Source organism: Ziziphus jujuba, chromosome 7 (assembly GCF_031755915.1).
Source record: "Ziziphus jujuba cultivar Dongzao chromosome 7, ASM3175591v1".
NCBI lineage: Eukaryota > Viridiplantae > Streptophyta > Magnoliopsida > Rosales > Rhamnaceae > Ziziphus > Ziziphus jujuba.
Genome location: NC_083385.1, coordinates 25,828,498 through 25,900,586, shown reverse-complemented (window position 1 = coordinate 25,900,586; position 72,089 = coordinate 25,828,498). Strand labels below are relative to the sequence as shown.

The 72,089-nt window shown below is 32.9% G+C and overlaps 6 protein-coding genes across 6 annotated transcripts; all 6 read left to right on the top strand.

Annotated features, from left to right (window-relative positions):
* Nucleotides 1-34,992: 34,992 nt before the first annotated feature.
* Nucleotides 34,993-41,338, top strand: LOC107425647 (ferric reduction oxidase 7, chloroplastic). Its single transcript, XM_016035660.4, has 9 exons — nt 34,993-35,414; nt 35,527-35,620; nt 35,723-35,917; nt 37,435-37,669; nt 38,288-38,615; nt 38,703-38,979; nt 39,269-39,524; nt 39,623-40,058; nt 40,798-41,338. Exons 1-9 carry the CDS (start codon nt 35,174-35,176, stop codon nt 40,965-40,967), a joined length of 2,232 nt encoding a protein of 743 aa, XP_015891146.3. The 5' UTR covers nt 34,993-35,173; the 3' UTR covers nt 40,968-41,338.
* Nucleotides 41,339-47,588: 6,250 nt separating this feature from the next.
* LOC125419809 (uncharacterized) lies at nt 47,589-49,393 on the top strand. The gene is made up of 2 exons (XM_060818911.1): nt 47,589-48,427; nt 48,820-49,393. The coding sequence occupies exons 1-2, from the start codon at nt 47,589-47,591 to the stop codon at nt 49,391-49,393; spliced, it is 1,413 nt and encodes a 470-aa protein (XP_060674894.1).
* A 2,831-nt stretch (nt 49,394-52,224) lies between these two features.
* Nucleotides 52,225-53,232, top strand: LOC132804499 (uncharacterized). The gene is made up of 2 exons (XM_060818910.1): nt 52,225-52,309; nt 52,769-53,232. Exons 1-2 carry the CDS (start codon nt 52,225-52,227, stop codon nt 53,230-53,232), a joined length of 549 nt encoding a protein of 182 aa, XP_060674893.1.
* A 1,519-nt stretch (nt 53,233-54,751) lies between these two features.
* LOC107433452 (UPF0481 protein At3g47200-like) lies at nt 54,752-56,864 on the top strand. Its single transcript, XM_048466281.2, has 2 exons — nt 54,752-54,885; nt 55,415-56,864. The coding sequence occupies exon 2, from the start codon at nt 55,452-55,454 to the stop codon at nt 56,829-56,831; it is 1,380 nt and encodes a 459-aa protein (XP_048322238.2). The 5' UTR covers nt 54,752-54,885; nt 55,415-55,451; the 3' UTR covers nt 56,832-56,864.
* Nucleotides 56,865-57,043: 179 nt separating this feature from the next.
* On the top strand, nt 57,044-58,879 carry LOC132804498 (uncharacterized). Its single transcript, XM_060818909.1, has 3 exons — nt 57,044-57,484; nt 57,620-58,765; nt 58,828-58,879. Exons 2-3 carry the CDS (start codon nt 58,161-58,163, stop codon nt 58,877-58,879), a joined length of 657 nt encoding a protein of 218 aa, XP_060674892.1. The 5' UTR covers nt 57,044-57,484; nt 57,620-58,160.
* Nucleotides 58,880-61,721: 2,842 nt separating this feature from the next.
* Nucleotides 61,722-63,448, top strand: LOC132804530 (uncharacterized). Its single transcript, XM_060819141.1, has 2 exons — nt 61,722-62,301; nt 62,456-63,448. The coding sequence occupies exon 2, from the start codon at nt 62,816-62,818 to the stop codon at nt 63,413-63,415; it is 600 nt and encodes a 199-aa protein (XP_060675124.1). The 5' UTR covers nt 61,722-62,301; nt 62,456-62,815; the 3' UTR covers nt 63,416-63,448.
* The last annotated feature ends 8,641 nt before the right edge of the window (nt 63,449-72,089 follow it).

Here is a 72,089-nt window from a genome sequence, read left to right as displayed (position 1 = left end):
CAAATTGTACGAGGCCAAACCACTACACAACAAAATTTTCTTAAAGATAAAGCTTTACACTCTTCGGATGATGGAGACAACTACTGTGACAGATCACATCAACACCCTCAATACTTTATTTTCACAGCTCACAGCAGTGGGGCATAACATCGATACGAGTGAACGTGCTGAAATTCTACTTCAAAGTTTACCTGATTCGTATAATCAACTCATTGTCAACATAACCAACAACATAGAAATTTTAGTCTTTGATGATATTGCAGCCATGGTTCTTGAAGAAGAAAGTTGGTGCAAAAGCAAAGAAGACAGATTGGGAAGCTCACAACAAGTTAAAGCTTTGGCGATGACGATAGGGAGATCAATGGAATGTGGCCCCAATGGGAGTCAAAGTCAGAGTAGATCAAACTCCAGAAGTAAGAAGAATGTCACTTGTCATTATTATGGTAAGAAAATGGACTACAAAAGAGAGTGTTGGCATCTCAAGAAGAATGAAGAAGACAAAAGAAAAGGTGTTGAGCCATCAAAAGTTCAAGGTTGTGTCGCAAGTACCTCGGATGATGGTGAAATTTTATACAACGAAGCAACAATGGTTACTGAAGGCAGAAGAAAGTTTGCTGATGTCTGGCTTATGGACTCAGGAGCAACATGGCATATGACCCCCTGTAGAGAATGGTTCCTCCAATATGAACCTATCTCAGGAGGATCTGTGTTCATGGGAGACGATCATGCCTTGGAGATCGCTGGTATTACCATCAAATTGAAGATGTATGATGGTACGGTTCATACTCTCCAGAAGATACGGCATGTGAAAGGCTTAAAGAAAAATCTATTGTCTTTGGGACAATTAGACAATAGTGGGTGCAAAACCCATATTCAAGATGGAATCATGAAAATAGTTAAAGGCGCGCTTGTGGTGATGAAAGCGGAAAAGATAGCTTCAAATTTATACATGCTTAAAGGAGAAACACTACAAGAAGGAGAAGCATCTACAGTGTCAGTAGGCTCTTCAGAAGAATCAATGATGATATGGCATCGTAAGCTTGGCCACATGTCGGAACGACGCTTGAAGATTCTTACTGAGAAAAAGCTTCTTCCAGGGCTTAAAAAGGTTTCATTACCATTTTGTGAGCATTGTGCTATTAGTAAGCAGCATAGATTAAAGTTTAGCAGTTCTAACGCTAAAAGCAAAGCTATTTTACAGCTGATCCACTCCGATGTTTGGCAAGCACCGGTTCTATCCCTAGGAGATGAGATGCAAGATACTTTGTATCTTTTATCAATGATTAATTTGATAGCTGTCAACAAGAAGGTATCAAGAGGCAGTTCACAATGGCATACACTCCACAACGAAATGGAGTAGCAGAGTGGATGGACAGAACCTTGTTGGAATAGACAAGAGCAATGTTGAGAACTACAGGGATGGCCAAGTCATTTTGGGTATAAGCAGTCAAGACTGCCTACTATGTGATCAATCGGTCACCATCAACTGCAATTGATTTAAAAATGCCAATGGAGATCTGGATTGGTAAGCCAGCTAATTATTCTCACTTATATATATTTGGAGGTCCTGTGTATGTTATATACAATGCCCAAGAAACATCAAAGCTGGATCCAAAATCCAGAAAATGTATTTTCTTAGGGTATGCTGATGGAGTTAAGGGGTACCGCCTATGGGATCCCACTACCCACAAGGTCATAATCAGTAGAGATGTGATATTTACTGAAGATAAAATACAAGAAAACAAAAATGATAGCACGTCGAAAGAGAAACCAGAGACTACTATGGTTCAAGTCAAAGAAAGGGAAGAACAAAATGTTCTGGATTCTTCTGAAGCATCACCAGAGCACAATGAACAAGAGCAAGCTGAGTTTGCAACTCCACAAGTTTGATGGTCAACTAGGGAGAGAAGAGAACCAGCTTGGCACTCAGAATATATTATGGAGGGTAATGTTGTATACTGTTTTCTAACAAAAAATGGAGAGCCATCAACATTCCAGGAGGCTACAAAAAGCCCAGAAGCTTTTCTATGGATGGCAGCAATGCAAGAAGAAATTGAAGCTCTCCATAAAAACAAGACATGGGATCTTATTCCACTATCACAGGAAAGGAAGGCTATCAGCAACAAATGGGTCTATAAGATCAAACGAGATAACAATGACCAAGTGGAGCGTTATCATACTAGATTGGTGGTGAAAGGATTTGCTCAGAAAGAAGGTATTGATTTCAATGAGATATTTTCTCCTTTTGTTTGACTTACAATAGTTCGTGTGGTCTTGGTGATGTGTGCTACATTTGACTTGTATTTAGAGTAGTTGGATGTCAAAACTGCATTTCTTCATGGAAAACTTGAAGAAGAGATTTATATGCTCCAACCAGAAGGTTTTGAAGAAAAAGAGAACTTGGTTTGCAGGTTGAACAAATCTCTATATGGTCTCAAACAGGCGCGGGGATGTTGGTATAAGAGATTTGATTCCTTCATCATGAGCCTTGGATACAGCAGACTTAGTTTAGATCCTTGTGCTTATTACAAGAGATTTGGTGATGGTGATTTTATTATTTTACTGTTGTATGTTGATGACATGTTGATAGCACACCCCAACAAAGATTGCATTCAAGATTTAAAGGCAGAGTTGGTTAGGGAGTTTGAAATGAAGGACTTGGGATTAGCAAGCAAAATTCTAGGGGTGCAAATCTACCGAGACAGAAATAATAGGAAGATATGGCTTTCTCAGAAGAATTACGTGAAGAAAATTTTGCAGCGTTTCAACATGCAAAATTGTAAGCCAATTCTTATCCCTCTTCCTATTAATTTCAAGTTATCCTCAAGTATGAGTCCTATCACTGAGAAAGAGATGATGGAAATGTCTCGAGTACCGTATGCATCAGCAGTGGGTAGTTTAATGTTCGCTATGGTATGCACAAGACCAGATATTGCACAAGCAGTGGGAGCGATTAGTCGGTACATGGAGAATCCTGGTAGAGAGCATTGGAATACTGTAAAGAGGATCCTAAAATATGTGAAAGGTACCTCAAATGCTGCATTATATTATGGAGGATTAGACTTTACTGTCAGAGGCTATGTTGATTCAGATTATGCAGGTAATCTTGACAAAAGAAAGTCCACCATAGGATATGTGTTTACTCTTGCTGGAGGAGCTGTAAGCTGGATTTCAAAACTACAATTCGTCATGGCTACCTCTACAATGGAGGCAGAATATATTATAGCTTCACAAGCTAGCAAAGAGGCAATTTGGTTGCAAATGGTACTAGAGGAGTTTGGACACAAACAAGAGAAAATAACTCTGTTTTGTGATAGTCAGAGTGCTTTGCATTTAGCAAAGAATCCAGCATACCACTCAAAAACAAAACACATACGAGTTCCATTTCACTTTGTTCATGAGAAAGTGGAGGAAGAGAGTGTGGATCTATAGAAAATCCATACTAAAGACAACTTGGCAGATTTTCTAACAAAGCCAATCAACACTGACATGTTTGTTTGGTGTAGATCCTTTGTTGGCCTAGCAGAAACATAAGTAAGTATAGGAATGAAATGGCAAGTAAAAAGGATAGAAGGATTATAGCAAAAGTGGCTTTAAGTGGGAGATATGTGGCGGTAAGTAAAGCCACATTTGCTTATCAATTAAGATTTTGACTTAGTCAAAGGTAGGGATGGCAATTTGCCCCGCACGGCCTGATACCTGCGGTGCACCGCCTCTAACAGGGCGGTTTTTCCTCGAAAATTCAGGGATGCAGGGCGGGCTTGGGGCAAATGCCTAAAACCCGAGTCGGGGACGGGCCGGGGACGGGGAATAATAACCCCTCCCGAACCCGCCCCGATATATATATATATATATATTTATTTATTATTTTTTTTTTACAAAATTTCATTTATGTAAAATCATTTTCTTCTTTTCTTTTCATTTATTTTTTTAAATATCCATTTTATTATAATTGTAAATTTGGTCCTTGATGTATTTTATTATATTTTTATTGCATTGTAGTCATTTGCTTTATATTTTAATCATAAAATAATTTATTTATATAAATTTCTAAAAAAAATATCAATTAAAAAACAAAATGGGGAAAACCGTCCCGCCCCGTCCCCGCCCCGCAAAATCCCCGATCCCGCCCCGCACCTCAAGAAACAGAAAAAATTGCGGGGATGGGATGCAAAATTCCCCGTGGGGATGGGGACGGGATTTTAAAAACCGGCCCCGCCCCGCCCCGTTGACATCCCTAGTTAAAGGAGGTGGAAGAAGAATGTAGAGATTTCTAGCTTTGTGGACAACTTGCACATGTAGGTGCACGGCTACAGCTAACAAAGGAGTTCAATTTGAATTTTACAACCTTTACTGCCTCTCTCTACCGCCTTATGCCTCTATATATATGTCTTTCTCTTCCTTGTAAAGAGTGATTCCATTTTGGTGTGAGAAATACACATAGAAACAAAGAGAGAGAAGGAAAGTATTAGAGAGAAAATTAAGAAAGAATTTCGCCTAAATATTCGGGTCTTTCCTTTGTTAGAGAGAGTGTGTGTTTTTCTCCTATTATAAGAGAGAGGATATTGTCAATTGTGCTTTCCTTATTTTAGAGAGAAATTATTTTATTCTTTTACTATAATAAAATCCTTCTACAATTACCAATTATTTTGTGTGTATACTTCAGCTGTAATTGTGAGTTTTATACCTCAATTTCTTAACAATAGATATAGTTAATTGTAGTTCTATCATATGGAACATATTTCCCTCATACAAATACCCTTTTACTTTGGAATTTAATGAGGTTAGCATAAAACTCTCTCACTAAAAGTAAAACACCACTCTCTTATTGTTTACTAGACTCTTCCGATCCTTTATAGGCAAATATTTAGGTGAAAATGGTAATGTATTCTTTTGGTAATTCAAAACCATGCTCAGGGAAGGTCTTATGGTTCACTATGGAATTGTTGTATTTATCTTGGGTTGCTCTACTCACGAATTTATTTCTACTATAGACTTGAAAAAAAAAAAAGAAAGAAAAAGAGCAACAAATTTTCTTTCTTTTAGAGGCCATAATCACTCTATGCAAACAACTAACCATAAGCTTTCTACAACCAATAACAAGAACCAACCATCAATCAATTCAAATAAAAAATGAAAACCCCAAGCAAATAGCACCACTACACCACAATCAGTTCAAATGACACAAGTCCAATGGAGCTTCGAACAAATATTACAATTTCTAGAATTTAATTACAAATTCACATGGATAAAATACAAATCAATTCAACTAATTATATCATTATACACTTCAATCATCCATCAAAGTTCTAATTCATGAAAAATTAAGCAACAATCTAAGGCATATCTCTTTTAAATTTTTGATCAAATACATGGTATGCACAAGGAAGCTCTCCTTCTTTTAAATACTTAAATGGTAGTCTAATTTCTCCAAATTAAAATTCACAATCACAAATTACCACGTTAAACAACAAACATTTCAAATTCACAATCCAACCCAACCATCAACTACTTTCCAAGTACAAGTAAATTAAAATCCAATGTCATCTTAAGAATTCCTACTACAATACTCTCAACCATAAATTTGTTTATGCCCACACACCCACATAAAGACTAAAATCTTCAAAAATTTCAAAGGAAAGGAAGAAAAATCTACTTGAAATCTCTATCATGAACTATTTTCTTCCTTCTTAAAGATTTACAAACTACTTGGATAAAACTTGAGGGAGATTGATATTTTGAAAAATCCTCTTAGAGAGTGAGATGGAGAATTAATGAAACTTGAAGATTGGAATGAAATTTGATCTTTGAGTAAGCAAGAACAATGAATTTCAGCATGGATTCAGTTGGATGAGGGCTACGTATGGCTGGGATCTTGCAAGAGTGAGAGAAAGAGAAAGAAGAAATAAAGAAATAGGCTTCTCCCATTGTTTTGTTAGTTCTTGAACCAACGCCATGGTTTTGGTTATAAGGCACTGCGGCACAAGCCTTTAGGGTTTTTTTTTTTTAAATATAACTTGAAAAAGAAAGCGCTACAGCTCTCTTCATACAATGCTATAGTGCTAAAGCCTCTATTTGTTAAAAAAAAAAAAAAAAAAATCTGAAGTTATAGGACCGTAGTGCTCTAAGGAGAGAGCCCTAGCTCCTAGCCTCACACAAATCATAGCACCAAAGCTCTCTATTTACAAAGCCGCAAATTTCAAGCCTCGGGAAAATGTGTGAAAAATGATTTTTTTTTTTTTTTAAGCTTCCCAGCTCTGTATTTTTAGTGCCCCAACACTTAAACCTCTGATTTTCTTCATTGATGATTTGAAAATAAGTGTTGCAAGCCCATCATTTCAAAGCCAAGGCTTGTAAGCCATTTTCTTGTACAAAGACTAAAATTACCATTTGTCTCTCTAGCTCGATTTTCTCTCATCTTATTTCAATTACTGTTGATATAAAATGCAAAAATTAAGAAAAATTCATGAAAAATTAAAACTTACCAAGATTAAAAGAAAAGAAATAAACTAAAGTAAAAAATAAAAAAATAAAGAAATAAAAAATAAATTTAGTAAGCTTGGGTTGCCTCCCAAGTAGTGCTTCTTTTCTAGTCTTCAGCTTGACTCCTTCAAATTTCACTCATCAATTTCGAAGTGAACGCAAAGCCTCCCTTATGGTTTCAAGCATTAACCATTAGTTTTAAACTTATCCTTGGATGAATTTTCCAATACCATGATGCCATGAGAAAGTACCAACATAGCTGTAAAAGGTCCAAACCTTTTAGTTTTGAGTTTACCAAAAAATGAACGAAGTCTAAAATGTAAATCAAGACTTATTGGCCTACTTTAAACTCCCTTTTTACTAAGTGGCAATCATGTCAAAGCGTAGCTTTTTCCTTGTAAATCTTAGCATTCTCATATGTGTTGAGTCAAAATTCATCCAACTGATTCAATTAAAGAATTTTCTTCTCTCCTACTGCTAGCATATCAAAATTCAGGAACTTTGTAGTCTAGTAAAGATGATGCTCTAGCACCACTTGAAGATCACTTTTCCAAACATGAACAAGTAAGGAGACATTCCTAAAGGGGTCTTGATTTCCATTTTGTATGCCCACAATGCATTGTCTAGCTTACTCGACCAATACTTATATAGATGCATTCATAGTTTTTTGCAATATTTGCTTTAGCTCATTGTTAGAAATCTCCACTTGACCATTGGTTTCAGGATGATATTGTATAGCAACATTATGCTTCACTCCATATTTAGCCAAAAGGTTATCAAATTGCTTATTGCCAAAATGAAAACCACAATCACTTATAACCTTGTAAAAATATTTTGAAGCAAGAATCTCACCCACCATGGGAATCATTCATTGGCGAAGAAGCAGCTTACTCCTTTTAAGCACATAATCCACAGCCACAAAAGTATATTTATTGGAGGATGACATTGGGAATAATTCCATGAAGTTAATTCCCCGAACATATGACAATACCACCTCTTGTCAGGACCCATTCAGGATCCCTTTCCGGAACCTTAGACAAGTTTTGATCTTAAGGAGACCTTACCGGACCGTCCTATGGAAAATCCTGCAGCATCTCCCCTAAGGGTAGGACATGCCCCAAAAATTACCTGTACGGAAACACACTCCTCTATGATACCACCTTATCCCTCCCACCTTAGTACAATAATTTCCATAATTTACAGCACTGCGATATCAAACTATATAAAAACATATGCACAATAGAAATGAACTAATAAGTAAAGAACAAAAATATATCTTTAAACATTCACGTCTGCCCACACCACCCACCAAGTACCATACTACATGTTAATAGCATTTTACAACGATCTAATACATAATGTAAGCAGGAGAAAATATGACAATATTAATAATAGTAATATTAATAACAATAACACCATAACTTACCTGTAGGCTTTCATACTTGCTCATAAGTTTACCCACTTGCCCAAAGGCTTATATAAGTGCCTGAAGGCTTCCGTATAATACCAACAATAATAATATTATTAAAAATAACAATAAATGATAATAATACCAATAATAATAATAATAAGAGTAATAATAATGATGATGATAATAATAATAATAATAAGGAATAAATAATTAATAATCATAATAACAATATTAACAACAAAAGTAGTAATAATAATAATAATAATAATAATAATAATAATGACAATAAAATTAATTAACAATATTATTAAGAAATGAAATAATAAAGAGATAAGGTAACATAAGATAAAATAATATTTTAAAATCCATGATATAAAATGAAATATGCACACTCGTAACGATGGTACATACGATATCATCCAACATGCTACATGATCCATGATTCCAACTGTCCCTAATACTCTGGTACCAATACAGACCGAGGATGGTTGCCTAGATAGGCCGTCTGGTTCCTTGAACTTATAGGTAACATAGTTACTAGGCTAGCTTTTCATGAACCACATCATATTGTTGCCCCCTTATGATGTGATACATACAAACAAAATATAATATAAAACATATATATATATATATATATATATATTTATATATATATATATCAAGACCCATCCAATATCTCTCATCGGAATCTTAGACAAGCCCTGATTCCAAGAAAACACCACCAAATGGTTTCCCACTATGAGCACGTCTTCCAACACTCACCATCCACTCGTGCATTAACCACATGGGCTAGATACCTTTGACAACCATTCTTCGATAACTCTTCGATAGCGAGGGTAGAAATTAATCTCGGTAAGGGCCCCCTAACTCCTTCATGAAGCAACACTTTAGGTTGGCCGAATCGCTTAAACGTTACTTTCTTATGGTAGTGATCCATAAATGCAAGATTCGCAGCTACCCAATTCATGCTTAGGATTACTGAAAGTCCAAAAGATCCCATTTAATCAGGTCTCCTCCCCTCACTTGACCTTCGGTAAAGAAAAGGCAATCCTTGACCATTTCACTAGGCCATAGGGATTCCCCCTAGAGGATAGGTGATTTCTAATTAGCACCTTACAAAGATTAGGGTTGTTTCAACTCGGGCAATGAATTGGCTTCGAGACAAGAGAAATAACACTTCAAGATGGTTAAAACAAGAGAATAGACACGGATGGGATGCACAACAATGCATAGTCCTTTAGGAATACTAGAACTTAGAGCTCTGATACCAACTGTTAGGATCTGTTCAAGATCCCTCGCCGGAATCCTAGACAAGCCCTGATCCTAGGAAAATACCATCAAACCTTCCAATGGAAAATCAGGCAGCATCTCCCTTAAGAGTAGGACTTACCACAAACTTTACCTGCACAGAAATGCACTTCTAATAATATCTCCTTATTCCTCCCGCCTTACTATAATAATTTCCACACTTTACAGGACTTTAATATCAAGCTTTCTATAGGTATCTCATTTAAGAATCATGGTGGAGTATTTTGAAAGATGCCATTTTTGAATAAAATATTATTATTTAAATGTAGTAATTGAAAAATGTATCTGTTTAATATTTAGATAATTGCTATTTATATTGAAGATGTTAAATTGTGTTGAATTGAATTGTTGTGGAAAAGATTAATTTTATGAAATTATGATTTAAATTTTATTAAGTTTCTTATTGAAATAAATGTTGAAATTTTGATGCATAAATAATGCATTTATGTGATTTTAATTTTGTATGAATTTTTATGTACCCTTTATTATTGTTTTGGTGTAAATTGATTTCATGGACTTGAAGAAATATTTATTTGAAATTTAGTATTTCCAAAAATATATTTATGCATTAATTAATTAATTTATTCGTAAACTTAATTTTATCTTATTTTATCAAAATTCATTATTTTATAATACTATAAGAATTTAGAGTTTTTAAATGTACCATACACGTACTAGTGTTCTATATATGTGGATATGATTAGCGCACAAGTTGGTATACTCTCACGCAAGATTCTACGGACCTGAGAGCATGCAAGTTTTATATAGTGTACATAAGCCGCCCCCCTCTATAGTCGGGATGATGGTTATAAGTAGCAGCGCTGTTGGAACGCTAGACGACCATATGCAAATTTCTCTATTTAACCTCCCCATCAGGCAGTGCTTTGGGATGCTAAGCACCGTCGAGCACCACTGGTATATAGTATGTGCATCAAATATCTCTATATAAATATATATGTATGTTATGTTTGTATGTATTATAGCACGGGGCGATGATTCGATATGGTCCATGAAGAGCTAGCCTCATAATTATATTGCCTACGAGTTTAGGGGATCGGATGGCCAATCTAAGCAACCATCTCGGACTGTATGTAGCAAGGTATCGGCGACAACTGGAATTATGGATCGCGTAGTATATTAGAGGACATCGTTCGTGCCTCCGATGTGAGTGTATATTTTATAATATGTTTTTAATTTTAAAATATTATTTTACTTATATTATCTTAATTATTCATAATCTGATTTTTCTAACATTATACTTAATTGTTTTTATTATCAACATTATTGTTAATATTATTCTTGTTATTAATATTGCAGTTATTATTTATTATGATTATTTTTAGTATTGATTTCATTATTTATTATTATTATTATGGGTATTATACAGAAGCCCTCGGGCAAGTGTGTAAGCCTTCGGGCAAGTATATAAGCTTTCGAAAAAGTGGGTAAGCTTATGAGCAAGTGTGGAAATCTACAGGCAAGTTATGGTGCTATTGTATTAATATTACTATTATTAATATTGTCCTATTTTCTCCTATTTACATTATGTATTGGAACGTTGTAAAACTATATTAACATGTAGTATGACAATAAGTGGGTCGAGTGGGCGGACGTGAATAATTAAAGGTATTTCGTGTTTTTTTTTTAAGTTATTTCTAATACATGTACGTATAGATAGCTTGATATTGAAGTCCTGTAAAGTGTGAGAATTATCGTAGTAAGGCAGGAGGAATAAGAATATATTATTAGAAGTATGGTTTTGTACAGGTAAATTTTGTGGTAAGTCGTACCTTTAAGAGAGATGCTATCGGATTTTCCATTGGAAGGTTTGGTGGTGTTTCCCAGAGCTTGTCTAGGGTTCCGGTGAGGGATTTTGGACGGATCCTGATATATATATGTAAAAAGATACTTGATGCACCATACTATATACAGTGGCGTCCATAGTACTTAGCATTCCAAGCACTGCCTGACAGGGAGGTTAAAGAGAAAAACCAGCATACGGTCATATGGCGTCCCACAACGCCGCTGTTATCAGTCATCCTAGCCATGGAAGGGGGTGGCTGATGCTCACGGTACATATACCTTGCCTACCCTTGGTCCAATGGCAACCATATGATAACCTATAAATACACCTGCGCTAATAACAGATACAATACAGAACACCGGCACAGTATGGTACACAAATACCAATGGTGCCAAGTAGTACATAGCATCCCAAGCACCACTATGACGGGAGGTTATAGAGAGAGAACCTGCATCCAGGCCACCCTGGCATCCCAGCAGTGCCGATGTTATAACTCTCAATCTCGGCCATGGAAGGGGACAGCTATAGCTAATATCAAACTTGTTTGCTCTCGATCTAATGGTAACCATGAGAGAGTATACAACTTGCACGCTCATCACATCTACAACTACAAAACACCGGGACATGTATAGTGCATTGAAAAGCTATAACTTTTATAATATTATAAGATATTGAATTTTGATAAAATAAAATCAAATTTGTATACTTTTACCAATTTCATAAAATTCCATACTCCCTTGTAATCCATCATCTCAAAGCATCAAATTTAATATTTCAATTTCTACCACCATAATATCAAATCCATGCATAAATAAATGATTAGGCACATAAATATAATTTTCTTCACAATAATTCAATATAATCAATATAATTAATTTCTCAATCTTTCAATTTAATTTAGACAAAAAATATCATTGAAACCACATACAATTTCACATATACTCAAATTATAAGAATGCATTTTATTAGTGTCATAACCCTAACAGTAAAATTAATAATAATTTAAATAATAGTAAAATTAACAAAAATTTAACAGCGATTTAAGACTATAGCTTCATAAATTTTGAAATATTATTTCAATAGCGTATTTATTTAATTGAAAACTAATTTGGCATCACCAATTTAAATAATAACCTAGTTAAATATCCAACACATAAAATATATTTTTCAAATATTTAATTAACACAAAATATGCTTAATTTAACAACCCAAAATATAAATATGAGGCAACACATATACTAAATCAACATAACTTAGCATCATAAATTTAAATAGCAGTTTCTTAAATAGTAAACATATATAATATAACAAATTTTATATAACGAATATATTTAAATCACATAAAAATAACACATTAAAAACAAATAACAATTCCTCTTGTTTTGACCATAACTTTCAAACTGTAGTTTTGTTTTCGATGTGCTACTAGTCTACGGACTCGGATCAACGTGTACTCCACAATGGTACCTTGATCCATATGAAATTTTATCCACACTAAAAAGTCAACTGTGGGATCCACTTGGTCAATCCCGATCAACCTTAGTCAAACATGATTAAAAATTCAAACTGGGGCATTTTCTCGGATCGGGATGTTACACCTCTAGTGTATTGTCCAATGGAATCTTATGTCTCCCTGAGAAATTAACCATCCTTTGACAACAATGACAAGCAATAAAAAAAGTATGAGTATTTTTGAAAAGTATAAGCCAATAAAACCCTGATTGCAATACATTTGTTGTTGTTTTATAAGATGTATAATGGCCTTTATAATTAAAAAATGGCAATGCTTTAGAGTTTCCAACATCTTCTCATCCAAAATACATCTCTTAATGATATTGTTAGAGCATAGCTTGTATAAACATGGCTCTTTCTAAAAAACAATGTTTTACATTGGAGAGAAAATTCTCTTTTTTTTTTTCTTTCTTACCATAATAGTTTATGAGGTAACTTTCCAAACACCGAGTAGTTCACATAATTTGCATATCAAGGGTAACTACTTGCCTTGAAATCTAATAGTTGCCCATAAGGAAAATCCTCATTAATCTCTCCTTCCTCTTGTACTACATCACTCTCCAATCTAGATAGGCGATAAGCAACTAGATTTTCTGTCCTCTTTTTGTCAATAATTGTTATATCAAACTCCTAAACAATAGGACCCATTAGATCAATTTGGGCTTGGACTCCTCCTTTTCTAAAAGATACTTGAGAGTTGAGTGATCTGCATAGACTATGGATTTAGAACCAATTAAATATGAAAACTTATCATAGTAAAAAATAATTGCAAGCATCTCCTCTTCCGTTATGGCATAATTCAATTGAGCATCATCAAGAACTTTGCTTGCTTATTAGATTAAGTACAATTTCCTACCTTTCCTTCATCCCATAATTGCTCCTATTGCATAGTCACTCGCATCACACATAATCTTAAAAGGTAGTGTCCAATCTAGTACAACTATAATTGAGGTTGATGTTAGCTTTTCTTTCAATGTTACAAAAACTTTCATGCATTTATTATTAGAATAAAAAGGCGTATACTTAACCAAAAGATTGCATAATGGCTTAAAAATCTTGAAAAATCCTTTGTAAATCTTTTGTAGAACTCTGTGTGCCTTAGGAAACTTCTTGCTCCCTTAACCGATGTTGGTAGTGATAAATTAGTAATTGTCTTTATCTTAGCTTAGTCAACTTCAATACCATTCTTTGAGATCCAATGATCAAGTACAATCCCCTCCTTAACCATAAAATAGAACTTCTCCCAATTAAACATCAGCTTAGTATTTTCACACTGCTTTAATACCAATGCCAAATACTTGTATATATTTCTTCATGATATCATTAAATTTGACATCATGCATTGTTGAAAAGTTATAGTTGCATTACATAATCCAAATGGCATTCTTCTATAAGCGAAAGTACCATAAGGATATGTAAATGTTGTCTTCTCTTGGTAATTGAGTGCTATGGTTTGATTATAATCTGAATAACCATCTAAGAAATAGTAGTAAGAATGCCCAATAAGTCTCCCAACATATGATCAATAAAAGGGAATGGAAAGTGGTACTTTCTTATGGGTTTTCATTCTTCACAACCCTCATCTCCTTTCTTAGGCATCGCTTGTACTAGACTTATCCATAAACTATCTAGAATTGGATAGATTATGCTCCCTTTAAGTAACTTGAGAACATATGTTTTAACAACTTCTTGCATATAAATATTGAGCTGCCTTTGATGGTCAGTTGTAGGTTTATGATTTTCCTCCTTCAAAATCTTATGTATACAAATAGATGGACTAATACCTTTAATATCTTCAATAGACCATTCAATTGCACTTATTTATGTTTTTAATACCTCTAACAATTTATCTTCTTCTTCTTTAGTTAATGATGCAGCTATTTTGACTTGAAAGCTAGAGTTTTTATCCAAATAAGCATGCCTTAGATGAATGGGGTAATGCTTTTAGCTCCACATTTTTTGACTTCCAATGTTGATCTATTTCTTCCATTCCTAGTGCATCTCCCATCTCAAGCTCCATTGAAGACTCAATTACTAATTTCTTAGCCTTAAATTAGATATCATCCTTTAAATTTTCCATATAGATTGATTGAACTAAGCATGTTTCTAATGGATCATTTGAACTATATACGTTTTCTTGCTGAGCACCATATAATCTACTGCCTTTTCGTCCAAGTCAACTTCCTCCTTTAGGTACTTTATTGCATTGAACACATTGAATGTCACTTTTTGGTCTTGCACCCTTAAAGTAAGTTTTCCGTTTTGCATAGTTATTAAAGACTATTTAATTATTAATGTCTTTCCAAAATTAATGGCACTTTATGATCAAATTCTACATCAAGGATGATAAAATCAATAAGGAATATAAACTTGTCCAACTTAACCAAAAAATCTTCAATTATGCCTTTTGGGTTCTTCATTGAATGGTTTGCTAGTTGCAATGAAGCTGTGGTTGACTTGACTACTTCAATCTCAAGCTTCTAAAACACAAAACAAGGCAACAAATTAACATTTGCACCAAGATCACATAAAGCTTTATTAAAATATGTATTGCCTATAGTGCATGGAATTGTAAAACTTCTTGGATCTCTTAATTTAGGCAAAATTTTGCTTTGCAAAATTGCACCACATTCTTCTGAAAGTTCCATGGTCTCATTTTCTTCAAATAGCATTTTATTTGATAAGATCTCCTTCATGAATTTTACATAATTAGGTATCTAGGCTAAAGTATTTGCAAAAGAAATGTTAATATGCAGTTTCTTAAAATACAAAGAATCTTAGAAAATTGTTTCACCCTTTTTAAGTTTTTGGACTTCAAATAAGGTAGAATGGAATTTTTTGCTCATATGGCTTCACACTTGATTGTTCCTTTGATTTTTCTTTTACTTTTTCCTTTGAATTGTGGTTCTTTGCCTCTTCTTTAACTTTTTCCTTTGAATTATCCTCCACAACATGCTCAATCTGTTTTTTTTTTTTTTTTCATTCTCCATTTCACTTTCTTCTTCATCATTCTTGGAGCTAGCTCCTGCTAATTTGCTTTTATCATGTAGCATCTCCACACGTTATTTTTTCTCCTCAATTGGATAGCTTGCACATTTTCTTTAAGGTTACTCATAGTATTACTAAGTAACATACCTTGAACTCTCTCCCTAAGTAAACTTGCAAGTTGCCCAATTTAAGTTTCCAATTTTTTTATAAATGCAGCTTGATTTTGGAGCGTTAAGCTATGATTTGGAAGAGTTAAGTTTATCTTGTTGATGAACTTGGTCATTAATTCCTCCAACAATGACTTCTTTCTTGTTGTTGATACCTAGGAGATGGCCATTACACATTTTGGTTGTTACTACAGAAAAGGAGAATTTTACCTTTGATCATTGTTCACAAATGGAACTTGCTTGAATTTATCAAAAGGACTCCCTACTTGATAATCCACTCTTTCATGCTCGACACTGGATATTTCACAAGCCATTCTAGGTTTTGACTGAATATTTTGCACACTCAATTTATTTATCCCCTTTACTAAGGTGTCGAACTTATCATTGACTGCAGTTCATGAATACCTTGTGATCTCCTACCTCACACCTTTTTCATCGGTCACCAATAATTATTTGCTACCATATTCTCAAGCAATCCAAATGCCTCATCTTGGCTTTTTCCCATTGAGGCTCTAGAAGCAGCAGAATCAACCATGGCTTGAATAGGTTAACCTAATCCATCATAGAAAGTTTAAATTTGCATCCACATAGGTAATCCATGGTGAAGACACTTCCTTAGCAATTTTTTCTATCACTTTTAAGCTTCGTAAAATGATTCTCCCTCATGTTGAGCAAAATTGTTAATCTAGCTCCTTAAACATGTAATATTAGCTAGCAAAAAACACCTTAGAAAGGAATTTGTAGACCAAATCATCCCAAATAATGATTGAACCTGGTATGGAATTAAGCCACTCTTTTGCTTTATCTCGAAAAGAATGGAGATAACCTTAGATGGATAGTATCATCAGTCATTCTGTTAAAATTTAATGTATCATAAATCTCGTAAAAAATTGCAAGATGAGCATGAGGATCATCATCCGGTAGGCCTCCAAATTGTATGGACATTTGGATCATAATGATAAAGGTTGGCTTAATCTCAAAATTATTTGCATTCACTCTTGGCCTCCTTATACTAGCTAAATCTCCATCAAATTTCAGTACAACATAATCCCTCAAAGTAAGATTTGCTCCCTCATTGGCTTCATCATCCCCCGTGGCCATTGGAACCTTATTGGTTTGCTCAATATCTATGATTAAAGTGGTAGCCTTTCTTAACTCTTCGTTCTTCCTTTTGTTCAAGTTTGTAAATGTGTGCTCAATTCCAGGGTTGTATGGCTCAAGTGCTGACTTACTTGATTTTACTACTACCATATACTACGAACTCCTATAATATATATATATATATATATACACTAACAAAACACCAATTAAAGAAAAGTAAACAAAATTAACAAAAAAATTTAAAATTCTTAATTTACAAATGAAATGACTAAAATCAATATTGGTAGAAAATAACATACTCCTGGGCAACTTATGTGGCTTTCCATAAGTATACAAATCGCTCAAGTAGTATACTAAATATTATCCCATGGAGATTAGTTATCACTAATTACTAACCTAGTCTAATTCTTATTTTTATTAAAAGAAATCAAATAAGAAGTCTGTAAAATAAACTTATCAACCTAAAATGAATAATACTAAATTAGTGTAAAATAACTTACCAACCTAAAATAAATAATAATAAATTAAACAAGTTCTAAATTAATTTGAAGAAGGACTAGGACTTTAAACATCATCAATGTTTACCTAGCATGAATAAGTTGTTTAGTTTTAATTCTAACTATTATAAGTTTACTATCATAATTACCTAATATGCTATTTATCTCTCTCAAGCTTCACTAATCTATTGGATTTTTACCAAATTACCAAATGTTGTTGTCTAAATTGATCAATGAACAATTTTATTAAGTTCAAATCAAATTAGATGGCAAAAGCAACAATTGTGCCTATCAGTCTCAATCTTGCTTAGAGTTTCAATATGGATCAAGCGTACATCTGTATTTCTCAATGTTAAACTTATGCAATTAAATCTTTTGTATAGTTGGCCAATCTAAATGAAAGCATTAAGAATAGAATTGAAATTGAACTTTAATAAATAGCAATCAAAATATCATTCACAATTAATTAACACTAGTTCCACATGACTAAATCTAATCCCTAGTTAATTGTTAGTTACACATGGTTGAAACAAAATCAAACAAGTCTACAATATAATTAACCATGGTAACTAACAAAAGAAAGCAAAATAAATGTTCAAGAAGAAATCCACATGCACGAATATATATTCTCGATATTAAACTCATGCAATCAAATCTTTCACATAGTTCGCCAATCTAAATGAAAGCATTGAGAATAGAATTGAAACTGAGCTTTAGTAGATAGAAAATTAAAATATCATTCATAAATGATTAACATTAGTTCCACACAACTACATCTAAACCCTAGTTGATTGTTTAGTTATACATGACTGAAATAAAATGAAACATGTCTATAATATAATTTACTGTGGTAACTGAGAAAAGAAAGTAAAATAAATGTTCAACAAGAAATCCACAATCATAAATCTATATTTTTCAATACTAAACTCATGCAATCAAACCTTCCATATAGTTGGCCAGTCTAATTGAAAGCATTAAAAATAGAATTGAAACTTAATTTTAATAGATACCAAATCAAAATATCATTCGCAACTAATTCACACTAATTCCGTACGACTATATCTAAGTCCTAGTTGATTGTTTAGTTATACTTGATTGAAATAAAATCAAACATGTCTGTTATATAATTAGCCATGGTAACTAACAAAAGAAAGTAATATAAATGTTCAACAAAAAATCCATAAGATAAAAAACACTTGAGGAATAAGACTAGAATGAGATCAAATCTTAAAGTTGCAATCCTCTTAAATGTGTCTCCTCTTTCTTCTTTCTCCTTTTCTCGTACATCAAACCCATTACTTTCTCTTTCTTTCTATGATCTCCTTAAAGGAATTGAGAATAATCTCCTAAATTATTATCCTTTTTCTTTTCTAGGGTTCTCTTTTTTTTTTGGCAAGACAAAACTAACCTTAGTTACCTAAAATTCGATATAGCATCATAGCTCTATTTAAAAAGAGTTGCGGCGCTCTACTAAAACACATTTTGACTTTTGTTTGTTGACCAGCACTAGGATTTGACCAATGTTACTGCAACTTTCATGGATCTCATGAATAAGGTTTTTCATCCTTTCTTGGATCGATTCGCAATAGTCTTAGCTTATGATATTTTGTTATATTCTTGGAGTGATGAATAACATGTGGAGCATTTAAGGTTGATGTTGAAACCTTGAAGAAGCATTAGTTGCAAGCTAAGTTCAACAAGTGAGAGTTCTGGCTAAATATAGCGGGTTTCCTCGAGTATGTATTTTCAACCAATGATATTTATGTGAATCCTCAGAAGGTGGAAGCAGTGTTAAATTAGAAGCAACCTACTACAATGACTAAGGTGTGGAGTTTCTTGAGTTTTTAGTGGGGTATTACTGTAGATTCATTCAAGGCTTCTTTCAAATAGCAGGGCCACTACATGATCTGACCACGAAAGGAATTAAGTTTGTTTGGACTAACAAATATGAGTAGAGTTTCCAAGAGTTAAAGAAAAAGTTAACTTCGACACCTATTTTGACTTTACTAGAAGGCAACAAAAGGTTCGAGATCTATAGTGAGGATTCTCACCAAAGCTTGGAATGTGTATTGGTTCAACATAAGAGGATACTAGCTTATGCTTCTAGGCAATTAAAGAAGCATAAGTTGAATTATCATACTCTTGACTTGGAGCTTGCAGCAGTGATTTTTACATTGAAAGTTTGGAGACATTATTTGTATGTAGCTACTTGTTAGATCAATGTCGACCATAAAAGCCTTAAGTATCTATTTACACAAAAGAAGCTGAATTTAAGGCAAAAAAGATGGAGGAAGCTATTTAAGTATTATGATTACACCATTGAGTACTATCCTAGAAAGGCAAATATTATTAGGACCTGTCCAAAATCTTCCACCGGAACCCTAGACAAGTCCTAATCTTAGGAAAACCCTAGCAGACCCTCTAATGGAAAATCTCGCAGTATCTCCCCTAAAGGTTGGACTTACCGTAAAATTCCCTGCATAGAAAACACACTTCTAACAATATCTCCTTATTCTTCCTACCTTACTATAAATTATTCCACAAGTTTACAGCACTTCAAAATAAATAGGGAACCAATGCAACATTAAATAAATACATCTAATATAGTATACAGAGCATTTATAAAATTAATCTGAATATAAAATTAATAAAATAAGGACTGGAAAGAAATAATACAAGATGCAAGGAAAAGAAATGATAACTCTTTGGAATTTAGCAACAAACCAAAATATCGAGCCCGTCCCAGACGATCAACATCTACTAACTAAGTCTAAGGGAATGAATTTAAAAAATATGAGATGCTATTCATCTCAGTGAGTGGCCTAATCTATTATACAATAATAATAATAATAATAATATAATGATAAAATAAACTTGATTAACTAATAAGAAATAAGTAAATAAATAATAAGTAGTTAAAAATAATGTTTTTTCTCAAAACCCTCACAATGCTGTAACATCCCACATCGGTTGGAAAGGGGAACAAAGCACGCCTTATAAGGTGGTGTGGATATCTTTCCCGTGAGACGCGTTTTGTGGAGCCACAGTGTAACGGGGTTGCAGAGCAAAACCGTGCGGGCCGGGCCCAAAGCGGACAATATCTCATGCGGGTGGTCTGGGCCGTCACAGATGGTATCAGAGCCAGTACCCAGATCGGTGTGCTAGCAAGGACGCTGAGCTCCAAGGGGGGAGGATTGTAACATCCCACATCGGTTGGAAAGGGGAACGAAGCACGCCTTATAAGATGGTGTGGATACCTTTCCTGTAAGACGCGTTTTGTGGACCCACAGTGTAACGGGGTCGCAGAGCAAAACTGTGCGGGCCGGGCCCAAAGCGGAAAATATCTCATGCGGGTGGTCTGGGCCGTCACAATGCACTCCGTTAGAATGATTCCCCTTTTAAAACATTTTCATAAAACCCATTAATTGCACACACCCAAGAATCAAGAAATAATTAATTAAATAAATAAAATGCAACAAATTAAAATGCACATAAAATACAATAATAATCTAGAACTCAAAGTTTACATTGGAAACACTTTAAAAATCAATTACTAAATTTAGAATAAAATAGATAAAATAAAATCATAGTTAAACTTGTACTAGAGAAATTTGATGTAAAGCAAAATTAAACTCGATATATATAATTTAAAAAATTCATTAATTAAATCATGAAATAATAAATAGTAAAGGAATTATTATAATTAGTTTAAAATACCTCAATTTGCATAGGCAATAAAATATAATAACTGTCACGTTAAAATCCTACATTGAAACAATAATGAAAATATGAAGAAATGCATTTAAGTAATCAGTTTAAATAAGTAGAATAAATCAATCAAACAATAAAACAAATATTTAAATCAATTTAAAATATCCATTTGAAATAAATGGTAAAAATATAATAGAATTTATTTTAAAACACAAAATCAATTTAAATAGTAAAACTAAGATAAAATGCATTTTAAAACATTAATATGAATAGATAATAAAAACATAACAAAATTTCATAAAATTTATGTTAAAATCTCAAATTGAAATAAATAATAAAAACACCAGTAAATACATTTTAATTTTAAATATTTTTTAAAGCATTTTTATTTTGAAAATCGTAGTGAGAAAACCATTTTATGCACCAAATTATATATTAGTGGCATCCGACGTTACTTAGCATCCCAAGCACCACCTGACATGGAGTTTAAAAGAGAAAAACCGACATACGGTCACTTGACGTCCCACAATACTACTGCTATCAGTCATCCTAGCCATGGAGGGGGCCAACTGATGCTCACTGTGTATTATACCCTGCCTACCCTTAGTTCGATGGCCACCACAGGACAACCCTATAAATAAACCTACACGCTAATCATATCCACCTATATGCTAATTGCATCCACCTGTGTGCTAATCGTATCCACATATACAGTACAGAATACTAATACTGTATGGTGCATCCAAAAAAAAAAATCAATAAAATCATATATTTTGCAAGTATCGAAATCTCATCGTTACTACTGGATTTAATGTCTCTTTTCAAATCATATAATCCACATTTCTTTATATCATTATCGTAAATCCATCACGTTAAAATGCATTCTCATAATCTTATTGATACAGATATATCAAATTTCGAGTGGCATAAAATCAATCCATAATATTTAACTACATAAAAATATTTTTGAAGCATAATAATTTAAAACAATATTTTTCTCAAATCTTCAAAATCAATTTAAATCAAAGATATCATTTAAACCGCATAAATCCACAATGATCAAAATTCACATAAATATATTTCAATATTTTGACATGAATATTTACTCAAAACCTTAAAATCAATTTATATCAAAATCACATGATTTTCACATTTGTTTAAATCCACATAAATACATTCATTATATACAATAAGCTTAACAATAAAAATTTAGCAATAATTGAAAATAAAAATTCCAAAACATAATTTCTTTAAAAACCCAAATTACAAATTTTAATGCGATACATGCTCTAAATCAACATAAATCATCATCATAAATTTAAATAACAATTTATGAAATATTAAAAATCTATAACACATTTTTTTTAGAAATTCAATTAACAACATATATATATATATATATATACATATATATTTTCACAACCTCAAAATATAATCTGGCAGCAATATATCTATATATTCAAATTATCAAAATTTTGGCAATATAAATTTACGGAAATTCTCTGAAATATCAAATACATAAAATATATCTTTCGAATATTTAATTACACAATATTCCAAAAACAAAATTTAATAATTATTAACAATATCCCAAATCCATAAAATTCTTAAAATCAAAATATTCCTTAATGCGTAAATATTTTTAATTCATTCAATTTTGGCATCAAAATTTCAAATATAAATTTATTAAATATTTAACACATAAAATATAATTTCCAAATATATAATCAATACAAAATATACACAATTTATCAACCCAAATAACTTTGAAGGTGAGTCACTCATTTCGAGCACACGTATTAATTAAGATCCGCCACAGGATCATTTCCACAACTCACATGTGCTCCTAAAACATCAAGGTTACATAAAACTGATTAAATTAATATTTTAATTGGGTAATTTATACAAGTGTACCGGGGGATTTAATGCAAACAGTTATCAAAATTCACAAACGATATACCCAATCGAAGCTTACGATGCAAGGATTAAGAATTGAGTCTCACTTTTGGAAGATCGAACCTGTGGTGGCCAAAATCTCATCGGAAAATTCTCGGATTTAATGTCCTCGAATCTCACAAACCGTCATGATTGAAGGAAACCAACCTCTGATTTGGACTCAAAGAGGTCAAATTAGTGGAAAAGGATAGGTGGGATCACCGGGAACTCGCCGAAACAAGCTTTCACAGGGAGCCACCATGCCCACCCATAAAGGTCACCGCTTGCGGTGCGTCCAGTAGCTAATGGCTGTGAAATTTGGTCGGAAGCTAGAGTGGAGGATGGGTGTCTCAACGTGATAGGCAGTGTCAAAAAGGAGGTTTGGATTGGGAGAAATTGGCTGGAGAAGGAATCGACACCACCATCGAAAATAGCCACGATCTAGGCATGTCGGTGGTCTGTTGGCCGTGATTTTTGGCTAGCCGATCGGAAATGAGGTGGGCTACAACTTGGTCAGGTGCATGTACTGTTCTTGTGATAGAAAAAAGGTGAATGGTGTTTGGCTGGTTTCCTCCTCCTTTCTCTTTCCTTTTTCTCCTTTCCCCCTTTTCTCTCTCCCCCTTTCTTGCCCAATCAAAAAGCCTCCTGTGTTGCCACTGTGCACTCACGGGTTGGCTGGATTTGTTTTTGACATGTGGCATCACTGTTCATATACACTCACAGTAACTGCTGTCTCGGAAAGACTTCAAAGGTTTGTAACTCTCAAACCAGAATTCCAAATTAAGTGTGCCACTAGTTTATAAACTTGTATCAATAAATACTTCACAACCATATAGGAGTCAAACACAAATTTTATAAGAATATAAAGTCAACTCCAACACCTTCAGACAGTTCGGACCTTAACTTGTTTTGCTCCTAACTTTTAAACTGTAGCTCCACTTTTGATGTGCTACTAGTCTACAGACTCGGGTTGATGCGTACTTCGCAATGGTATCTTAGTCAACCTAGGATTATATCCGAATCAAATGTCAAATTTGATGTCTCTCGGTCAAACCCGGTCAACTTTGATCAACTTGAGAAAATTTGGATGTATTTCAGGATGGGATGTTATAAATATAGTAGCCTATGCGGCTACAGTTCTTTGGCATACATACATGTTTAGTTCCTTTGATGGTTGATTATTAAAGGTAGGAGTTGTGTTGAGGAGAGAATAATAAGGGGCTCTCTTTTCTAGTTTTAACTTCGACCAATACTTATTGATTGCATTCATGATGGTCAACTTTGTGATTGCTTTTTGATAAAGTTGAGAGACATGGTTTCAGAGGGGTTTAACTATAGCTTTCATAGTTAGAGATGATGGAGTTTTGGTTATGGGTATCGAACATTGCATTCCTACAGATAAGGGACTTAAAAGGGAGATTCTTGATAAGGCTTAGCAATCGGCTTATGTTATGCATCCTAACGACACCAAGATGTATCACACCTTATGAAAGTATTATTGTGTGGCCAAGGATGAAGAAGGAGGTTGTAGATTATGTATCCAAGTTTTTAGTATGTCAACAGATGAAGGTGGAGAGGTAAAAGCCTTTAGTTCTTTTTCAAACTTTGTCTGTTCAAGTGTAGAAGTGGGAGCATATTATTATGGACTTCCTGTTCAAGCTTCCATGTACTTAGGCAAGTTTGATGGTATTTGGGTGACTGTTGATTGACTTACAAATTAGCGCACTTTTTATTGATTTGTGATACGTTATAGGTTTGGACAAGCTTTATGTGAATGAGATTTGAGTTTGCATGGAATTTCCATATCTATTACTCTAAATAGGAACATGCAATTCACATCTAAGCTTTAAAAGAGCTTGCACACAGCTTTAGGTACCAAGCTACATTTTAGTATTGCTTTTCACCCACAGACAATTAGGTAGTTGGAAAGGATGTTATTGATCTAGGACGATATGTTGAGGTTTTATGTATTGCAATTCAAAGGGAATTAAGATTTTCTCACTTTATTTTGGTAGAAATCACTTACAACAATAATTATCATTCAAGCATTGGTATAACACCTTATGAGCTTTGTATGGGAGGCAATGTAGGACTCTTATAAATTGTGATGAGGTTGGTGATTGGCAGCTTATAGGTCCTAATTACGTGCAACGGATGGTCGATAAAGTCAGAATCATCTATGAGAGTTTAGAGGTAGCTCCAAACAAATAGAAATGTTATGCGGATGTTAGAAGAAAAGACCTTGAGTTAGATGTTAGAGATAGAATGTTCTTGAAGTTGTAAATTTGAAAAGGCATGATGCATTTTAGGAAGTGAGGGAAATTGAGCCCATGGTATATTGGGCCGTATGAGATCACTAGAAGAGTTGGACTTGTTACCTATCAACTTGTTTTACTAATGGAGCTCTTTTGGATTCATGATGTTTTTCATGTGTATATACTTTGCAGTTATAGACTAGATCCTTCACATATAATGAAGACTCAACAAATTCAGTTGAGAAAGGACTTTTCTTATGATGGGCAGCCGGTAGAGATACTTGACCATAAAGATCAAAAGTTTTGCATCGAGACCATATATCCTTGGTGAAAGTCTTATGAAGGAACCACATAGTAGAAAAAGCTAAATGGGAGCCAGAGAACTAGATGTAAAGTTAGCATCCTTACCTTTTCCAGCAATAAAGTATGAATTTCATAGGCGAAATTTCTTTAAGTTTTATAAACTAGGATTGACTAGTTAGATTGTGAGTCGACCCTAGAGTTTGTTGATACAAATTCATAAACTAGTAATATGACTAATTCTGAATATACGATTAAAAATTATGGTTATAGAAAGTTTTAAGTATCAATATTTTATCTCTATCCAAACAAGTCTTGGATTTTTTGTATTTTGGTGGACTTTTAGACCTATATATACATGGGGATATATGCCCATCATTAAACAAATTAGAAAGTACCTAAAAAGTTCCAAAAATGTTTTAGACCTGATAGACTAGATTCAGACTCGACAGACTCGCTTAAACGTTGAACTAGGTCACATCAGATTGGACCTATTTTTCAACACCGATCACTTACACATGTTAGTCATCACTGTTCCCCACTTCCTCGTTGACAAAATCCAAAAAGTCGACCATGAAATGCCACTAAATGCACCTAGATTGAGCCTTTGATGCTGGTGGTGGAGCTGAAAATAAGTTGCCAGAATTCTCATTTTTCGACTAACCATTCTGAACCCCTACCCCCTATTTTGGACCATATAACTCATTCCCAACCTCCATTTTCTGAGATTCTAGCCATTCATAAGATCTGATGATACCAAGCTTGACCAAAATTTTGGGAAGCCATTTTGGCCGCAACAAGATTTTTAGACCAAGATGAGTACATCAATGCGTTTGTTATTTTATTGGCTTTCTGTTGATATAAAATCTATAAATTTTGCATGTTGTTTAATAATTTTTCTTTTTTGGGTCATTTAGTTTAGCACTAATCAAAATTGGATTGCTTCTGGACAAAATTGGCCAAAATCATAGTTGGATTTGTGTAATTAGATATTAACAAGATCCAATATAAAGGTTCAATTTCATAAAATTAGCGTTCGGAAAAAAAGCCCATTTTGGGCATCGAGTATTTAAGGTCATAGAATAATTTGATCATTCGGTGTTCAATTTTAGAAACTTTAAAGTTATAAAAGTTATTTTAGAATATTAGTGCCCACCAAACTCTTTTATTTAAATTTTAGAGTTTGAAAAATATTTTATTATTATTTTTAGACACTATGACTGATATTGAAGGCAATTTGCTGTAGGAATTGGTTTGAATTGTCATATATTATCTTATTATTATTATTTCTCAATTTATTTTAAGTCATATACTTTATTACGTGATATGAAAGAATTGAAAGAACTATCTTATTTATCATTTTATAGTTTATTGAAAGGAAGGTTTGACACAAATAAATTTCAATACATGGCTATGCAAATATATATATATATATAGCATTTATGAGAATATTTTGATATGATGATTATGGATATTATATGATAAATTATATGAATGTATTAGGTATGAGTTGTATACTAGGTTATGGGTTATTATGTACATATTATACCATGGTTATGGATTTGTTGGATAATGATTACGCAAGCTTATTTAACCATTCCTTGCTTAATCACGTGAATCTTGAGGTTGGATAGGAGGTCTTAGTCTGTGACACCTTTAGAATGCCAAGAGTTGCATTGATAGTTTACCTCTTCCCTAGTAGTCGACAACATATTATGATGTTGTTTGTGATCATGTGACTAGTTATGGCAATGGTTATGGTTCATTGGGAGATTGTTGGGTGTACAACTGATATAATATATATATATATATATTTATTGCTATTGATATTTATAAATTTTCATTTGTAAAAATATTATCTATTTTTGAAATAATGAATATTATCTAATTTTAATTTCTTTATCCCATGATTTACAAAGTTGCTATGTTTTAGGTATAATTATGAGTTTTGTGAAAATAGTTTATCAAAATAAGGAAACTTTTAAAGCGTGAAAGTGAAGTCTTTAGATACAGGATTTGAAATGAGTATGTTTTGGGCATAATTATGAGTTTTGTGAAAATTGTTCGTCAAAATAGGAAAACTTTCAAAGCATGAAAGTGAGGTCTTTAGATAAATGATTTTACAAGAATAATATTTATTTTCATAAGAATTTTTTATATTCATTTACTGAGCTAGTCTCATAGTTTTGTATTTTTAAATTTTTTTCCCATTGGCTTCAATTGATAATTGATGCATATTCTCCTGATCACCATCCATCATTACCTCCATCATTACCTTCATGTATTTCATCGTTCTCATATCTTCATCTTCATACATTTCCACTGCTAATGTACTATCCTTTTTTTGCAATCTTATGAGATTATAGTTTACATTTTTTTATTAATTTTCATGTTTAATTACTTCTTTTAGTATGCTCTGGCGGATTAACCTAATGTGTTATACTGTTATTTCTATTTTTCCTTCTCGTGGGTCTTGAGTTGGAATATTTGATGGGTATGACTATGGTTTAGAAAATTCTATTAAAGGTGTTTATGTTTTTCTATTATTACTATTAGGTTATATCCAATTTACAGGGAGGTTCCATTGAATTTTGGGCATTGGTTTAGTGAGGTTTCCCCATGCAAGACGATCCTGAGTGTTTGGAAAGGGTGTCGTGAGGGATCTTGTCACTTATGATCCTTGAAAGATGCTAGGCAAGAAATGGCTAGATACTTGAGCAACTAAAGGGTATATTGTAAGACTAATAAGTCCTAAAAGAAGCAAGGTTAAAAAAAGGTAAGATCAGTTAGTAATCACACATCACTTGGGTATTAAACAGTAATGGATTGGGGGAGAGGAATCTAAGACTTGTAAGTCTTGAATGATGCGAGGGAAAAATAGGTAAGATCATTGAACAATCCTACATCGCCTGGTTATGAAATGATAATGGACCAGGAGGTGAATCGTATGTAACCCCCCGTCCCAAATCGCACCGGAATCCGTGCACGTTGATTGAGGTTGACCGTTGACCAAGCGGGTCAAAAGTTGACTTTTTGCTCCAGTTGGAATTCTAGGTTGACTGAGGTACCGTTATGAAGTACACGTTGGCACGAGTTCGTAGACTAGTAGCACGTTGAAAACGGAGCTACGGTTTGAAAGTTATGAGCAAAACAAGTTGAGGTCCAAACTGTCCAAGGGGTGCCGGAGTTGACTTTTTCTTCATGCAAGGTTGAGCTTTGAATCATGCATGGTTGTGAAGTGCTCATCGATACGAGTCCGTAGACTAGCGGCACGTCCGATTTGGACATGTGGTTTGAAAGTTATGGACCTGTAAAGTTTTTCAAATACTGTATTATTTTAATATTATTTTTGAACATGTAACGATGTGCCACTATTGACTTAATGAAGGTGACCATGTGTCACCATGTTGAGAAGCCACATGTCAACCATGTGTAAAATCATATTATTTTATTATTATTTTAAATAATAATATTATTATTAATATTATTTAATTATTTTTAATTTATTCTTTTTATTTTCTTTTCTTTTTCTTTTTCTTTTTCTTTTTCTTTTTCTTTTCTTTTCCCCCATGTGGGAAAAAAAGGCCAGGGGGCCCGATCCTCTCCTTCTTCTTCTTCTTCTTCTTTCTTTCTTTCTTTCTTTCTTTCTTTCTTCCTTCCCACCGCCCGTCTCTCTCTCTCTCCCTGCTGCACATTTTCCGGCCACCGGAACCACTCACGCGCCGGCCGACGTGAAAGCCCACAGCTGGGCGACACCGGCAGCCAAATTTCCGGCCGAATGGCCAGCGGACGCGCCGGGATCGGCCTCCAACGCCGGCGGCCGATGTGTCACTGGTTTGGCCATTTTCCGGCAGCCACCGATCGTGCAACCGGTCCTTTTCCACTAATTTGGATCCTCTGATTCCGATTCTGAGCTCCAATTAACTCAACTCCGGTCGATTTGCGAGATACGAGGAATTGAAAACCAGTCGAAGCTTTCTGGCCAAATTCCGGCCACCTCCGTCGGAATTGGGGTCGATGGAGACCGGATTGATAATCCTCGTCACTCAAGCTTCGATTCGGTATATAATTTGTCAATTTTGGATAACGTTTGTGTTTGACCCCCCGGGTACCGGGTATTATTTATCCGAATAAAATATTAATTTATTTGACTGTGTGTGGATTTTGTTCTAGGAGCACGGGTGAGTCATGGAATTGATCCCATGGTGGATCATGGTTTAATTGCGTGCTCCAGGTGAGTGACCCACCTTCAAAAATATTTTGGGCAATTAATTATGTTTAATTGGTATTTAAATTATGCTCATGTGGTGCGATTTAATTATGAATTTTATTGTGGTTTAATTTATTTATTATGCATGAGCAAAGTGTATTTCGGTAATATTCATACGTGGTTTAAGTATTATTTTCGGGCATAATTAGGTTAAATATTTTATGAAAATATTTGTTTAAATTTTATAAATTATGCCTGCGGTATTTTTATTGTTGAACCTCGTACTTCAAGAAAATTGTGGTTTATGTGTTATCGATGGTTCGTATCGATTTGTTAAATAAAAATATGTGGGATGGTAAGTGTGAAAATTTAACGTATTTCCTACGGTAATTTTGGAAAACAGTACGATTGGTTAATAATGATTATTTTAGACGCACTCATACAGTATTGGTGTTCTGGTGTATAGACACGTGGCAGCGCGCAAGTATTATTTCTCCCGTGGTTGCCATTGGACTGGGCAGGCAAGTTTGATATTGGCCACAGCCGCCCCTCCCTTGGCCGGGATGATGGTTTTAGCAGCGGTATTTTCGGGACGCCGAAGTGCCGTTTGCAAGTTTCTCTCTTTAACCCCCCGCCAGTCGGTGCTCGGGACGCTGGGTATCAGAGGGCATCACCGGTATATGGTGTGGTGCGTCAGGTGTAATTTTCAAATAATGTTTCAAACCCCAAAGGTGTTCAAAAATTATTTATTATAATTTATTACATTTTAATTATATATATTGGGGTATGTATTTATTTATTTATTGTTTGATAAATGGTTTAATCCCTTGGTTTTCGGGAAGTACGAATATCAGGTTTTGTGAAAATGTTTCAAAAAGGGAACATTTCCAACGGAGTGAATATTGAGGGTTTTGAGAGAAATTGTTACCTCAATTGTTGATTTATTTATTATTTAATTGTTGGTATTAATTAAATCTTTTTATTTGGTATATTATTAATATTAAAGGTGTACAGTAGATAGGGTCACTCACTGAGATGATTAGCATCTCACACTCTTAAATTCCGTTCCCCTAGGTCCAGGTTGGAGACGTTGATTGGCCGGGGCGAGCCCAACGTCTCAGTTCGTTGCCGAAGGTTCAAGAAGTATTTCTTCCCTTTTTCCTCTCTATCCTGTATTGCTTCTTACCTGTCATTGTATAAATTCCACATTTATCTGTATAATACTCTGTATACTGTATTGGACGTATAGTTTTTATTGATGCACTGGGTTGCTGCTGTTATTATTTGAAGTGTTGAAATTTGTGGAATTAATTTGTAGTAGCGTGGGAGGAATAAGGGGATGTTTATAGAAGTGTGTTTTCAGTGCAGGTAATTTTTTGTTAGTCCTACCCTTAGGGGAGGTGCTGCCGGATTTTCCGTTGGAAGGTTCGGTGGTATTTCCCTGGGATCAGGGCTTGTCTAGGGTTCCGGAGAGGAATTCTGGACGGGTCCTGACACGTAAGACATGTGTGCTTTGAAAGATGCAAGGCAAGAATAAGTAAGACCAATGAGCAATCATATATCTTCCGGGTGTGGAATGGTTGTAGTTCAAATGTAAAGATAAGCACTCTTTTAGCAACCGATACCTTTTCAGAACAGTTGACTTTAAAATTCAAAAGAACTTATGTGTGTTATAGAGAAAGTAAATTCTAAAATAGATGAACCCTTGTGGTAGATTAATTGGAGACAATATCAACCGAAGGAGTGATAGAACGCTAGTGAGTGGGGTGTTACAAGTTGTATCATACATACCAAGCCAAAAAAAAAAAAACCTATTATTCTTTGATTCTCTATAAAATTTACTTTATATATTTTAAGATATATTTAATTTAGAGTCCTATAATTTTATCATAATTACACTTAGATCCTATGCATTTTGAAAATCATTATTAGTATCTCTTTCATTTTCTATATTTATCAAAATAAATGCATTTATTAATTTTATTTCATTTAGTTTTTACTGTTAAAAGCCAAAGAAAAATTAAAAATTACTATTTTATGATTAAATCATACTTTAATTAAAAAATATCATCATGGCTTTAAACTATTAAACTTAGTTGCTAAAAGCTAACAGGGAAACTAAGTTGTGATTTTTCAAAAGAATCATGTTTAATTATATTTAAGACAAATTAAAAGTCATCTAAATGAAATTTTTTCTGCATTTTATTAAAGATAAATTTATCCTTAATTTTAAAATATAAATAAATTTAAATACTTATTATAAATTGCTAAGAAATTAATTCTCGATAAATTGATTCCCGAAAATCCGTTTGTTTCAAAATTTGGGAGAATTTAAAAACAAAAGACTGCAATGTTAATATTGTCAAAAGACCCAAAAGTGCTAAACTTTAGTCAAAACGACAGCCTCAATCATTTTTTTTGGGTAATACCACAGCACCTATCATTGTTCTTCCCCATGTCCCACCTTTTCAATAATTGCTGAATCGAAGGACCGGTATGGTCGCCCAACAATACATAAAGATTCTTAAACGGAGGTCCAAAATGAAAACAGAGGCTAAGTGCATGATGATACTTATTAATTGCATATGTCAACTTTATATAGAATATCAAAGATAAATAATACCTTAGAATAATAATGCTAAAATAATCAAATATTTATCAAATTTAATTATCGAATAATATGGTAGAATATTGAATTATTTATTTATAGATTTATTTATTCATATTTAAATTATAAAAATATGAGTTATAATATTTTTAATATGTATCATTTAATAAATATTTTGGTACATGTTATATTTGTATTAATTATTGTAGTTGCTTATGTGAATAGTAATAATATTTTTTTTGGAAAATTCCAAAAATAAAAAGACTGTTTTTGGGCTTTTTAGCCATGCATGAAATAATTATCTTCAATATAACAATGCCACTTCACTAAGAATTTAGCTTGGGCAGTAGGAAACTGCCCACCTCCCTTTTTGTTTTTTTTGGCTGCAATTTGGGGAGAGAGGATTTTCATTCAACTCGAGGTTGCACTCATCTAGTTTTTAAATTGTCTTTTTATGCTTTAAAATTTTTATGAATTTTTATTAGATTTGTATTAATTTGCCTCATCAATTTAATTAAAAAATAAAGGGCCTCTTTAGCTATTTATTTGATGTTTCCTCTATTCAAATATTGTTTTCAAAATAAAAAATAAAAAATAGTTTGATATTATTTCAAAAAGACAAAGGGTGTTTGGCCATCTCAGATCTCTAATTTGTTATGCTTGTCCAAGACGTCGAATCCGTATGAGTGTTATGGATCCGCCAATTCTATTTGGGTAATCCTAAATCTCGATCTTATTGAGTATACTAATTTGATGGTTCCCGTGGGTTTTATTATGTTAAAATTGTTTTCAAAATGAGGGAAAACAAATAAATATTTTTTCCTAATTTTTTTTGTTGCTTTTATTTTCAAAAATTATTTTCAGAAAATTACAGTCAAATGTTTTATAAATAATTTAGAGAATTATTATTATTATTATTTTTCAAAATGGATGGCTTAACAAGCCCTTCTTAGTTTATTTGTTTTTTGGGTCAATCTTTATATTATACGGCATCCCTTTAATTTATAAATAGAAATTTAAATATATATATATATATATATATACACCTATAAATTTAATTTAATTATAAACTTTTGGGCATTAACTTTTATTTTTACTTGAACGTATCAATAATTTAATATATATTAATTTAGAATACAATCAAATTTATTGTCAAATTGTTTATACTGTGTAAAAATATAGATTTATATTATTATTGTTTATTTATTTTGTCGTTGTATAGTTTAAATGATCATATAGAAATGAGTAGAGCACAAGGAAAATTTAACAAATAATTTGTTTTGATCAATTAGTGTTAAGAATTATTGAAAAAAATAAAATAAATAGTTCAGCTATTTGTGACCAGCGGTAATAATTATTAATGGGATCTCTGTTGACACATTGTAATTGCTCAATAGTTGTTTTCAATTATATAATAATTTTTTATTCTAAAAATTTGATTTAGGAAAGCACACTCTTAGGAATAGCCATTCAAATTGTCAACATATGAGTCTTATTTTTGAACTGGAGGTATGAAGGTTTGAACTTGGTAATTTCTTTGCAATTAATTCACTTTAAATTATTATTTTTATAAACATTTTTTTTTCTTTTTTTTTTGGTTAATGGGGCTAGAACCAACTTAAAGACTGGATGTTGGTACCTCTGGCCATCAGGACTACCACACGGCTTCATTATTATTATAAACTTTTGTTGTGTGTCGTGGTCATATTATATTGCTAAGCAATTTTTTGTTTTTTTCATATTAATATCTTGAATTCGCTTACAAAATTTTGTGAACCTAATTTGTCAATAGCAGATCTGGATGAAGTTCCATTTTTCATTTAGTTTGGAATATCTTATGTTGAATAAATAAGCCCACGTTATGTATTTAAAAAAAAAAAAAAATCATTCGTAAAGATAATTTAAAAAATTTATAAAGTAATGTGAATAGTTTTATTATCTTTAATTTTCTTAAAACTAGTTTGTGTGTATATATATACATATTAATCAAAATTTCAGTTTTTATAAATTTATATATTTTTGCAATTGCCACCAGTTTCCAAAATCCTGGCTTCGCCACGTCACTAACTGGGTGATGATGTTTTGGGATTTCAATTTCCTATTTAAAATTTTTGTGTTTTATGTTTCCCTTCTTCACCTGTTTATCTTCAAGGTGGACCCAGGTTTGGTTTGTCAACCTATGAAATAATGGTAGAGAGAAAATGAAAATTCAATTTTTATGTCTATGGAAGCTCCTACGTACGCTTTTTTGCATGTCATTGGAGGAATGGAGGAATAAAGTGACATGTATGGTAATAGCACCTGGGAAGTTGAGTGGTACACAAAATTCCTCCTTTTCCATCGCTTCACTGTCACTCAACTTCTTCTAGTTGCCTGGGGCCCAGTTCCCTCCCTTCCCTTCCATTATTTTCTCACAGCTTTTTCTTTTTTCTTTTTTTTTTTTAATTTTATTTTTTCTTCCTTTGATTGACGATATTATGTCCTCCTGGTATTGATTTCTGTATCCTTGAAATTTGTCTGTTTGTGAGTAAATAATACCAACACAAATTTAATGTTTGTTCCTTCATGCTTGCTGTCAAGATTTACGCTGACATTTGACATTTCTGGTGAAAATTGGCTTATCATCATATAAATTCATGGTGAGTGTTTTTTTTGTGGCTCCATGCTTTTCTAATTATTATTATTATTATTTTCGTAGATAATATGAAATTCTTATGGGCGAATTTTCAAGGCTGAAATTGAAATGGGTTCCACAAGTTGTGGGATTTTCCCAAACTCATTTTCCCATAAAGTCAGGGTGTCAGTGAGGAGAGTTAGTGAACTACAAGCTGAAACCCATTAGAGAGGAGGGGTTTGGTTTTTGTTTAAACTATCTTGTAGAAAATGGACGACAACTCTGTTCAAAAACCTCTTCTTTCGACTCAGTCTGTTCAAGAACCTGCAGGTTATGATGTCAAGAAGAAACCTCTGACTCTGTTTTTGGCAAAATGGTGTCTCAAAACTTTAATGTGGGTGATTTTCGTTTCATGGGCTGCTTTTATTTTCGTGTATCCGGCAAAATCTGTCACTGAATTATTTAGGAAGTTTACAAGAACCACCAATGAAACTATCTTTGGGATCACAGGTTTGCTTTATAAGCTTTTAAATTTTCATGGTCTTTTTGTTTTGTTTTGTTTCAAGCAATAGTTGTCCGCGCTTAATGAACTGAACTCAAAACTTGGAACTGCAAATTGCAGGAAGCCTGTTCCTGGTATTCAGTGCTCCGATTATCCTTGTTGCAATTCTTGCTGTTGTATATCTTATCTTATCCGGGGAAGAGGACCTCCACAGGTATGTATTGTTTTGTGTTGACAGTTCAAGATATGAATCCCATGTTATATATTTCTTTTTTGTGCTAATTGTAATTTTTTGTTTTTTCTTTTCATGTTATAGAAAGAAGACCTCACAGAATCCGAGAATTCGATTTTGGACTTTCCCTGTTCTTGTGGATGGACCATTTGGGGTTGTTTCTGCTGCTGAGCTTATTGGGATTCTTCTCTTTGCTGTTTATGTTATATGGGCTGTCTATATTTATACCATGCAGATTCTCAGCTCTCTGTCTGACCAGCTCCCTCTCAAACTGAAAAGGTGAATTTTTTGTTTCATTTTATTTTATTTTATTTTATTTTTTCATTTTTTTCCCATTTACTTGGAGCTAGTTGCTTAATTTCCTGCCAAAAGTTTCAGTAGATATAGTTATTCTCTTAAAGTATTCATTGTTTTGAGAATTCTTTCATTTATTTGCTGTTACTTTTTATTGGGTGTCTTTCTTGCTTCTACTAAGACTTTGCTATATTTTAAGTATTTAGAATCCTATTAAGCCAGTTGTTCAAAGGTTACAAGCTTAATAAAAACATATATCTGAATCATTTTGATCAGTCAATTATCTTGCTGTTATTGATGGGATTTTCAATAACTTGTAAAAAACTGATATTATCAGATTAAATCCTCATTGAACTGCTTCATTCAGTCGAGTGATAACTGATAACTACATGCATGCTGTAATTCTTTTATGTCTTAAGATTTTTCTTTTGTTGATAGTGGACTACCTAAAAAGAACAATAGTGAAGCTTCTTTCTTTTATTTCTGGAGGAAGTAGTATGGGGGAGATGTTTGTTTAGGCAAACCATTTCAAAGGCATATATTATACACTAGATCCAAAATCTACAGACTTCATTGCATAGAAACATTTCTTATATGACGGCATAGACTATATTTCTGTTAGTTTGAAGATAATTCCTTTTTTTTTTTGGATTCTCAAATCCATTCGTTTCTTCTTTACACAAGTTCCAGCAGTTCTTGACATTCCTTTCATACTGAAAGTGGTATTCTGTTTTATAACCTGCTGCATCTGAAATTCTAATTACAAATCACCGGAGTTGGAATTGAACATCTGCAATTAGGAATTCCATTTTGAATTTCATATTTCCATGCTATGGTTTTAAGTTCGATGTGACTACTCAGACTGTAATTTGTTAAGCTTATGGGGCTATTTATTTTTTACCTTTGCGAGCATCTTGTGCTTCTCATAGGGAAAGAGTTTTAGTGTCTGGAAGTAGACTATTTTGCAATATTTGAGTGCTTAACGTGTATCATATATGCACTCAAGTGTCTAAGAATTATATGTAGGTGATGCATGTTTAACCTACCTAAATTGCTTATAATGCTTGACGTTCTCATTTTTTTATAACAGCCTTACAATCTGGTTTACTTTTGTATAATGTTGTACAGTTTTAAATTACCAGGTTCTTTTGGTTGAATATTTTCCACAATTATTTATTTATTTACTTTTCATTTCCTTATTCTATATGCACACTTAATAAATAGATCGTCACCCCTTGGGACAGCCAAAATGGCAATGACCATTGGGTAAACCTCCAAGTCTTGGATTCAAATCCTGGTGCTAAAATTCCCCCTCAAAATTATCAAAAAAATAATAATAAAAAAAAAAAAGAAAAGAAAAGAAAAGAAAAGATTGTCATCTATTGCCAGAACAAAATGCATAAATTGCCCACAATCTGCTAAAAGAATAGAACAAAATGAACTTTTATTTTATATATAGTAGATTGGCTGACTGAGTTTCCTTGATTGATTGAACTTGTTAGTTGTTTCTTTTTGGAGATTTTGGGACTTCGCCTTGGGTCGATTGGGATGTTTTGCTTGGGATTTCTGTTCCTGCCAGTAGCAAGGGGATCTGTTCTTCTTCGCCTTATAGATATCCCTTTTGAGCATGCAACAAGGTATCATGTATGGCTGGGACATTTGACAATGCTTCTGTTCACTCTCCATGGACTATTTTATGTAATTGCATGGGCAATTGAAGGTCATCTACTACAAGAAGTGAGTTCTCTAGATGGATTCTATGATTTATATGTTTGTTTCTTATATGTATTTATTCAATTATAGGACTGAAAACAAATGCATATAAAGTACGGAGACCAGATAGATTATAAAAAAAAGAAGATGGAGGAATGGAATGAGCATTCCTTACCTTTAGGTCTGGAATGTCTATTCCTGCAAAGTAGTTGTGAACTTACCACACAATAAAATGAACTCCCATTCCATTCCATGAACCAAACACTGTCTTATAGATGTGCAGTGTAACAATTTGGCCCCAAAATGCTGCAAAAAGTTCTTCATTATTGACTAGATGTTAGACAATAACCCTGTTAGATCAACATTCAGGCTGCTAAAGGGATTGGTCTAAGTTAACTGTGGTCATATACACTTGTTTTAGTTTCGGGCTTTAAAATGGTTTTTCTTTCTTTAAATTGCATATATATCAAATATTAGCACTCCTCTACCATTTCTGGAATTCATTAGAACTGAGCTTGCTTGATTAATACTCTTTCTCAATAAAAAAATTGCATGATTAAAAATATGAAGAGAGAAAGAGAGAAGTGGGGTTGGATAAAGATGTTGAACTCTCTCATTCATTGTTCCAATTGTTTCATGCAGCTGAGGGAATGGAAAGATATTGGCATTGCAAATTCTGCTGGAGTTGTTAGCCTTTTAGCTGGTCTACTGATGTGGGCGACATCATTTTCTCCAGTGAGGAAGCTAAATTTCGAGTTATTCTTCTACACTCATCAGCTATATGTTGTCTTTGTTATCTTCCTGGCTTTCCATGTTGGTGATTTCATTTTCTGTATGGCTGCTGGAGGCATATTTCTATTCATGCTTGATCGCTTTTTGAGATTTTGCCAGTCACGAAGAATTGTCAAGATACTTGCAGCAAAATGCCATCCATGCGGAACTGTGGAACTTGTGCTTTCAAAACCTTCAAGTAAGATTTGTTTCCACAAATGCATCATCTTTATTTCCATACTCGGTTAACTTATCAATCTGATTTCTCCCCCTTTCGACAATTTAGATCTGCAGTACAATGCCCTTAGTTTTGTTTTTCTCCAAATTCGGGAATTCTCGTGGCTGCAGTGGCATCCTTTCAGTGTTTCATCTAGTCCACTGGATGGTAAATACCATATGTCTGTTCTCATAAAGGTTCTTGGCCAATGGACTTCGAAACTTAGAGGAAATATAACAAAAATTTCCGAGACAGAACCGGAAGAAGAGTCGCCTTTCGAGCCTCATACTAAGTTAACAGCTTCTGTTGAGGGGCCTTATGGTCATGAGTTGCCGTACCACTTGATGTATGTTCTCTACTCTTTGCTCAACTAAATAAATTGAAGTTGTACACCTTCACTCTGTTTTTCAATTTCAAACCAAGTGATTTAGTGCTATGCGAAATTAAAGTTGCACCGTATAAATTTCACATGCTTAATGCTTTGCATATAAGGTGAAAAGAAAAGTTTTTTTCAAGGTGTTCACTGTTCCTTTAGCGGGATCTTTTGTTTACAAGAGTTTAGTAGGAATCAGCTTAATAGTAAAGTGTTAGTATCTTTTATAGATTAACTGACTTTTTCCATTTTGTTCAATTAGGTATGAAAACCTTATTTTAGTAGCAGGTGGCATAGGGCTTTCACCATTCCTTGCTATCTTGAGTGATATTCTCCACCGTGTTAGGGACGGGAGACCTTGTCTACCAAGAAATGTTCTGATCATTTGGGCTGTGAAAAAATCGAACGAGCTTCCTCTTCTTTCAACTGTTGACATGGAGTCAATATGTCCATCTTTCTCTAATAAACTAAATATTGAGACCCATATCTATGTAACCCGAGAACCAGAACCTCCATTGGTACTTTCCATTTATTTTCACACACCAGTAATACTACTCTTCTTCATTGGTTTCTCTGTCATTTCCATTCATTGTTTGTATTTGATTCTTATCTGCAGGAAGAGGGTAAAGTTCAAAGCACTGTGAATCCTTCTCTGTGCCCTGTGTCGAGTAGTCGTAGCATGTCGGTTTTGGTTGGTACAGGACATAAAGTGTGGTCAGGACTATATATTATCTCCTCTACAGTAGGCCTTATTATTTTAGTGGGTTTGTTGGATATATTTTATATAAACCCATATGGTATATCTTCATGGTGGTACAAAGGGCTCCTTTTCATGGTTTGCATGGCTGCAAGTATTGTTATCTTTGGAGGTTTTGTGGTTGGTTTATGGCATCTTTGGGAAAGAAGGGTTTCAGCAGAGGAGGAATGTGAGAATGGTAACCTAAAGGATGACAAGGCAGATCATGATGAAGCAGTAACTCAGAAGAATTCATATCTGGAAAATTCTGCAAATCTTACCAGCATCCAGTATGGTTCAAGACCAGACTTCAAAGGTATGCTATGTTTAGTGTCTATGTATGCTAAAAATATTAACTTCAAACATTAAGAAATGATAAAAAATGCGGACCTATAATAACGCATTAATGTTTTTGATATTCAAATTTCAAGCTCAGTTGGAGCTAAGGTCCACTCTATACTTAAAAATAATTTGTCATTAGGAGCAATATGTTCTAGGGTAATAGTAAATTCATAGATTGTCAAGTGAGAGTATTGAAGTTGACGCTTTGTGAAAAATTGCCAATCCTATAGATTCCGCAGCTTGTATTCTATAAGGTGAAAGAAAAAGCAGAGAAAACAAAATTTAACCAGAATGAACACATTCTATTTCTAATTTTCAGTTAAAATAGTTTTGATCTAAAATTTTCCCTCAACTAAACAATATGTGAACTATATTGCTTCTTCTTCAACTTTTTATTTTCTTATATATTTATATAGATATAGATATATATATATATAGAGAGAGAGAGAGAGAGAGGAAGAGAGAGGGAGAGAATTGTTCTTTTGAAATTATCTCCGATATCATAATAGAAGACATGGTGATATGACAAGTGTTATAAGTGATGTATGCTCTGATTTTTTGATATATATGGTAAGGGGATTTCTTGTCTGGAGATGTGAACTGAAGGTTCTCTGTGGGTCTTATTAATTTCTACAATTGATTATTATAGATTGTATTTAACCCGACAAAACCTGTAGCTTTTGAAGTAAAAGTAAATTCTATTGTTGGTGCAGAAATTTTTGAAGGGGTATCTAAGCAATGGGGCCATGTGGATGTTGGTGTAATAGTATGTGGTCCTCCAACTCTTCAATCAAGTGTTGCTCAAGAAATCAGGTCACACACCTTAACAAGACAATGGCATTATCCAATCTTCCACTTCAACAGTCATAGTTTTGATCTCTAAATTTCTTCCTGCTTGAACATGTTATTTGTATTCCTCAGGCCATGTATATATATATATATATATATATATGTAAAGAGCAAGGTTATAGCATGGATGGTCCTATGGATATGGCCGACGGTTTTTGAAAAATCGTCATCAATATTCATGTACAAAAAATATTGACGATTATTTTTTCAAAAATTGTCATCAATATTCACAGTTCGTATGGGACCGTCCGCATCGTAGCATACCCTTATATATAAATATATGTAGAAAATATTTATATATAATTATATTTAGATACATGTAGATACATGAAGTATATATAGATTAAAATAATAATAAATATGTATAGATTAAAATAATAATAAATCATTTTATCTGTGTACAAATAATGTGTGCATATTCACTGTTAAAGAAGTCATTCCAACAAGCAACACTCTTCCTGTTTTGTGACTCAATGAACATTCAATTTATTATGTTTATTTTTAAAATATATATTTAAAAAAAATAAGAAAATGAATGGACGTCATTAATTAGTTGTGTTATCGAGTAATCATTAAACATCTTTAATGGGTTGTGATTTATGTTGCACAAAAATTGAAAATGTTCATTGTTTATGTGGCATAAATATTTATTTCATAGAAAATTAATTTAAAAATCAGTTTTTAATTTTTTTTTCAAATATTAATGTGCTGATCTATTTTTTCCTTTTAAAAAATTATATTATTGATTGGTTTTATCCTGCTAAGTATTGTTTTTACTTTTTAACCTATTCACGTGCTTTAGAATATCTTTTGAAAATAGATGGTTTATTTATTTACTTTTTATCACACATAAAAGTTTTATAAAAAAACCATCAAAGAGAATTTTTTAAATAGTTGTCTATTTTTTTTAATATTTCAAAAAAAAAAATTTATCAATACATATGGCTATTTGATATGCTCCTATAAATTGATTTTTGATTTGACTATTACAAAAAAAGTAGGCTTTTGTGCCATATGGCAAACAAAGACTTTATGGGGGCAAAAAATATATATATACATATATAGTTAGTTTTAAATAATATTTATTTTACTTTTTAAATTAAAATCTATTTTTAATACGATTTAATAATTGAAAAAATATATTTTATGTTAATTTTTATATTAAAAATTTTATTTAAAATTGACTGTATATATATATATAAAATAAAAAAATAAAAACCTTGTACAAACAGAGTTGGAACTAAAATTTCGGGATGATGGGGCAAATAGCTGTATGCCAGTATGACAAGACCAATTTTAAGTAATTATTCAGTTCCGATAATCATCAATAGTAATATAATCATTTTTATATTAAAATAAAACAAAATTATGTAGTAATTTTATAACTTAGCTTATAAACGAGAGGAAACCTCCCAAAAAAAAAAAAAAAACACAATATAACTTAGTTTGCACAAACAATTGCTTAATTATAGTATGGCAAAACAAATTTTTAGTTCAGTAAATAAGATTTGCAATAACTGAACTAAAAGTATGGATTTTTTGAAAAATATTAAGCCATATAATAACAAAATATGATTTAAATTCAAAATAAAAGCGAATAATTTTAATAAAATACCTTTAAAATCTATTTTGAGCAAAGAAGTTAATATTGCAGATGAGATGTTTATTGTGGATTCGGTAAATATTTATTATATATTATTTGTTTTCTTAAAGCTTTATATATATGTATATGGAAAACATGATATGTTAAGTTGGGAACAATTTTATTTTTATTTTTTTGGACTTATACTAGTAATTTGATTGCATTTATTTTGAAAGTTATATTATCTGGATATTGTCAATCATTTTGAAAAACCGACATCAATACTCATACATAGAAAATATTGACGATGGTTTTTTCAAAAATCGTCATTAATACTCACGGTTCACATGCAGACCGTCCGTCCTATACCCTTATATATAAATATATGGAGACAATATTTATATATAACTGTATTTATATACATGTATATACATGAAATATGTATAGATTAAAATAATAATAAATCATTTTATCTGTGTACAAACAATGTATGCATATTCAATATTAAAGAAGTTATTCCAACAAGCAACACTCTTCTTTTGTGATTCAATGAATATTCAATTTATTATGTTTATTTTTAATATATACATTTAAAAGAATAATAAGAAAATGAATGGATGTCATTAATTAGTAGATATGGCAATTTGGGTAATGACACGGTAACATGATTTGAAAACAATTCGAGATAAACGAGTTTGGGTTTATCATAAATAGATTCGGGTCATAATCGAGTTAATCTATTTAACACGATTATTAATTGTGTCATTTTTAAGTTGACTTGGTTAACTTGAAATTGACTTGCAATAATCTGTTTATTAAATAGATTAGTTTTAACCCGACACGACTATATATCTATTATAACCCATTTAAATTTAACTATAAATTACAATTTTATCCACTAGTATAATATTAAATAAATAAAAGTAAATATTATAAAAATAAGTAAATAATTTCAACTTGACGCTTTTGTTGAAAAAACATCGACTTTGCTCCCCTTTTTTTTTGTTTTTTTGGTACATTTGAATTTGGTAATTTTGAATAATATTTTGAAAAGTAAAAAAAATAAAAAACAAAAAAAAAATTACAAAAGAATCACAACAAATAAATTTACCAAAAAACAAATTACAAAAAAATTACAAAAGTCGACGTTTTTGTTGGAAAAGCATCAACTTTGCTCCTTATTTTTTTTTTTTTGGTAAGTTTAATTTGTTAATTTCCAAATATGCTTTTAAAAGTACAAATTTTTTTTTAAAAAAAATAACAAAAGCAAGCGCTTTTGTTGTAGAAACTTCAGCTTTGCTACTAAATTTTTTTTTTTGATAAGCTTGAATTTGATAATTTTGAATAATACTTTTAAAAGTACCCAAAAAAAAAAAGAATTACAAAAAAATTTTAAAAAATAACAAAATATGACGCTTTTGTTGTAAAAGCATTGATTTGCTACTAATTTTTTTGGTAATTATTTTTTTAATAAGTTTGAATTTGATAATTTTGGATGATGCTTTTAAAAGTATAAAAAAGAATTAAAAAATAGAATTATAAAAGAATTACCAAAAAATTAAAAAAATAACAAAAACCCATATTTTTGTTGTAAAAGTGTTACTTGGCTCCTTGATTTTTTTTTGGTAAGTTTAAATTTAATAATTTTAAATGTTGTTTTTAAAAGTAAAAATAAATAAATAAATAAATAAAACCAAAGAATTAAAAAAAAATTACTAAACAATTTGAAAAAAATAAAAAAAATAATAAAAGCCGACGCTTTTGTTGTAAAAGCATCGGATTGCTCCTTAATTTTTTGCTATATTACAATTTTACTCTTCCATGAAAATATTTATCCGTACTGACAAAAGGGGCATGATTGTAAATTGGGAGTGTAGGAACAACAGATGCTGCACGCATGTAGGGGTTTGTGAGCCTAGTGATGGACACGTGGATGTTGTATGTCATTGTCAACATGTGAAACTGAAATAATGTTATTTGTCACCGGTGGCAACCATCACCACTCTACGTGGCAGTGGATACATGTATATATATGGATAAAAAAAAATTTATATGGTAGTGGGTGCCATGTATATATAAAAGCTATTTTAACATTGAACCCATCACCATATAGGATAGTGACAGTCACCACTGGTAATATATAGCAATACTCGTGAAACTGGGGTGGTGTATAATTCATACCTTTATTGGTTTGCACAATCACAATTTCTTCTTTTTTCTTTTTTTCACAATTTCTTTTCTTTTTATCAAAAAATTTTTAAAAATTTTCAAAATAACAAAAGCTTATGCTTTTATTATAAAAGCATCAGATTTGTTGTTAAATGTTTTTGGTAAATTTGAATTTAACAAAATTGAATGATGTTTTTAAAAGTATAAAAAAAATTAAAAAAACTAAAAAAAGTTTACAAAAGAAATTAACAAAAATTTTAAAAAATAACAAAAGCCGACAGTTTTATTGTAAAAGCATCTACTTTGCTCCTTAATTTTTTTTATTAAGTTTTTTTTAATAAGTTTGAATTTTGCAATTTTAAATAATAGTTTAAATTTTGTAATTTTGAATGATACTTTTAAGAGTATAAAAAAATTATAAAAAAAGAATTATAAAACAAATGTTAATGTTGGTGGATATTGAAATATTAATGTTGGTGTATTGAAATTTTTTTTAAACGGGTTGATACGAACCCTACCGATGAACACGGGTTGCTAGGTCTAGCTGTGGACATTGAAATGTTAATGTTGGTGTATTGAATTTTTTTTATGAAGCACGTGAATTGAGACTGATGTATTGTGAATAAGAATTTTTGGCATTTTAAATAGGTGAATTTGCAATAAATATGTTAGTTTTTGGATCAATAGGTTAATTTTTGAGTTAACAGGTCAATTTTAGATTAACAGGTTAATAGGTCAATAAGATCCGTTAAAGTAATCATGTTAAGCAGGTCGTGTTGTGTTGACTTGTTTATAAATAGGTCGGTTAATGTTTTAAATACCTAACACTATTTTATGAAAAAGGAAAATAAATAAATATAATGGCATCAGGCAACTCACAATACTCCTATGTATCGCTGGATGTATATATTTTTGGTTAAAAAAAAAATTATCTCTGTAATACTGCTTAAATATTTTCACTTGTTATTTAAAGTTGAAAGAAAATCAACTGATTAATATTTACAAAAATCCAAAAAAAAAATTAATAATTTAATAGGCGACGCATAGAGTTTGTTATGCGTCGCCGGATATTAATAATGTGGAATGAAAAAAAAATTAAAATCTAGCTCTGTTATTTTTCTTAAATATTTTCACCTATTTTTAAAGTTGAAAGAAAATCATATTAACTAACATTTTTCTTTAGTGTAGCATTTAAATAATACAATTGATATAAAATATACGCACTCTATTAAAGGCGATTCTGTTGGGCTGAATATTCAGCGACTCTTAACGGATGCGTCGTGTGTTGTTGTTTCTAGGGACTTCTTGACGTCGATATTTTTCGTATGCGTCGTCTATTGGTCAAATTTTTACTGACGCATTAACCTCAGAGTCATGGTTTTGTTTTTTTAGACGTATTTATTTCGTAGCATCGCTAAGAGTGTGTCGCTAGAGCTTAATTTTCGCGTATCCTAAAAAATTTAAGTAAAGTTTAGATGACGAGAGAATTCTGATCCTAATTTGTAATGAACTTAATGTGATACAAAATCATATTTATTAAGAGCATTTTCAATGGGAATGTAGATTATTAAAATAAATATGCTATGCAGGCAATATAAATTATGTTTTTAAAAAAGTATTCTCCAATAGTAATATCTAAAATTATGTTAAGTTGATGTAATATAAATATTTTTAAAGTGAATGTTTGCTCCTGAAACTCTGTTAGACATACCAAAATTTTCTAAATTTCTTTTTCTTTTCAAAGTTAATTCTTTCAAAAAATAATAAAAAAATTAATAACATATGTAATTAATTAACAGTGAGAATAATTTTATATTTGACTATGCATTTGTATTGTTTATATTTAGACAATATTAATTTTTATACCGTACAATAAATAAATTATTTTTATTATTGGAGATGGTCTAAGTTTATCTAATTTATTTAAGCTAATGTAATGTAAGTTTAGATTAAAAACGGATTTTGATTTTCTCCTTATCTAAACTTGACCTAACTTTTAATTTGTTACGTGATGATTTATTAATTGAATTCACAAATGTTTAGTCAAAAAATCTGGTCTGATCAGTCTTTTACAATTAAACGATCACAATGGCTGGCTCATATATAAAGCTGGACAAAGGAAATAAAAGTGTAGAACATATACACAGGTATGGTTATATTTATTTTCATATTTTATATTGTTGGACAAAGGAATATAACAAAAATTAATTAAAAATTATAAAAGCAAAGAGAGAAGCTTTAAGCAATAATCCTTTATGCGTGTGAGGACAGAGACCACACCGTTCAGGTCGCGACTCTCTGCTATTTGTAGGCACAAATTCTCATCTTTATTTATTTTTCTTAATCTGCACATAAATAAATTCATAAGAAAAAAATAAATGGGAACAAGCTCATGCTTTCAATTTAATTTCTTTAATTATATGAAGTAACTGTGTTATTATTTTTTTTAAAAAAAAAATTGTATAAAAAATGTGAGAAAGAAATGGAAGAAGATTTCTGGTCAAAAAAACATAAATTACTATCATGTTAGAGGTATTTTTATCTAAAAAAATATATTTCTATCAATGATTTATATATATATATATATATATTTGATCAAATACAATGATTCATATGTTGATTCCAATGTTTAACGAAATATTTGAATCATTCCACCCTCTTTTTTATTCCACTCTCTTTTCCTTTCCATTCCATTAATTAATCTTGCAACTAAATAACACTTTATATTCTTCCAAATTTCAGGAATCATGAACAATAGATTATGTAAATATATATATATATATATATATATATTTTTTTTGTTGGTCCATAAAATAAAGTTCTAGCTTCATATATCTAACATATGGTATCCCATGTTGTCTGTTTTCTCATTTATGGACTTCTTAAAGCCGGGGAAAGGGAAGTATGGAAGAAGAGAATGTTTCAAAGGACTTCACTACTAAGCAGATCACAATCGACATTCCAGAGAAGTCGGAACGTCCTTTAACGAAGGAATTGGAATCGGAATGTCCCTTTATAATATCTGGGAGTGCAGCGGTGCCCCCTGATAAGCTTTCCATGGTGACCTGTGCAGCGGTGTCCCCTGATAATCTTTCCATCCGTGGAATACATAGGAGTCCTGATACGAGGAATTGGATAATCTACAAGGTTCCCAATAAGCTCCGGAAGATACGTCCAGCAGCTTACACTCCCCAACTAGTTTCAATTGGGCCTTTTCACCATGGCAAATCAAACTTGAAGGTCATGGAATATCATAAAGCCAAGTTCATGAGTGAATTCCTGGGGCGGTCCTTCTGTAATCATATTGAGGAGGAGAATTTGATCCACGAGATCACGGAAATCAAGGAAGAAGATGGGAAACTTGTGGAAAAAGCACAGCGTAGCTATCAAGAAGAGACCTTTGAGCCTGAGAATAAGAAAAAGTACTGGGAGGTCCCGAAAAACATTTTACGAGATGCCTGCTTCATCCTTGAGCTCTTCCTTAGAAACCACGAAAATCAATTTTCGCCTCCCGATGAAGAAGATAAGAAAACGAAGCAGCTGTCTGATAAAGAAATCAAAGATAATGCTTGCTTCATCTTTGAGCGATTCTTTAGAAACCACCAAATTCAATCTCGATCTCCCGATAAAGAAGATGAGAAATATTCAGGGGACCACATATTAAGTCCATGGGTTAAGGCAGCTATAAAACAGGACTTGATATTGCTGGAAAATCAGCTCCCCTTTTTTGTTCTCGATCGACGGTTTGATTTCATCTTCAATCATCCGTCGAAAAATATTAATCATATCCCTGATTATCTGCCAGAACTAAAGAAAAATGGACAAGAAGTTCACGATTTCTTAATAATAATTACCTGAGAATTCTTCATTGGTTATTACAAGTATGGAAAACCTTGCACCGAGGAGAATTCCAAAAATAAAAGTCGTCCCTTCGACTGCTCTACGGGCGACAAAAACCATTGGAAGAGCAAAATGAAAGACATCATGCATTTCACTGATTTGGTTAGAAAGTTTATGTGTGAAAAAAAGGACTTTCCCAAGAGTTCTGAGTATTTGACCCTCTGTCTCCATTCTGCAAAGCAACTGGATAATGCGGGGGTGAAGTTTGGGCGTCCTAAAGTTGCTACATATTTAGCTGGCATAACGATTTATCTGATGTTAAGGACGATGATAAGCGCTGCTGGTGGAATTGCCGCGATCGCTGTTGGTGGAATGGCCGCGGTTGCTGTTGGATAAATGGTTGCTGTGGGATTAATCGTTTGGAATTGAAAATCCCTCAATTGAAGGTAGATGACAACACCGAGTGCATTTTCAGAAACGTCATGGCGTTGGAGCAGTTTGTTTATCCAAAGACTCCTCGTATCTGCAATTATATTTTTCTGCTGGATCAACTCATCGACACCGTTGAAGATGTGGTTTTTCTGGTTGACAAGGGAATCATTGAGAACTGGCTTGGCAGTAACAAGGCCGTGGCTGCCTTGGTTAACACACTCAGCGACCAAATTGTGACACCGCGTTTCTTCTATGCTGATATATGCGACGAACTTAACAAGTATCACAGCAAAAATTTGAATGTTGCCATGTCAACCCTCAACAGGGTTCACTTCAAGGATATTTGGACTGGTAGTTCCACTGTTGTTGGGCTTGTTATCGTTGTGTTCTCCTTCTTCTCTACCTATTCTACCATCAAGAATCTCTTCTTTGTATGAGGGAAAATATGTCAATTAGCTAGCTAGATAAAATATCAAGTGTGGTTCCTTACTACGTCCACTCTTTTTATTTGTTTTTGATTTTATCAAGATGTAAGTGTCTGGTTTTGTTGATCTTGTAATTATCACTATTTATGGGCTTGAACTCAAAATAAATATATAAATAAATAAAACAGCTGAGCATGAGCATATTTTTGCTAATAGTTGTTTTTGATTTTCAATTTGCATCAAATAAATGGCTTGGAAAAAAAAAGGATTGATTGAATATTTACTTGGGAAAAAAAAAAAAAGAGAGTAATTTTTTTAATTTATTTTTAATTCAAGTTAAAGAAAGGAGGCCCATTTGTGAAATTGAAAATAATTTTAGAAAACTTAATGATAGTAGTAAGGGATCTGAAATCTATATGTTAAAAATTAAAATATTAATATTTTTTCTTTAAAACTTACAAAAAGTGGCTGATAATAAATTTATATGATTTAAGGAAAAAAAAAAAATTTATCCTGACATTTTACCACTCAAGAGTCTAGAATCCAGATGCAATCAAATGTGATTACCGAATTGTTTATTACCTATATTCTCGTTAGGTAATTTATGGCAACTGCAATGAGATTTAAAAATTGCCATTATTCATTCTTGCGGGCACAATAAAAGCTACTATTTTTCACAGGCTATTGATTTGATTTGGAATCCACTTACCCTCAATATCCAAAAAGAAAAAAAAAAATCCCATTATAAGTGTATACCATACAAGGAGAACAGAGTAGCAAAACCTTAAAAGAGTATTTCCAGTATTATGGCCTTTTTTATTTATTTATTTATTTTTTGGTACCATTGTCCTCAGTTGTTTCAGTCATTGTAAGCCACAAGGATATATCTTCTAGTTAACTAACATTTGCCGATTTAATATCTTGAAATTATCCAATTCATTCCTTTTTTTTTTTTTTTTTCCCCTCCCCAATCTGTCAGAGTAGGATAAATGACGAAGTGCAATTTTTTCCCCCTCTTTTGTGTCCTATCAATAAAGAATAGCATCGACACACTTTCAAAAAAAATTTCTACAACTCTCTGAGTATCGATTAAAGTGTTTTATAGTGCCAAAATGGTATTAAAAATTCTGAATCATTATTCATTTGCTTTTTAATTCCTGGTTGTTGGCAGAGCTGGCAATATTATGAATGATTGGTTTGGCCCTTGGGCCTCAGACTTTGGATTTAGATATACATGAGCATATATATATGCGCCTTAGCCTTTACCGGTTAGACGAATCACAAATTCAGTCACGATTGTTTCATTCGTATATTTGGTCAAATTTCATGAAATTGTGTGCATATATATGGCTTGCAATGTACTTTGATTTTGACGTCATATCTGACGTTGTTTGTGCTTGTAAGTCAAAAGATATCTTTTGAGTTTTTGATTTATCTTTTAGACGCTGGTGACTGGTGAGCTATATCATTCATTATAGTTCCAATAAAAAATGATACTGATTATACTACCTTATTCGATTTAGGTTATCATTGACCATCTTTTTAGAGTCCATACAGCATGAACCCTCATGTACATGATGTTGTTAATGTGGTTCTCTTACCACCATAGAGAAAAAATATGAGAAGAAAAATAAAAAAGAATTCTATTAGTCTCTTAAAAATAGATTACAAAAACATAAAAACTTCTCTTTTGGATTCTCACGTGGAATCTCACTTGTTTTACTATCAAACTCTCTCTGTATCTTTAATTCTTCTCTCAAGCTCTCTCTGGAGCCTTTACACTGCTTTTAATACTCCTCTCTTGGGATTGGATTGAGATTGCTTGGCTTGGCTTGAAAAACCACGGGATGGAGCATATTTACTATCAAACTCTCTCTGTATCTTTAATTCTTCTCTCAAGCTCTCTCTGGAACCAATGCTAGCTAAGTACATGTACATATAGCCAAATTGATTTACTCTGTTTGTTTTCTCATTGATCTGGATGTCATAAGGGAAAGAGAATGGCATCACCATCACACCATTTTGTTTCAAAGGAGGAGTTGCCTTATCAGCCGGTCATCATCGACATGCCAAAGGACTTGGAACCTGACCCGAACAATACATGTTGGATCTTCAGGGTTCCGGAGAAGCTCCGCAAGGTAAACGAAGCAGCTTACACTCTTCATCTAGTTTCCATTGGCCCTCTTCACCATGGCAATCCAAAGTTGAATGCAATGGAGCATAAAAAATTCAAGTATGAGCAACAATTCTAGAATCGGGACTTATGGAAACATATAGAGGACGGAAAAAGGATCGAATTCATGGACAAGGTACTACCACGCATCCAGAGTAGCTATGCAGTGACCTTTGACTTCGATCCTGCTGCTCCTAATAATCAGCTCGACTTCATCCGCATGTTTCTAAGAGATGCCTGCTTCATCTTTGAGCTCTTCTTTAGAAACTATGCAAACCGTTCAGACGATTACATGCTGAGAACACCATGGCAGAAGACAGGTATAAAACTGGACTTGATAATGCTTAATCAGCTCCCATATTTTGCTTTCAAGGAACTATTTGACTTCATCTACCCAGAGGACAAAAACGGGACAGAGAGTAAAAATAATCATCAGCTATCAGGGCTAACAGGGGAAAGTAAACGCAGCGATTTCTTTAAGAACATTTCCTGTGAATTCTTCCTTGATTATTACAGGTTTGGCAAACCTCTTGCCGAGAGAACATACATGCAAATGACACAATCCACGAACAAAATCCGCTTTGCTGATCTCGTCAAGGATTAAAAAGATGGTGAAATTAAGATCCCATTCAAGGGAATCAAACATTTCACTGATTTGGTTAGAAAGTCTATGCTTCCGGGTGATCAGTTTCCAGAGAAGGATGATGCTATTTTCGGTCTCTGTACTGCAACACAACTGAGTAGGGCAGGGTTAAGTTTGTGAGATGCAAAGAGAATAGAGTTATAGCTGACACTAATCAAAAAACAGAGCCTTATCCCATGTTTAAGGGTGTTGTTAGAGTTAGTGACCCGAATTCTTGTTGATCCGACCCGAAAAGCTCGCGGTGCGACCCATTTGGTGAAACTAATTTTGGAGAAAAATTTAGGGCTCTGTGGTGGAAGCGGAGGTGGTAGCGCCCCCGCGGTACGGACCTGTTCAATTTTAAGGTGTCTTCCGTACAATATATAATTTGATGCTTTTGGGGTTTTTCGGCGGTAATTGGGGTTTTAGGGTATCGCGCAATTTTGCTCACCTTTGTACCAATTTTTCGATATTGGATTTGCTTCTCTCTGGCCGTGGTTTTTCCCGTCAAGGGTTTCCACGTAAATCCTGTGTTTGTTCTACTCTTTCTTTGTTTCCGTTGCTATTTATTTTTCTCCCAATTCCGTAACAGGTGTATATCGGAATTATTTGGAATTGGAAATCCCTGAACTGAAGGTAAAAGGAAACACCGAATGCATCATGAGAAATGTCATGGCTTTGGAACAGTTTGTTTATCGGGATGAGCCTTTTATCTGCAATTATGTTTTCCTGCTGGAACAACTCACCAGCACCGCCGAAGATGTGGAATTTATGATCGACAAGAAAATTGTTCACAAGTGGCTTGGCAGCAATGAGGAAGTGGTTCGCATGGTTAACAAACTGTGTGGCCAAATTGTGGTATCACGTTACTTCTACGCTGGTCTTTGCCAAAGACTTAACCAGTATTATGACAATCCCTGGAACTTTTTCAAGGCAACCCTCATGAGGGTTTACTTCAAGGATCTTTTCACCATTTGTTCCACGATTATTGGAATTGTTTTCCTTGTATTCTCCTTCTTCTCTACCTATTCAACCATCAAGAGTCTCTTCTTTTAAGTTTCATATCAAGGACTGACGTAAGTACGGACGTTAAATAATCCCCCATGGATGAAAATGTAAATGTAAATTAAATTAATTAGCTAGGTAAAAGATAGACTGTGGTTCCTTAATTAGTTTACTGTTCTAGTTATGACTGTTTCTGCTTCAACCCAAAATAAATAGATAACTAAAGCTGCAATAATAATGATAATAATAATTACAACACTAGAGTTTTCTAATTTCTCAAGTTGATATAAGGTGTTGTTCGAAAAAAAAAAAAAAAAAAGAAGTTAATATATTATATGAACCTTACCACACCTTATATTAATTTTGTTTTTTTTTTTTTCTTTCCCTCCATTTGACGGGGCCACGTATTAAGTATACATATAAATATGCAGTAGCACTTTTTTTTTTATTTTTTTATTTTCAGATGAAGAGAGGAAACTCGCATGTGAAATTGAAAATAATTAAACCAAAAAAAAAAAAATCTTATATAGTAACAATGAATTTTTTATTTTTTTTTGGGGACATGCGGTAACATAGATCTGAAACCATATGTTAAAATAAGCTTTTCCTAAAAGGAAAAGAAAAACTTATAAGAAGTGGCCAAAAATAAATTTATATAATTTGACAAAAATAAAAATTAAGTTTCTTTTCAACATGAAATTCTCAATCTTGAGGTCATGAAGGTGATTATCCAATGGTAATGAGATTGGAAAAATCCCATATTTGGATAAATGAAACGTCTTCTTTCATATCGAATTGGCATTTTAAAGAACCTAATTTTTCGATGAAAGAAAAGAAATCTAATTTCTAGCAACATAGTTTGATTAATAGCAAATATTGTCAATATTCCTCATGCTAGGTATAGTTAACCATGTTTACATACTAATGAAGCAGATTGGATTCGTCTTCAGGGAAGCCAGTACATTACCCAAAGAGGCCCGATCTCAAATTGCCCTAACAAAACTGAGCTTGGACTTCTACAAAAACAAAACTGGGCTTGTACCTTTCAAAACCTGGGCTTGGACTTCTACAAAAGAAACTGGGCTTGGACAGTAATTTTATATATATATATATAATAGTTTGACCAAATAGTTTAGCCTGATTGATAGACGACAATGGGATAAGCACCGCCTTAATTTTTTATTTTATTTTTTTTGGGGATAATAATAAAGTGTTAACACTTATTATAAGCTTTCTTTCTAAAACCATGAAATTGAAAACAATAGACTTAACTTTTCTCAGAAAGTGTTCATTTTTTTATCACCACCATCGAACCCACAACTAACCCCAAATAATCATTACCAAAGAAAAATATATATATATATTATTTTAAAATATGGGGGATTTTAAAATTTCATTTCGAATAAGGCATCAATTTATAAAATACTTACTAATTCATCAGCCTTACCGGATAAAGACAAATTGGAAAAGAACATATTTTTACATACAATTAATTTTATGTATATGTGACCAATATTAAGTTGAAACTTAGATCATAATTTTACCTAAACCACTAGCTAATTGCGTCCTTACAATCAACCATACATTTAGAAAATGCAACCTTCTTAAATGACCTCTATTCTCTGTAGCTCGGTTTGTTTCTCTGTTGAGTACCCCATCACAGTCGATTTGCAGCATCAAAGAGTAGCCAATTTTTATTCATCGGTTTGTCTGTTAACTTTCTGCCATAATTAAATTTTCTTTTCTTTTCCAATTCAAGAATTTTGTTGCTTCCATCCATAGGTTGATATGCTAATTTGATTTCCTTCCCTTTGTTATTAGTTTTAATGTTTCAATATGGTTGAATGAAAAACGGTTTCAAAAGACCATTTATATTCCAAGCATTTAAGGTTCTTGGACACTTTCTTTGTTTCATTCCCTTTTTTTTTTTTTTTTTTTTGATTTTTTTATTTCACAAGAAACTTATATCTGTATATATATGGTTCATTATTTAAGCTTCAATAATTAAGCTGGTCGTATTTAGAATATTAGTTTATAGGGAATGGCCGCTTAATATATGATTGGATCCTTAGAATTGGTGATTAAACTTCATAGGAAAAACCTTAAGCTATGAAGGAAGCCACAATATATCAAAAATTGTCTTCCTAATTGATTACACTATATATGTTTCAATTTTTCTTACTAACTGATTTGTTGTTTGTTTTTTTTTTTTTTTTTTTTTTTTTTTTGGTAGTTCTAAAGAGGAAAAGGACATTGACAATTTGAAATATATGGGAATAAAGGAGGCCTGCGCTTATGAAGATCAGCATATCATAATTGACATTCCAGAGGATTTGGAACCCGACCTCAATTCTTCATGTTGGATCCACAGAGTTCCAAGGAAGATCCGGCAGCTAAAAGAAGAAGCCTATACTCCCCAGCTAATATCTGTAGGGCCTTTTCACTACGGCAACCCGCAACTGAAATCCATGGAACACCACAAAACCAAGTATCACGACCAATTCTGGAAACGGGATTTCTGTAAACACATTGAGGTGGATGATATCAAAGATTTCATGGAAGATGGGGATCGCCGGGAAAGCATCCGGCGTAGCTATGCAGGGACACTTGGGTTTGGGAATGATCCGGACCAGTTGTTCCATGTGATTCTAAGAGATGCTTGCTTCATCTTTGAGCTATTCTTGAGAAACTATGAAATCTCAAAGTACGATAAAGATTATATATTGAAAACTCCATGGCTAAGGAAAGCTGTAGAGCTGGACTTGATAATGCTGGAAAATCAGCTCCCTTTTTTTGTTTTCACTGAACTTTTCGACTTCATCCTCCTAACAAAGCCACAAAATAGTAAAGAATTGGACATGAATAATAGCCCTCCTTATCCATCCCAACTCCGCGAGGAAAGTGAAGGGCACAATTTCTTTCTAAAGATAACCTGTGCTTTCTTCATTGATTATTATAGCCATGGAAAGCTTCTGGATGAGGAAATGCAACACTTCAAGAGAATCAAACATTTCACCGATTTGGTCAGACAATTCCTGTGTCCAAACAGAAGGTATCCCATTCATGCTGGCAATATGAGCTGTCTCTACACTGCAAAGCAACTAGATGGTTCAGGGGTGAACTTCGTGCCGCGTAAGGATCAACGCTTAGCGGACATAAAGATAGAACAGAGTACACATAAGTGTATGCCTTGGAAATCTTTGAAACTGGAAGTCCCCGAATTCAAGGTAGAAGACGATACTGAATGCGTCATGAGAAACATTATGGCGTTGGAGCAGTGTGTTTATCCATTTGAGACTTATATCTGCAATTATGTTTCTTTTTTGGATCAACTAATCAACACAGCTGAAGATGTAGAATTGCTGGTTGAGAAGAAAGTGGTTCATAACTTGCTTGGTAGCAACGATGCAGTAGCAGATTTGATTAACAAGCTTTGCGACCAGATTGTGGAAACAAGTTTCTGCTATGGTGGTATATGCCAAGTGCTTAATGAGCATTATGATAATTTTTGGAACGTTACCAAGGCAACTCTTAAGAGCGTTTACTTCAAGGATCTTTGGACAAGTAGTTCTAGTATTGTTGCACTTTTTGTACTTTTGTTCTCAGTTGTTTCAGTCATTGCAAGCATCAAGGATATGTCTTCTAATTAACTAACAATTGCCAATTTAAAATCTTGAAATTTATTCACTGCATTTTCTTTTTCTCGTGAACCAAACGGAGTAGGATAAATGAAGCAACAATTTTTTTTTTTTTTTTTTTGGGTCCTATCAGTAAAGAATAACATTGATACGCTTGGCAAAAATTTCTACTACTCCCCGAATATCAATAAGTGCCATATAGTGCCAAAATGGTATTAATAATTCTAGGTCACTATTCATATGCTATTATTCATGGGTGGTGGAATAGCTGGCAATAGTATGAATTATTGGTCTGACCCTTATCCTTTTGGAGTTCCGATATAAGGCTCTACCAACCACTTCCCTCATCTCACAGTGGTTGCAAGGACTTACCAGATTTATCCAACAATATCGGTCAGTCGAATCACTTGTCTTTCCTGATTTGATTTCCTTTCTATTTTTGGTCCTATTTCATTGGAATTGTGTGCATGAATTTCAAGTACTTCGATTTTGATTTCATGTTATTAATTAATTCTAACACTTTAATGTGGTACTAAAAGAAAAATATGGAGAAAGAGGAGCCTTGCAATATAGAGAGAGATGAGAATAACGCACTACTTTAGCACAAAGAAGAGATTGCAGCATGTAATATTAAACAAGTAATTATGATTGGATCCTTGCAATTGGTGAGAAAACTAACTGAACAGAAAAAGTTAAGCTAGAGACTCAGAAAGTCATATATTTTGAAAACCGATCTCACATTTTCTTGAACAGATTAATTTGGTGTTTTTTTTTTTTTTTTATCTCTATGTCCTAATAAGGGAGGGGATCCATATAGTAACATGGGAGAAAAGGAGGCCTGCCTTGATGAGTCAGTCATAATCGACTTTCCAGTGGAATTAGAACCTGACCTGAATACAACATTGTTGTAACAGTGCCTAGGTAGTTGCATATGGAGTTGTTGTCAGCTGACCAAGTCATTAGAATATTTGTTATGCAGTTAGCTGACCATGTCTTTAGGATATTTGTTATTATTTATGCTGTTATGCTGTTTTACTTGTTAATAGCTAGAAATTAGGAAGCTGTTAGTCATGCCTTGTGTTTAGGAAATATTTTTGTTTTTTTGTTAAATGTTAGCTCTATATAAAGAGTAGTGCAGTGAATAAAAAATATATTCTGGTCTTCAATATTTTAGCTGGTGTCTTATAACTACAAATTGGTATCAGAGCTATTTTTCTTGAGGGATCTGTGAGCTAAGCCATCTCTTGAGGGATCTGTGAGTTGAGTGAATCTAAACACAAACCCAGAAACACAAACCAAAACCAGTAACTTAAAAGACCAGAAACACAAAAACCTTTAGAAATGGAAGCTGAAACAACATTTTCTCATATTGCTCCACCAATTTTTAATGGGGATAACTATCAGGCTTGGGCTATTAAAATGATGGTCCATCTTGAGGCATTAGATCTTTGGGAGGCTGTAGAGGAGGACTATGATGTTCTACCATTGCCAGAAAATCCAACGATAGTACAACTAAAGACTCACAAAGAGAGGAAGACAAAGAAGTCCAAAGCTAAAGCATGTCTATTCTCTGCTGTTTCAAGCACCATATTTACAAGAATCATGAATCTACAGACAGCAAAGGCTATTTGGGATTATCTCAGAAGCGAATACCAAGGCAATGAAAGAACCAAAAACATGAAAGTGCTTAACTTGATCAGGGAGTTTGAAATGCTGAAAATGAAGGAGACAGAAACCATCAAAGACTACTCTGACAAGTTGCTGGGCATAGTAAACAAGGTGAGGTTGCTGGGTAAGGATTTTTCTGATGAACGAATTGTACAAAAAATTCTTGTGACTTTGCCTGAAAAGTACAAATCTAAAATTTTTTCATTAGAAGAATCTAAGGATTTGTCAAGTATATCCTTGGCAGAATTAGTAAATGCATTGCAGGCCCAAGAGCAAAGGCAAATGATGAGAAAAGAAGAATCTGTAGAGGGTGCTTTTCAAGCAAAGGCACAAAATTCAGGAGGAGGCAAAGACAAGAAGGACAGCAAAAAGAAGTACAGCAAGAAAACTGAATACAATGACAAAAAGGATGAGGTAACATATCCACCTTGCCCATACTATAAAAAAACTAACCACCCACAAAGGAAGTGTTGGTGGAGACCAGATGTCAAGTGCAGGAAATGTGGTCAGATTGTGTGGCTTGCCAATATGGAAAGCAAGTCAGAAGATCCTTTCCTCAAACTGCATGGAGAGCAACACGCAAACTTCAACTGGTACATACAGATGTTGGAGGACCTCTAAAAACATCTTCCTTAAATGGCAGTAAATATTATATTGTATTTATTGATGATTGCACTAGATTTTGTTGGATTTATTTTCTTAAATTTAAATCTGAAGTTGCTAATGTTTTTTGGAAATATAAAACTTGGGTGGAGAATCAAAGTGGTTACAGGATGCAAACAATCAGATCAGACAATGGAAAGGAATACACTTGTGATAGTTTCAAAAATTTATGTGATGAAGCTGGCATTGAGCACCAGTTTACAGCACCGTATACTCCGCAGCAGAACGGTGTAAGTGAAAGAAAAAATAGAAGTATTATGGAAATGACAAGGTGTTTGCTGCATGAAAAGGAATTGCCAAAGAACCTGTGGGCGGAGGCTGCAAATACTGCAGTTTATCTGTTGAATCGATTGCCAACCAGAGTTCTACAGAAAAGAACTCCATTTGAAGCTTGGTTTGGTTACAAACCAGACCTGCAATATTTAAGAACTTTTGGTTGTCTTTGTTTTGCTCATGTGCCACAGGTGAAAAGAGAGAAACTCGATAAAAAGGCGGAACCGGGAGTTTTTATTGGATATAGTAAAGCATCCAAGGCTTACAGAATTTTCCAACCACAAAGTGGAAAAATTCTTGTAAGTAGAGATGTCACATTCATGGAAGATAGACAATGGAACTGGGAGGAGTCAGTAAAGGAGCAGCGGTCTGAAATTCAACAAAATATGGATGATAACATAGATGATGAACCAATTAGAGGTACAAGGTTATTATCTGATATTTATGAAAGATGTAATATTGCTGTGTTTGAGCCTACAGAGTTTAAAGAAGCTGAAAAGGATGTCAAGTGGATCGAAGCAATGGAAGAAGAGCTTAAGATGATTGAGAAGAATGACACATGGGAGTTGGTGAATAGACCTCAACATAGAAAGGTCATTGGAGTCAAATGGGTTTACAGAACCAAATTTAATGCAGATGGTTCTGTAAATAAACACAAAGCCAAATTAGTTGTGAAAGGGTATAGTCAAGTGTTTGGAGTAGATTTTTCAGAAACCTTTGCTCCAGTAGCACGCTTGGATACAATCAGAATGTTACTTGCTTTGGCTGCACAAAAGGGATGGAAGATTTACCAGTTGGATGTTAAATCTGCTTTTTTAAATGGTTATCTTCAAGATGAAATTTATGTAGAGCAGCCTGAAGGATTTCAAGTCAAGGGACAGGAGGAGAAGGTCTACTTATTGAAGAAGGCATTATACGGTCTTAAACAGGCTCCTAGGGCCTGGTACAGCAGGATCGATGAATATCTTCAAAGCCTTGGTTTTGTTAAAAGTCCAAGTGAAGCTACGTTATATATAAAAAAAACAGATGCTAACTTAATTATAGTTTCTGTTTATGTTGATGATCTTCTTGTAACAGGAAGCAATGAGATGCTGGTGAAAGAATTTAAAGCCAAAATGCTTGAAGCATTTGAGATGACAGACCTTGGCTTAATGTCCTATTTTCTAGGAATGGAGGTGAAGCAAGACCATCATGGAGTCTTCATAAGCCAAAAGAAGTATGCAAAGGAAATACTCAAGAAATTCCATATGGAAGATTGCAAAAGCACTAGCACACCCATGAATCAAAAGGAGAAATTTAGCAAAGAGGATGGAGCTGAAAAAGTTGATGAACGCTTATACATGAGTCTGATTGGTTGCTTGATGTATCTTACAGCTACCAGACCAGACATAATGTTTGCAGTAAGTTTGCTCTCGAGATTTATGCATTGTGCTAGTGAAATGCATTTTCAGGCTGCCAAACGAATTGTAAGATATATCAAGGGCACAACAAATTATGGAATTAAATATTCTAGCTGTCACTCTTTTAAGCTTCATGGTTATTCTGATAGTGACTGGGCAGGTTCTATAGATGACGTGAGAAGCACAACAGGTTTTTGTTTCAGTTTTGGATCAGGAATTTTTTCATGGAGCTCAAAAAAGCAAGATGTGATAGCTCAAAGTACAGCGGAGGCAGAGTATGTTGCAGCAAACGCTACAGTGAATCAAGCAATTTGGATCAGGAAAATACTAGCAGATTTACACATGAACCAAACTGAGCCAACAGAAATTTATGTAGATAACCAAGCTGCCATTGCAATTTCAAATGATCCTATTTTTCATGGAAGGACAAAGCATTTCAAGATTAAGCTATATCATTTGAGAGAAGAACAGAAGGCTGGTGAAGTTAAACTGGTTTATTGTAAGACTGAGAACCAAATTGCAGATGTGCTTACCAAGGCTCTTCCAAAAGCAAGATTCGAAGTTCTGAGAAACAAACTAAGTCTATGCAGCTATTAGGCAAGGAGGAGAAATTGTTGTAATAGTGCCTAGGTAGTTGCATATGGAGTTGTTGTCAGCTGACCAAGTCATTAGAATATTTGTTATGCAGTTAGCTGACCAAGTCTTTAGGATATTTGTTATTATTTATGCTGTTATGCTGTTTTACTTGTTAATAGCTAGAAATTAGGAAGTTGTTAGTCATGCCTTGTGTTTAGGAAATATTTTTGTTTTTCTGTTAAATGTTAGCTCTATATAAAGAGTAGTGCAGTGAATAAAAAATATATTCTGGTCTTCAATATTTTATCTGGTGTCTTATAACTACAAACATGTTGGATCCACAAGGTTCCCAGAAAGCTACGCCAGGTGAATGACGCAGGTTACACTCCCCAGCTGGTTTCCACTGGGCCTTTTCACCATGCTAAACCAAACTTGAAGGCCATGGAACATCATAAAACCAAGTATCAGCAGGAATTCTGGAAAAGGGATTTCTGCAAACACATTGGAGAGAATGATATTGAAGATTTCATGAGGACAAGAAGATCGCCGACAACGCATCTGGGATAGTTACGCAGGAACATTTGAGCTCAGGAACAATCCGGACCTGTTCTTCAGCGTGATTCTACGAGATGCCCTGTTCATCTTTGAGCTGTTTTTGAGGGACTTTGAAAATCAGCTTGGAAATAAGAAGCCTGATGAAGTGAAGGATTATATATTGAGAACACCGTGGCTGAGGAATGTTATAGAGTTGGACTTAATATTACTGGAAAATCAGCTTCCCTTTTTTATTTTCACAGAAATGTTTGACTTCATCCTCCAAACACAGCCGGATAATCAAGTGGATATGGATTTGCCTTTTTATCTATCAAAACATGGTCACCAAGGGGCGCTGGCAGGATTAGGTTAGAACTCAATAGAATCCAGGGCACTTAATGGCCCCACACTCAATTATTTATTTTATTTGGTTTAAAAATTCAGGTGTTCATTTTTTTTTTTTTTCTTCAGTTAGTATCTAATTAAGATGCCCATATATCCTGTTTCTTCCGCATTGATCAGATGGAAAGAAAATCCCACTATTCCTTTCCACATTTTGCCATTGAATTTTTCAGTAATTATTACTGCATTGGAAGAGCTTTCTGCGAGGAAACGCTGGAAAAAGTTGATCACTTTCAGCAACGCTTCAATGCAGGTGGTTTGCTAAGCATAGCCGAAACTAGACCACAATTCATCGCTGACGATATGATCTGGGTCACCGAAACTAATTTCTTCAAGAATATCAAACATTTCAATGATATGGTCAGAAAGTTTCTGTGTCCAACTGATCTGATGGTTCTGCTGTCTCAACCTGCTCAACCAAATCAACCACCCTGTTCTTCTTGTTATTCTCAAACAAAAACATAGGTCAATTATAATGGCATGGAAGACCCATCTGTTCATTATACCACCTGTTTTTACAGTGCTAAGCAACTGGATAGAGCAGGGGTGAGCTTTGTGCCCTGTAAAAATCAATATTTAACTAACATAGTGGTTAAAAAGTTCAAGTACAATTTTTTTCCTTGGAAATCTTTGGAATTGGTTGTCCTTGAGTTCAAGATAGAAGATAATACAGAGTGCCTTATGAGAAATGTCATGGCTTTGGAGCAGTGTGTTTATCCATTTCAGTCTTATATCTGCGATTACATTTCGCTGCTGGATCATCTCATTAACACTGCTGAAGATGTGGAATTGCTGGTGAAGAAGAGAATTGTTGACAATTTGCTTGGCAGCAACGATGCACTGGCAGATTTGGTTAACAAACTTTGCGACCAAATTGTGGAATCGGGTTTGTGCTATGGAACAATCTGCAAACAACTTAACGAGCACCATGACAATTTTTGGAACGTCACCAAGACAATCCTTAAGCGGGTTTACTTCAAGGATCTTTGGACTAGCAGTTCTAGTATAGTTGCGTTTTTTGTGCTTTTATTCTCAGTTGTTTCTGTCATTGTAAGCATCAAAGATATGACCACATGGTAAAAAAAATAATAATAATAATAAATAAAATAAAATAAAATCTTATTACTGGATGAATGAGAATGAGATGTTCCTTTTAGTTATTTGAAAGGTTTACTTGGCGTTTCTGAAGATATTAACCCCAAAAGAGTAACATTACTTTAGATTTCCATCCCTATTAAAAATAAATAAATAAAACTGTTTTGTCCAAAACCCATCCCAAAGTGGAGCTCGACGCCCACCCAATATTGTAGAACTGGCCTTGGGCTGCTGAATTTTCCGGGAGGCCTCTATATACACGCATGATAAAATCAACCACATACACCCCCCACAAAATATTAAAATTCCAAAAATGCCCAAATCTATGAAACTTGAAGTCCCTAAATTCAAGGTAGAAAACGGCATAGAAATGCGTTATGAGAAACATTATGGCGTTGGAAAATGTGTTTGTCCATTTGAGACTTATACCTGAAATTACATTTCATTTTTGGATCAACCAATCTACACAGCTGAAGTTGCTGGTTGAGAAATATGTGCTTCATAATGCTTGGAAGCAACGATACAGTGGCCGATTTGATTAACGAGCTTTGCGACAGATTGTGGAAATAAGTTTCTGCTATGGTGGTATTTGCCAAGAGCTTAATAAGCACTATGACAATTTTGGGAACGTGACCAAGGCAACCTTAATAGTGTCTACATTAAGGATCGCTGGACAAGTAGTTCTAGTATTGTCTCACATTTTGTACTTTTTTCCCGAGTTAGTTTCAGCCATTGCAAGTATCAAGTAGATGTTTTCTAATTAACTAACAATTGCCAATTTAAAATCTTGAAATTTATCCAACTGCATTTTCAATCATTAATAACTATGCAAGCACAATCAAGTTGTACTCAGTTTCATAATTATTAAATCTCACAATAAAATATATTTATCAGAAAAAAAAAATGTCTACTGATTCATTTAAAGAAGGAAGATTTTTAGGAAACAACTAATTAGGATTTTTTTTTTTTTTTTTTTTTTGTCTAATTAGGATTACACAGTAAAAGATTTTCACTGGGGGCTTCAGAAAATCTTATCCTCCCTATGCGTACAAAGTTTTGTCCTTTAATAATAACTTAATACGAATATTGCGAAGTGTCACATCATAAATTCTGTATTTTTTTTCCCCTGCATTCTGTACAAGAAGAGATGATTTTTTTTGGCTGAAATGTACAAGAAGAGATGATACGTATCACATCTATTAGATCAGGCATTATCAATTCAAATTGGAAATTGAATATGTACTCTTTTTTTCTTTTCTTTTTTTGAGAAATATATTATATATAAAGAAAACTTAGAAATTGAATGGAATGTGTCAAGTGTCAACCCCGTATTAATTAAACATCTATTTTCAATCGGCAATTGAGAAACTGACCTTAGCCAGAGTCGGAGGAATAACTATCATTCTTCTTCCTCCTAATCTCATGTGTTGAATGGCTTTGTCTAATCCTGCACAAGTTTTGTACTTTTTAAATTGCTTCTTTTTAACTTTTTATTTGTTTATTTAACTGCTTGGCGTGCCTTTTTTTTTTTTTTTTTTGGGGACAACAAATGTTGTTTTTTTTTTGTATTTTTTTTTTTGGGTAAAAGACAACAAATGTTGTTAGTTGTACAGAGAATAGGGCTAAAAGATACTAAAAAACTAACCTATAGTGAAAAACATTAAATTAATTAGTAATGATATAAAAATAAAAAGCTACTAGTTATTAATTTTTTTTTTCACCTGGACCAAATTCCTTCTTTCCCATTTTGATTTGGACTCGATTCCCATATTCTAAACGATTGCCCGACTCATCATAGATGACATATTCTATTCCAGCCTGCAAATGAACTTAAATTAGAGTTGCAGCAATCAAGGAGAATATCACATCTCTAAAACATTCTCAAGAGAGAGAGAAAAAACAAAAAAAGAAAAAAGGAACCGCTTTTTACATTGAAATAAAACATTTAATTAGAGTGGTTGTAGGAGAAGCACACGATAATTGTTTCTTCTAAAGAGCAAGTGTATGTTTTGTATTTTAGTAAAGATTTAGATACCTAAATATATAAAGATACTTAATTTTATAAGTTTAATCAATCACACTAGTACTCCTCTTTTATAAAGATTGAACTACTATATAGATAGATGATTCATCTTCTTTCTCTCTTTTTCCTTCTTCATCTCTATATAGTAATAATATAATGCCACTTCATTTGAAGATATTAATAAATAATTAAAACAAACAAAGTGAAAAATAAAACAATTGTTTTCAAAGATGATATGTGATTTTATCACACATAAATAAATAAGGAAAATAAAGATAGAAATCCTCATCTAGGAAGGAAAAACCCTTACAAAGTAAAACAACATTTGCAAAAAATACTACTATAGCCACAATGACAATGACCATATATGTTTTACTTAATTTTCATTAATTTTCAATTTCTTTTTGAAAAATTTTATGTATATAATGTATCATGAATAATTAGAAATACTGAAAAGTCTAACAAAATATTTATCATTGGTACATATATTATTTTTTGATTAACTTATATTTAGTTACATTTATCAATTCAATTATTTACTTTTTATTAATAATTAGATTATATTAATATTTTAACTAATAAAACAATGGCACATGCATATTTGGTAAACAATCTGGTAGACTTTTTATTACCTCTAGCATTACTTATTTACCAGTATTTGTATAAATTTTCTATTGTAGACATAGTCATCCATTATTAAGTGGGTGTCATCCGCATATAACTAGGTGATGTTTTTAAGTTATATGCTAGGTGATATTTTAAGTTATATGCGAATATGGTTAGGTGATACCCACTGAATAACAGGGTCGACAGTGCCCATAATAGCAGTTTTGCATATTTGTATATTCCAAGTTATGCAAACGTACTTTTGAATCTAATAAAACATACGAAAGTGTTCCTACATTAACAAAACTGTGTAAATCACGAATCAAACTACTTTCCTGATGAATGATGGAAACATCTACTACTCTTTAGTTCAATTTTTTGAGTTTTTATTTATTTATTTATATTTTTTGTCTTTTTTTTAATCTTTTAAACTCTAGAACACTCTTTTTTTTTTTTTTTTCTTCCCCCCCCCCCCCCCTCCCCCTCTACAATTATAGAGAAGGAAACAATTAATCATAATCCACCTATATAAGATGAAGTAAAAGCATCCCCTTTATCGTTCTTTGGGTGTGGACCAGTACCCATACAAATACCCTTGTAGTATATACCATTATCAAGCTTCTTGTATTTGCCATGTGTAACTACACAAGTTTGAGTACCTGGATATTAATTTCAGAAATCAAATTAAAAAATGAAAATTTACCGAAGGGGCAAGTAATATATGATCTATAACAGTAATTAATTTGTCACTAATTAGTTATCATCAAAGTATACATATATATATTTTGATATCGGGGTGGCAAATTCGAACTCTAAATCATTGATACTAATAATGCAACAAGAATATTGCACCGACCGTCTCTATGAAATGTTGGAAATTCAACTGATATCTTTTTGTCTTTCACGTAGACTGTAATAGTGTGCGTCGAAGTATGCATGTTTTGCACCCTGCCACACCTCATAAAATATTACTTAGTCAACCAGATCATCAAGAACATTTTAGGAAATTAAACTACGCGGAAAAATAAACCTGGTTGCGCCCTCATCAAAATGTTACCTATTATGGTGCTGGAGGCGTTTAAAAGAATAACTGAGTGTTTGCTTTTGCTTCTGATGCCCATGGTTAGTCCCTATCTGCCTGGGAAATGCTGCACCTGGAAAAGCAGCTTTGTTGAGAGCCAGAATACCTAAAGAACCGCCAGAAATTTTAGGCTATATTTTGGTCTTTGAAACCTATTTTGTAGGAGAAGAGAAGGGGGGGGAAAAATGGCGTTGGTTTTTATTTTTATGTTGTACGAAAAAATTTAGAAATAAAAATAATAATCTATATTCGGGAAAAACACGAACCACTGTAAAATCACCCCCTCTGTTTTTTTACAAAAAAATAAAATAATAATAATAATTAAACTGTATCATGCATAAATAGACAAAGAAGAGAGGCATACTAGGAATGGAGCGTTTGAGGGCAAGAGAGGAGGCAGAGAAAATCGTCAGCATAGCTCCAAGACCAAAGTTTGGTTTTCGTACAATTAAGAAGATAAAAGTTAGTAGAGTAAAGGAGAAGAGAGATTAATCGATGAACTGATGGATTGGTAATTAGAGAGAATAAGAAAGCAAAGCTCCTGGAGATTAAAATTGCTAAATTATCGGAATGAATTCAAATGTCAACTGTCTCTACCTTATATGAATTGAAAATTTGGCCGATAAGAGATTGGACTCTCAAGTCGTCTATTTATAATAAACTACTCTCAACTAGCCTTGACCGCATAAAGTTGGAGCCAATCACCAAAATGAATCATCTATTTGCACAAAAATTAATGTAGCCGACAAAAATTAAATGTGACAAATAAACATAAAGAAAATTAAATTTGACAGTACTCGTTTGAAACATTATTTTCACATGTAAACCTTCCAGATTTAATAAAATATACCATGCTTGTCACGCTGTATATAGTTGAACGACGATAAGAATCAAATTCAACCCTTTTGTTTTATATATCTTGAAATCAATTTAGTATTGGATTATCAAACAAAAAAAAAAAAAAGGTTTAGAGTAAGAAATGGCATGTAAATGAGCTGAGTATTAATATTTTAAATTTGGTCCATATGATTTTAAAAATGTATAAACTCATAATTTTGAAATAATTTGATGAGTTTTACTCCATTGATTCATGAAAAGCTCAATTAACTTGACTCGACTTGACTCATAAAAAACTTAACTTCAATTCGACTCAATTTATTATAATATAAAAACTAAAAAGTTTGAATTTTTATTTTTTAAAATAAAAATATATAATAAATAATGAATTCTTTTATTCTATTACTTTGATCATAAAATTAGTTTAATTTTTAAAAATTTATAAATTAAAAATATAAAAAATATTGTTTATGCATTATAAATATTAAATATGTTTAAATTCATCATATAATTTTTATATAAATAATTCAAGCTAATCACAAACTTTATTTATTATTTAAAATCAACTCACGGATTTTACTTCTTCTTCAAAATTGATTCGTTTTCTTTACGAATTGAGTTTAAATAAACTAAAATTGAACTAAGCTGCTCACGAGTTATTTGAGCTTTATTTACAGCCCTATTAGCACAATCATTATATATATAATAATGTTTCTAAATTTCAATCATGTATCCATATTTATTATTATATGTATCAAAATGTTATGAATAATACATATTAAAATATTATTTATTAATATATTATATAATTTAAATATAAATAAATAAATAAATTTATTAAATATTAACATATCATTTAATAAATATTTTAATAACTATTATTCAATCGGTATTTGATTTTGACTATAAAGTTGGTAGTATCGTGAAGATCTCTAAAAAACGTGGTATGATAAGCCGCAGGAGTAATTAATGATTATAAAATGACGACAAAAGACCAATAATTAAAAAATTCATATTAGCATACCATCAGTCCATTCAGCATATATATATATATATATATACACACATATATACATACCACTAGCCCAGTAGAAAACTAGAGAAGAGGATTATGACATATATTTTTCGACTAAAGTAAGACTTTGACTTAGTTGCCAATTACATATTTGGTGCTTATCAGCTAATATTTTGCCAATATTAATCTAGATCATATTCAGGCTTTTTTTTTTTCTTTTTTTTTTAACATCTGTTTATGTAATATACCTCCCATGTATATATTAATATACCACCAGTCCATTCAGCAAATATATATATATATATAGTTCTAGAGAAATATGACTTTTATTTTTTCGACTAAAGAAAGACTGACTTAATTGCCAATTCATATTTGGTTCTGATGCTGTTAACGATCATGTGTGCTCATGTTAGCATTTCACCGGTTTTAAACTTGAGTTTGAGTTTAAGATTTTTTTAGTCATAAAGATGAAATAAACTCGAAAAGCCTTTTTTTGTATTCTTTTAGAAAACAAAAACTTAAAACTTGCACATTTTAGTTTTTCTTATACTATTTTGTTTATATATAAGGCATTCTTATATAAGATGCACACCAAATCATTACCATAATATACGCATTATCAATTTTTTACTAATAATAAACTGATTGAGACAGGTTGTGCACAAAATATAATTGGATCTAAGCATTTTTTAGTAAAACTTAGAATATATACCAAAATTTTCTTACCTAGAAGTCTAGCAAATACCTTAATAGGCATCTATTAGCATATGAAAGCTAGACAATAGGCTTAGAAAAGCACATTAAACCGGATAGATCAACGAAGATTTAAATAAGAGAAAAACTATATATATTTATATATGTATATGGATATAGTACTGCAAGTTCACAGATAATAATGCAAAGAAATGAATCTTAAAGAAAAAATGTAATAAATTCCTTACAATTGTATTAATTTGTTGTTGTTTTTTGGCCTCCTTCATGAATATAAAAATAGTGATTTAGTTGGTGGATGGCATATGCAACAAAATATTTGGTCTTTTTGCCTCTAAATTAAAGAAAATAGGAAGTAGAAAACTCGGAAAATTCTACTGGCCTAGATCAACTGGGAACGGTTGACTTGACTAGACTCTTGTTATAAATTATGAGTTTAAAGAGGATGTGCACAACAATCCCCATTCCCCAATTTTTATTTATTTATTATTATTATTATTATTATTATTTTTTTCAAAAAATGAGGAGTTATACAGACCGTATCCTCTGCCTCTAGCCTTCTCCCAAGTCTCAACTTTTGATTCTTACTAGATCTTCACGGTCATTTGCAACCCCTAACGTCGGCTGAGATATTATAAACCAGTGGTTAGTCCTATCACTTGTTGTTATTGAAATATGCTTTGATTCTTTGTCTTTTTATTTTTGATTTGTAATCAGGTATGAGTCCTCATTTATATGAAGGGAGAGATAGAATCATAGAAGGAGGCCTTAATTTTGTAGGGAGAGATGAGAAGGACACCTACGATGTTTATAAAACCATTTCTCTTTTCTACTAATTAATAATATTTCTCTGGTTCTTCACTTTGTTAAATTTTCTTCATGCTCTCCATTCTCTCCAATTCTTCACAAGTGAAGATAGCATGCACTTTTTAGCGGTAAACATTATATGGTTCATTATTCTACTATTTCCTTGTTTAACATATATGGTCGATTAAGTTGCAATGCAATACAAAACTTATTACTTAATGAACAGCCTCAGACTGAATCAAAGGGGTTATGCTTGGATATAATATCAGAATTGATAATGGGAAATATATATATATATATATATATATTTAGTAGAAGGAAATCAAAGTCAATAGTATGACCATGCATGATTCAATTATCTGTTATTCTTTCTAGAAATTAAACAGAGTGGTGTTTTGTTCTTTTAGAACAAGTTTGCATTTTCTGATGATTTATTGTAATCTGCTTTATTTTCTATAGGTATCAGGGGAAATTAAGGATCTTCGAAAGCCGTTTATAAATGGGAGAAAAGAAGGCTTGCCCCGATGAGGCAATCTTAATAGACATTCCAGAGGACTTGGAACCTGACCTGAACTCTACATGTTGGATCCACAGAGTTCCTAGGAAGCTCCGTCAGGTACATGAAGCAGCTTACACTCCCCAGCTAATTTCCATAGGCCCTTTTCATTACGACGAACCGAAACTGAATGCCATGGAACAGCACAAAACCAAATATCATGATCAATTTTGGAAACGGGACTTCAGTAAACATATTAGGGAAAATGACATCAGAGACTTCATCAAAGAAGGGGCTCGCCGAGAACGAATCTGGTGTAGCTATGCAGGGAGCTTTGAGCTTAGGAATAATCGGGACATGTTCTTCCGGGTTATTCTACGAGATGTCTGCTTCGTCTTTGAGCTATTTTTGAGAAACTATGAACGTGTGCTTGATAATAATGACAAGCCTGAGGAAATGAAGAAGGACATACAGGACTACATATTGAGAACTCCATGGCTAAGGAAAACAATAGAGCTGGACTTGATAATGCTCGAAAATCAGCTCCCTTATTTTATTTTCACAGAATTATTTGACTTCTGATGCAGCAGCTGCAATATTTTAGTTTCTGTCTAAACGCAGCGTTTTATTTCCTTTTACTTCCCTTGCTGATATGGCCTGTTTTGTTATTTTAATTGCTGAGGTGGCTTCATGCCTTTTGTTTTTTTACCTTCACCCTGCGTGGTGACAAAGAGGAATATAAAAGTAGTTGTAAAAAACACAGATTGGCTAATTTCTGAAATAGACTGAAATGCTTGTTTTCTCTCATTTTTTTTCGTGACTCATACTAGAATTGGACCAGAGTTGGATCTGGACAGGAATGAGAGCCTGAGATCTGCTCCTTGGTAATTCCCTCTAGGATTTTCTGCATCAAATTGGTATCAGAGCCCACAGGTCCCAGGTTATTCTCTCTGAAATTTCCATGGCTGGTTCCGGTGAAAGCTCTCAACGAAATTCTGGCGAAGACCCAAACTCGAAAATGCTCTTATCTGCAGTGGCTAAATTAGATCAGAAATTCGACACCCTTTCTAATGAGATTCGGCA

What these genes read in the sequence shown, in the direction of transcription:
- LOC132804530 (XM_060819141.1), top strand. Translation starts at nt 62,816, where the DNA reads ATGGAAGACCCATCTGTTCATTATACCACCTGTTTTTACAGTGCTAAG.
- LOC107425647 (XM_016035660.4), top strand. Translation starts at nt 35,174, where the DNA reads ATGGACGACAACTCTGTTCAAAAACCTCTTCTTTCGACTCAGTCTGTT. An exon ending in CTCCCTCTCAAACTGAAAAG is followed by an intron (nt 35,918 to 37,434) that starts GTGAATTTTTTG and finishes TGAACTTGTTAG; the next exon opens with TTGTTTCTTTTTGGAGATTT. An exon ending in AAGGTCATCTACTACAAGAA is followed by an intron (nt 37,670 to 38,287) that starts GTGAGTTCTCTA and finishes TGTTTCATGCAG; the next exon opens with CTGAGGGAATGGAAAGATAT.
- LOC125419809 (XM_060818911.1), top strand. Translation starts at nt 47,589, where the DNA reads ATGGAAGAAGAGAATGTTTCAAAGGACTTCACTACTAAGCAGATCACA. An exon ending in TTTTTTGTTCTCGATCGACG is followed by an intron (nt 48,428 to 48,819) that starts GTTTGATTTCAT and finishes CTACATATTTAG; the next exon opens with CTGGCATAACGATTTATCTG.
- LOC132804498 (XM_060818909.1), top strand. Translation starts at nt 58,161, where the DNA reads ATGGAAGCTGAAACAACATTTTCTCATATTGCTCCACCAATTTTTAAT. An exon ending in TTGCAGGCCCAAGAGCAAAG is followed by an intron (nt 58,766 to 58,827) that starts GCAAATGATGAG and finishes CACAAAATTCAG; the next exon opens with GAGGAGGCAAAGACAAGAAG.
- LOC107433452 (XM_048466281.2), top strand. Translation starts at nt 55,452, where the DNA reads ATGGGAATAAAGGAGGCCTGCGCTTATGAAGATCAGCATATCATAATT.
- LOC132804499 (XM_060818910.1), top strand. Translation starts at nt 52,225, where the DNA reads ATGCTTCCGGGTGATCAGTTTCCAGAGAAGGATGATGCTATTTTCGGT. An exon ending in ACTGAGTAGGGCAGGGTTAA is followed by an intron (nt 52,310 to 52,768) that starts GTTTGTGAGATG and finishes ATTCCGTAACAG; the next exon opens with GTGTATATCGGAATTATTTG.